The 57466-nt window shown below is 41.8% G+C and overlaps 1 protein-coding gene across 1 annotated transcript; it reads right to left on the bottom strand.

Annotated features, from left to right (window-relative positions):
- Nucleotides 1–6721: 6721 nt before the first annotated feature.
- Nucleotides 6722–31878, bottom strand: LOC142661091 (thyrotropin-releasing hormone receptor-like). The gene is made up of 4 exons (XM_075838337.1): nt 31651–31878; nt 24787–25310; nt 24048–24471; nt 6722–12262 (listed from the first exon to the last, which is right to left on the bottom strand). The coding sequence occupies exons 2-4, from the start codon at nt 25161–25163 to the stop codon at nt 11858–11860; spliced, it is 1206 nt and encodes a 401-aa protein (XP_075694452.1). The 5' UTR covers nt 25164–25310; nt 31651–31878; the 3' UTR covers nt 6722–11857.
- Between the last annotated feature and the right edge of the window lie 25588 nt (nt 31879–57466).

Here is a 57466-nt window from a genome sequence, read left to right on the forward strand (position 1 = left end):
AGTAGTTATATTCTTGTATATAGGGAGCAGTATTATAGTAGTTATATTCTTGTATATAGGAGCAGTATTATAGTAGTTATATTCTTGTGTATAGGGGGCAGTATTATAGTAGTTATATTCAGGAGGCAGTATTATAGTAGTTATATTCTTGTATATAGGGGGCAGTATTATAGTAGTTATATTCTTGTATATAGGGGACAGTATTATAGTAGTTATATTCTTGTATATAGGAGCCGTATTATAATAGTTATATTCTTGTATATAGGGGGCAGTGTTATAGTAGTTATATTCTTAAACATAGGGGGCAGTATTATAGTATTTATATTCTTGTATATAGGAGCAGTATTATAGTAGTTATATTCTTGTATATAGGAGGCAGTATTATAGTAGTTATATTCTTGTATATAGGAGCAGTATTGTAGTAGTTATATTCTTGTATATAGGGGGCAGTATTATAGTAGTTATATTCTTGTATCTAGGGGGCAGTATTATAGTAGTTATATTCTTGTATATAGGGGGCAGTATTATAGTAGTTATATTCTTGTATATAGTGGCAGTATTATAGTAGTTATATTCTCGTATATAGGGGGCAGTATTATAGTAGTTATATTCTCGTATATAGGGGCAGTATTATAGTAGTTATATTCTTGTATATAGGAGCAGTATTATAGTAGTTATATTCTTGTATATAGGGGGCGGTATTATAGTAGTTATATTCTTGTATATAGGAGCAGTATTATAGTAGTTATATTCTTGTATATAGGAGCAGTATTATAGTAGTTATATTCTTGTATATAGGAGCAGTATTATAGTAGTTATATACTTGTATATAGGGGGGCAGTATTATAGTAGTTATATTCTTGTATATAGGGGGCAGTATTATAGTAGTTATATTCTAGTATATAGGGGCAGCATTATAGTAGTTATAATCTTGTATATAGGAGCAGTATTATAGTAGTTATATTCTTGTATATAGGAGCAGTATTATAGTAATTATATTCTTGTATATAGGAGCAGTATTACAGTAGTTATATTCTTGTATATAGGAGCAGTATTACAGTAGATATATTCTTGTATATATGGAGCAGCATTATAGTAGTTATATTCTTGTATATAGGAGCAGTATTATAGTAGTTATAGTCTTGTATATAGGAGCAGTATTATAGTAGTTATATTCTTGTAAATAGGAGCAGTATTATAATAGTTATATTCTTGTATATAGGGGCAGTATTATAGTAGTTATATTCTTGTATATAGAGGCAGTGTTATAGTAGTTATAGTCTTGTATATAGGAGCAGTATTATAGTAGTTATATTCTTGTAAATAGGAGCAGTATTATAATAGTTATATTCTTGTATATAGGGGCAGTATTATAGTAGTTATAGTCTTGTATATAGGAGCAGTATTATAGTAGTTATATTCTTGTAAATAGGAGCAGTATTATAATAGTTATATTCTTGTATATAGGGGCAGTATTATAGTAGTTATATTCTTGTATATAGAGGCAGTGTTATAGTAGTTATATTCTTGTATATAGGAGCAGTATTATAGTAGTTATATTTTTGTATATAGGGGCAGTATTATAGCAGTTATATTCTTGTATATAGGAGCAGTATTATAGTAGTTATATTGTTGTATATAGGGAGCAGTATTATAGTAGTTATATTGTTGTATATAGGGAGCAGTATTATAGTAGTTATATTGTTGTATATAGGGAGCAGTATTATAGTAGTTATATTCTTGTATATAGGGGGCAGTATTATAGTAGTTATATTCTTGTATACAGGAGCAGTATTATAGTAGTTATATTCTTGTATATAAGGGGCAGTATTATAGTAGTTATATTGTTGTATATAGGAGCAGTATTATAGTAGTTATATTGTTGTATATAGGAGCAGTATTATAGTAGTTATATTGTTGTATATAGGGAGCAGTATTATAGTAGTTATATTCTTGTATATAGGGGGCAGTATTATAGTAGTTATATTCTTGTATACAGGAGCAGAATTATAGTAGTTATATTCTTGTATATAGGGGGCAGTATTATAGTAGTTATATTCTTGTATATAGGGGGCAGTATTATAGTAGTTATATTCTTGTATATAGGGGCAGTATTATAGTAGTTATATTCTTGTATATAGGAGCAGTATTATAGTAGTTATATTCTTGTATATAGGGGGCGGTATTATAGTAGTTATATTCTTGTATATAGGAGCAGTATTATAGTAGTTATATTCTTGTATATAGGAGCAGTATTATAGTAGTTATATTCTTGTATATTGGAGCAGTATTATAGTAGTTATATACTTGTATATAGGGGGGCAGTATTATAGTAGTTATATTCTTGTATATAGGAGCAGTATTATAGTAGTTATATTCTTGTAAATAGGAGCAGTATTATAATAGTTATATTCTTGTATATTGGGGCAGTATTATAGTAGTTATATTCTTGTATATAGAGGCAGTATTATAGTAGTTATATTCTTGTATATAGGAGCAGTATTATAGTAGTTATATTCTTGTATATAGAGGCAGTATTATAGCAGTTATATTCTTGTATATAGGAGCAGTATTATAGTAGTTATATTCTTGTATATAGGAGCAGTATTATAGTAGTTATATTCTTGTATATAGGGGGCAGTATATAGTAGCTATATTCTTGTATATAGGAGCAGTATTATAGTAGTTATATTCTTGTATATAGGGGGCAGTATTATAGTAGTTATATTCTTGTATATAGGGGGCAGTATTATAGTAGTTATATTCTTGTATATAGGGGGCAGTATTATAGTAGTTATATTGTTGTATATAGGGAGCAGTATTATAGTAGTTATATTCTTGTATATAGGGGGCAGTATTATAGTAGTTATATTCTTGTATACAGGAGCAGTATTATAGTAGTTATATTCTTGTATATAGGGGGCAGTATTATAGTAGTTATATTCTTGTATATAGGAGCAGTATTATAGTAGTTATATTCTTGTATATAGGAGCAGTATTATAGTAGTTATATTGTTGTATATAGGGAGCAGTATTATAGTAGTTAAATTCTTGTACATAGTTGTTGAATTTCTCTTTAATTCTGCAGAAAAACTATAAATCATAATGGGGTTTTAGGGTCATCTCACATCTCTATGATCAGGGGTTGGAAGCTTGACAGGTTATTTAAAACTAATAGCACCGTTCATATGAATATGACAGGAGGATGATATGAGGTTTATTGGCCGCTGATTGTGATGGCGAGCGGCAGATAATCTGCATCACACATAGGAATTATACATAAACTGGATTTTCTTGCATTTTTATCAGCTGTTGTGGTTTGCTGTCAATCCCTTATCAGCGTTCGCTTGTGATCTGTACGGGACGTGGTCAGCGTGAGGCCATAATCTACAGGAGAATAATCAGCAAAATAAAATGTCTTATAGGGATTTCTCACGTAACGTTAAATTTGATACATTCTAACTTTTTCTCTTAGATTATCATCCATATGGAATTTTCAATCAGCAGTTAATGAAATCTCAGCTAGTGATCTAATTGGTAACTGTGTGCATCTCCTGCTAGTGAGGCCCAATGCTCTCCCCTGAGCTGAGAACTTTAACAGCGCCGCCCCACAGGAAACACAAGGTATAACAGCTCCATCCAATATGAACAATTTAAATCTAGTTATTCTTTATAGCGCAGATGGCATATTTAAAGGGGAATTTCACTTGGTCAGCCGTAAATACTCGCAGACTCCGGGGCATCCATAGCAGTCCTCTGGACTGCAGCTGTAAACTAGAAAGTCGCGCTACATAAAGCCGCCATGAAGCCCTATCTTTTTAGTCTGAAAAATACGTTAAATGATTGCTGATCCGTAGAGATCACTGCCGTTCTCCTGGACAGTAATAACTATAGAAGAGATCATTTATTGCCATGGCAGTGCCGGACCACCATTATTTTATCTCGGGTGGATCAATTTAATTATGGTTCGACTTCAAGAAATCGATGAATTGGTTCCTCACTGTGTTCTATGGACTGGGGGGGGGGGGGGGGGGTTAATGGGAAGGATACACCAGTACTGGCTTTAACACTGCTGACTGACGCTGAGCGAGCAAAGAACATATCCTGATGTTACTCTCCTAGTAGACGACTTGCAAATAGACACCTTTAATTTTGCAAACTGCCCCTCCCCCACGTGCTGTTAACTGACACTATCACCGCAGATTCTGTCACTGTTCACAGATCTCTACAATATTTAAGTGTCCTGATTCGTCCTTAGCCCCCCAGTATATCTGCACCCACACATGTGTAGCAGCTCTTACCTGTGACTGCTGCAGCGGCGGCCGCCTCTATCTCCAGGTGCCTCCACCAGCTGTGTTATCATCCTGCTCCTCCCAATCCACTCTCCACTACATCTAGCTGAACTTGTAGGGCCTCGTGCACATGATGTGGATTTGTTGCGCAGATTTTCTAGTAATCTTTTGTACACGTGGCAGAATTTTTCTGCATGTAAATTAACATGTGGTGCGAATTTTATCATCTGCCGTGTGTAACTGTATGTTTCTTTTTCCTGTGATGTCATTTCCACTGCAGCAAATTCAGAAAAGCACGAGAATTCAGTCCACTTTCCGCAGTAAGGGTATGTGCACACACACTAATTACGTCCGTAAATGACGGATGTATTTCGGCCGCAAGTCCCGGACCGAACACAGTGCAGGGAGCCGGGCTCCTAGCATCATACTTATGTACGACGCTAGGAGTCCCTGCCTCGCTGCAGGACAACTGTCCCGTACTGAAAACATGATTACAGTACGGGACAGTTGTCCTGCAGCGAGGCAGGGACTCCTAGCGTCGTACATAACTATGATGCTAGCAGCCCGGCTCCCTGCACTGTGTTCGGTCCGGGACTTGCGGCCGAAATACATCCGTCATTTACGGACGTAATTAGTGTGTGTGCGCATACCCTAATAATTGACCTGCTGCAGAAATAAAATGACGCACCGCAGGTGAATTTCTGGACTGAATTTTGCTACTGTATTCCGCAGCGTTTTTTCTGTCCGCAATTCTGGACGGAAAATCTGCAGCAAATCCGTTACGTGTGAACAAGTCCTGAGGCTGCTTTCACAGCGCAGTATTTTGCATCAGTATTTGGAGGCTAAAACTAGGAATGGAACCGGCACAGAGAAAAGTACATGGGGAAATATTTGCACCTCTTCCATATTTTAGACCCACTCCTGGTCTTGGCATTCAAACACAGAAGCAAAATACTGACCAAAATACTGCTGTGTGAAAGAGACCAGTGTTCACACGTGCAGGTTTTGATCAGGTTTTTTTTTAATGTAGCTCTAAAGCCAAAATCAGGTTTAGATCATAAGGCGAGAGAAAGAATAAAGGACAGATACTACTTCTCCTCTTCTTTCCATTCACTCCCAGTTTGGGCTTCAATAACTGCGAAAAAAATCCTGATCAAAACCTGTACATGTGAATACACCCTAACGGGATAGGAAGTTGGGGCTAAAGATGTCTCACAGAGAGAATAATACTAAAAATGCTCAAAAAGTTTGTAATTTAATCCCCAGTAAAGATGAATTCTTCTCTGCCCAGTGGTTAATCGTCTCTTCTGCTGAAGTTCTATCCGAGTCTGGGATATGGCCGCCATGACAGCTCCTCTAGGGATTGTGACCCAGCTTTCCTTTAGTTATGAAAAGCAAATTCTCCATACGGAATATTCCCAGGTGGCTGTTGTGTGAATAGGTCCTGATTGTGGGCCGTCCGCCGTCCAGCACTGACCTGTAATCACTGTATAATGTCCTGACTCTTTATACATGGGAATATTTCCTCCCTTTCCCCTCAGACTCCTTCGCTTCTCACGCCCGGATTCCCTCAACTTGTGTGACTAACGCCATGAAATGAATTAATGAGGAGCGAGTGCAGAAATCTGACGAAGACTCGGGCTGTGAAATAACGGGAATATTTCATTAATAAAGATTTGCGGCTCTTTTGTGTCTGCGTCTGAATTGTTCAATTCTCTGAATTTCTCGGAGCAGCTTTTATAGTAACTTTCTGGTTGAAGTTTTCCATCCTACACCACTAGAGGGCGCTGTAACTGTCGCTAGCACTAATGGAGAGGAGGCTCTGTGTAAAGTATGGTGTATCTGACGCACTCTTTCCTTCCCTTTCCACTGTTGATCCATGGAGACACGACACTGCAGAACCTCTTGTATTAAATAGGCATCATTTGCCTCATTTATAACTTACTTCTAGTGGTGGAGCATGAGGCCCCGCAGCTGTCACTGTTATTATGGTAGCATTGTGGCTCTCACTGTTATGGGGGTACTGTGGCTGTCACTAATATGGAAGCACTGTGGCTGTTAATGTTACAGGGGCACTGTGGCTGTCATTGTTATGGGGGCACTGTGCCTATCACTGTTCTAGGGGTACTGGGGCTTTTACTGTTATGGGGCACTGTGCTTGTCACTGTTATGAGAACACTGTGACTGTCAATATTATGGGGCACTGTTGCTGTCACTGTTATGGGGGCACTTGCTGTCACTGTTACGGCGCTGCAACTATCACTGTTATGGAAGATCTGTTTAAGTCACTGTTATGGGGGCACTGTGTCTGATAAACTGTTATGGGGGCACTGTGTCTGATACAGTTATGGGGGCACCGAGCGATGGGGGTGGGGTAATCAGTGTAAAATTATGTCATAAACAGTTTCTTTAAATTAAATCAAAGTGCAACAGAGGAAACTTTTTTATTTTTAAAAACACATATTCTCATATAATCTATACGGAGCGACAATACATTGTTATAATACATCAGATATCAGCAGATCCATACAGTCCTCCTGTCTATATATCGAGCCCCGGCCTCAGGAAATCGTACGGCAACGACCTGAGGGGCACGGACATTCAGTCTATGATCCTACGTCGTATAACAAGGTGACACAGCCCCTAATCCCATCCTCGTCTCCTCTGCATGTCAGGATATTTAGTAAATTGACCGTCTATATAAGATGATTTATAGGCAGGATATCCAAAACAAAATCAGGACTCAAACTCCCATCATCTGCAAACCTTTATAATCTGAAAAACCGGATGCATTATACTGTATGGGGGCAGCTATAGGGGCATTATACTGTATGGGGGCAGCTATGGGGTATTATACTGTATGGGGCAGCTATGGGGTATTATACTGTATGGGGCAGCTATGGGGCATTATACTGTATGGGGGCAGCTATGGGGTATTATACTGTATGGGGGCAGCTATGGGGCATTATACTGTATGGGGGCAGCTATGGGGTATTATACTGTATGGGGGCAGCTATGGGGTATTATACTGTGTGGGGGCAGCTATGGGGTATTATACTGTATGGGGGCAGCTATGGGGCATTATACTGTATGGGGCAGCTATGGGGCATTATACTGTATGGGGGTAGCTATGGGGTATTATACTGTATGGGGGCAGCTATGGGGCATTATACTGTATGGGGGCAGCTATGGGGTATTATACTGTATGGGGGCAGCTATGGGGTATTATACTGTGTGGGGGCAGCTATGGGGCATTATACTGTATGGGGGCAGCTATGGGGCATTATACTGTATGGGGCAGCTATGGGGAATTATACTGTATGGGGGCAGCTATGGGGTATTATACTGTATGGGGCAGCTATGGGGCATTATACTGTATGGGGGCAGCTATGGGGTATTATACTGTATGGGGGCAGCTATGGGGCATTATACTGTATGGGGGCAGCTATGGGGTATTATACTGTATGGGGGCAGCTATGGGGTATTATACTGTGTGGGGGTAGCTATGGGGTATTATACTGTATGGGGGCAGCTATGGGGCATTATACTGTATGGGGCAGCTATGGGGCATTATACTGTATGGGGGTAGCTATGGGGTATTATACTGTATGGGGGCAGCTATGGGGTATTATACTGTATGGGGGCAGCTATGGGGTATTATACTGTGTGGGGGCAGCTATGGGGTATTATACTGTATGGGGGCAGCTATGGGGCATTATACTGTATGGGGCAGCTATGGGGCATTATACTGTATGGGGGTAGCTATGGGGTATTATACTGTATGGGGGCAGCTATGGGGCATTATACTGTATGGGGGCAGCTATGGGGTATTATACTGTATGGGGGCAGCTATGGGGTATTATACTGTATGGGGCAGCTATGGGGCATTATACTGTATGGGGCAGCTATGGGGAATTATACTGTATGGGGGCAGCTATGGGGTATTATACTGTATGGGGGCAGCTATGGGGTATTATACTGTGTGGGGGCAGCTATGGGGCATTATACTGTATGGGGCAGCTATGGGGCATTATACTGTATGGGGGTAGCTATGGGGCATTATACTGTATGGGGCAGCTATGGGGTCATTATACTGTGTGGAGGCAGATATGGGGGTATTATACTGTATGGAGCAGCTATGGGGGTATTATACTGTATGGGGGTAGCTATGGGGCATTATACTGTGTGGGGGCAGCTATGGGGCATTATACTGTATGGGGCAGCTATGGGGCAATATACTGTATGGGGGTAGCTATGAGGCATACTGTATGGGGGCAGCTATGGGGCATTATACTGTGTGGAGGACAGTTATGGGGGCATTATACTGTGTGGGGGCAGCTATGAGGCATTATACTGTATGGGGCAGCTATGGGGAAATATACTGTATGGGGGCAGCTATGGGGCATTATACTGTATGGGGGCAGCTATAGGGGCATTATACTGTATGGGGGCAGCTATGGGGCAATATACTGTATGGGGCAGCTATAGGGGCATTGTCCCTCTTTGCGATACTTGAAAGTTGGGAGGTATGTGAAAACCTATAAAAGTCTAAGGGTATGTGCACCCGACCTATTTTCAAACGTAATGGAGGCGTTTTACACCTCGAATTACGCCTGAAAAGACGTCTCCAATACGCCGGCAAACATCTGCCCATTGCCTACAATGGGTCTTACGATGTTCTGTGCAGACGAGGTGTAATTTCACACGTCGCTGTCAAAAGACGGCGCGTAAAATTACGGCCGCGTCAAAGAAGTGCAGGACACTTCTTGGGGCGTTTTTGGAGCCGTTTTTCATTGACTCCATTGAAAAACAGCTCCAATAACGTCCATAAAAGACGGCGCGAAAAACGCGAGTACTTGCAAAAACGTCTGAAAACAGCTCCGTAATTTCAGACGTATTTTGCGTTGCCGTGTGAACATACCCTAATGCTTCTCCCAGCTGAGGATTTGCTCCAATTGTGTTCAATCTAGACAATTCTCTGTGATATAAACTGTCTGGATTCCAAACTGATACATTTACCTGCACTGATACATTGTAACAAACAAAAGGACAGGAGAAAGTTTGTTTTTAGCTCAATTAGGTTTCCGTTTGCATCACCATTGATTTTTATGGTGACTGATCAAGTGTGCGAGGGTTCCGTGGTTTTGACAGAATGAGTACCAAAGCCTTAGAGAATTGTTTAGACTGGATACAATTGTAGCAAAACCACAGCTGTGATAAGTATTAGGCCTGTATGGGTTTTCAGCCACTGGATGTAAATAAAAGACTTCTCACTCAATGACAGCAAGTAGAGATCTTGAAAATAGTGAGGGATTAAAATTTAAAGAATGATAGAAAGTTGCACAACTTTTTATTATACAATGATTAGGCTTTTGCTGCTGGGCGCCATGATCTGTGTGGGGCCTGGGGGACTCCCCAATTGGGCATAGCATGCACATATCTATAAAACACCACTAACCGGCGCACGTTCGGCTCTGCTGCTTCCTGGGTGTCTATTCATATAATTATGTCCTTTTGACAGACACAAAGGAGTTTGATGTGGACCGTTTTGCACATGAGGCGACCCCCACAAGCCCAAATCTTAGTTGTAAGGAGCAGGCGGTGCTAGGCCTTGTTCACACAGTGCAGATTTGCTGCAGATTTTGCAGGTACTTTTTTAAGCCAAAACCAGGAATGGAACCTAAACAGAAGAAACATATAAAGGAAGGTCTTATAGGTTTTATCTCCTGGATCCAATTCTGGTTTTGGATACAAAATGCAGGCAAAATCTGCAGCAAATCTGCACTGTGTGAACAAGGCCCAAGATTTATCATGTCACTGATTTCAGGGGTGAATGCTGTGCAGACCATGGCGGGATGATCTGTATTCAGCTGGAGGATAAGAGCGCTTGTATCGATTCACTGCTCACCGCAATACGACATAGCTGCACCGCCTGCGTGTTTACCGCACATTCGCCCAGCTTTACCCTATTACAGGCTGACAACAGAGAATAATGGCGACAGCGCTGGCCCCAGTCTCACCTTCACTTTTTTATTGTGTATTTTTTCTTAATTGTACTTAATGGCCCAGCCACAAACTATATTATATCCCTGGAAGAGGCGCCGAGCACGAAAATGTAAAATCAATGATCACCTTGTCGTCTTCCATGTCTCTGAGATGGTTCTCAGCTCCGTGCTTCACATTATTATTGTGTGGAAATAGGGACAGAATAAACCAGGAGGGACAGGGAAATAACGTCATGAAGGATATACAGACAGTATGACCAGTCCCAGAGGGACCCCCAGCACTGACACCTCCATGTTTATTACCCTCTAAAGACGCCCTAATAAATCTGAAGTTCCCAAAGTGCCATTCAGGGGCTGAAAAATATCTCATCCCACAAGCCCCTCCCTTGTTGCACCTTCTTAGCCAATCAGCAGAGCTGGGAGGGATCACATGACACATTTCTAGCGGGTCAATAGAGTAGGACGCCCCTGACTGGCACTTTGTGTGCGCGAGGACGACCTGACCTAGAAAAGAAGACAATGATTTATTAACAATCCTACAGTTTTACATTAGATACAGATTCGTTTTCTGACGGGGGATATAAAGATGGTGGGGTTGAGGCAGGAATTCGATTTATTTTACGGCCAGATCCCCCCATCTACTCACTTAGTATTAGGTTTTGCTGATTTGCAACATTGTAAACCCATGGATATTGCACTAAACATTTCCCATAAAGATAAAACCTTAGAAACAAGTCCGGAGACCACATGTTGGTCACTAAGAACTTACAGGGGCAAGGTCAGGTCCAGGGTGGACACAGCAGCGTGTGGGACCTTTTTCTGCCAGAATATTTGCAAATATCTCTCCAAAAATGGCCAGACAGTGAAAGGGTTAAGGGTAACAACATCCCTGGTGGTCTGGAGCAGTGACAGCGTTAATAATAATATTATCCCTGGTGGTCTCCTGTGATTCCTCCATCTGTAAAAGCAATACTACATCATCAGCTATCAGCCAATCACAGAGCAGCTCAATCATAGGGTCTCTGTGATTGGCTGACTAGTATTATTTCGTGTCTATATAATTTATAACAGACCCATTTAGACTGTAAACAGGGGAGGGGCCATAAGTGGGCCCCTCCTCGACTGGCCCCCTGTGCAGGTTCTTTGTTGGCCCCTTCTCTTCATGCGGGTAATTGAGGGGCCTCCCAACAACATAAAGCACGCCCCCGTCTGGTCTGTTATTGCCATACCTCCAAATACACAAAAGTCCTATCTCACTCCCGATCCTCAGTGCCCATCGAGCAGGAGGGGGGACCCAAGGTCAAGCACCGCCCCGAGTGCCAGTTTCAGGACATAGTCTCCATCTATACGGTAACTTAATTTTGATGCCATGTGTATTTATAAGGTCGTGTTCTGACAATGGTCTTTCGATGGGTTGCCCACATTATTGGGAATCTCAAAAGGTCTTGGAGTCCTGGCTTGGCTTGGCTGGTCCGGCCTCTGGGGTCTTTGTTGGACCTGCAGTAGATCGTCACCTTTGCTGGTGGTGTAGAGCGTGGAGACATGGACCATACAATGGGATTACACAACACTATAATACAATTCCCCTTCCACCTTTGGCTTGTCGGATTGTGAGGGTACAATGGTTGGGTTCTCTAGTGATGGCTTCTCTTTCTTCTCCGGCCTGGCGTTAGTGGGGTCCCTCACCATGCTGTAGCTGGTGGTGGTCATGTACATGTTCCTTCTCTGGGTCTCCACTTGGCCGCACTTACACAACCTCTTGAAAGCCGTGCGGAACTTCTGTGACATGAGGTTGTAGATCACAGGGTTGATGGCACTGTTGGCGTAAACACAGATGCGGCAGAACAGGAGAAACCAGGGGTCTAGGTACGGATTCTCCACAAAGGAGTTCACTAGAACTAAAGTCCGGTAGGGCATCCAGAGAAGAGCAAAGAGGACGACCACCACCGCCAACATCTTGGTGACCTACAAAGAAGGAAGAGACAGACACATCAATGGCAAAGAAATAAGGTTCGATTCTAAAGGGCCGGAGAAGCACGGAGGAGGGGGACATCCTGGTGACCTTAAATCTCATCCTCCCTTATTACATATTTACCCAATGGACACTTGAATGATGACATAAGAACCAGCGCCATCTATGATCACATTTGTATAATATTTAGAGTTATTCAAATATTAGCATTAAATGTGTAGATAGATAGATAGATAGATAGATAGATAGATAGATAGATAGATAGATAGATAGATAGATAGATAGATATGAGCTAGATAGATATGAGCTAGATAGATAGATAGATAGATAGATAGATAGATAGATAGATAGATAGATAGATAGATAGATAGATAGATAGATAGATAGATAGATAGATAGATAGATAGATATGAGATAGATAGATAGATAGATAGATAGATAGATAGATAGATAGATAGATAGATAGATAGATAGATAGATAGATAGATAGATAGATAGATAGATAGATATGAGATAGATAGATAGATAGATAGATAGATAGATAGATAGATAGATAGATAGATAGATATGAGATAGATAGATAGATAGATAGATAGATAGATAGATAGATAGATAGATAGATAGATAGATAGATAGATAGATAGATATGAGATAGATAGATAGATAGATAGATAGATAGATAGATAGATAGATAGATAGATAGATAGATAGATAGATAGATAGATAGATATGAGATAGATAGATAGATAGATAGATAGATAGATAGATAGATAGATAGATAGATAGATAGATAGATAGATAGATATGAGATGAGTTTTTTCCGTCTATCCCTTCCTAGATCAGACAGCCTGCAGATCTCTCCCTGGTCCGGGGCCGCTCCCCAGTAATTATACGTTGCTCAGGATCGATCGTCTCCATTCCGCAGCCTCTTTGTCGCAGTCGCCGGTTTCTTTGTCCTCGGTCTTTGATGATTTCCATGGTTTCTATGTCGGCCAGAATCGCTGCTTCCTCTTCACTTCTACTGGAAAGCACTAAACCTCGGAGACCTGGAGACAGGAATGTTCTGCCGCCGACATCAAACGCTGCGTCACGGAATTCCACGGTAAATACAGAAGACGACCAACATTGTCCTTCAGTACCGGGAATTGTCAGCATGGCACATTTCACCCACGTCTGAGTCACCTTGGTCTTCTACACAGGCTGGGCCACTACCATTACAGAGCCCACAGGGTTTGTCACCCAGCTTTCCACAGATCCTGAATGTCATAGACACAGTTATAACCCCTGACCTCCCTCTTACTGCACTGCCCGGGTCATAGTAGTTCATGAACCAGGAGGCTCATGATGAGCACTTACACTTTAGATATGTGACAGCTGTTCCTCCCGGCTCTCCGTACACATGCGCACGTGGCTGGTAATTCATGTTTATGTCAATGGGGGGAAGGAATAAACTGACGCACGACCCCCCCCCCCAGTCAGCGGGATATCTCCTGCAAGAATAATGGTCAAATCCAACATGCCCGATCCTTCTATCCCCCAACATCTGCTGTCAGGGGTTAAGTTGGTAGACCCCCTAAACATCAGATAGTCAGTCGGTCCCGGGTTCATCCGATTTTTATCCAATGTGTCTGGGCACCAGAGTTTTTTGCAGGCAGAAATCTGCCTCAAAATTCCGTTTGAATTTTGAGGCAGATTTTAACTCTGCCGACACGCCGATTTTTGGGCCGTTTTTCGCCCGCGGGCATAAAACGCAGCAAAATGCGCTTTCTCTGCCTCCCATTTATGTCAATGGGAGATCAGAGGCGTAAACGCCCGAAGATAGGGCCAGTTCACACAGTTTTTTTTTACACTTTTTTTTTACGCGGAAACCGCGTCGGAAAACCTGCCAAAAAATTGTCCGAAAATGCCTCAGAGATGTTTTTTTCCCGCGAGCGGAAAAACCGGCTCGCGGGAAAATTGAGGGACATGCCCTATCACAATCACACTGTAACAATAAGCTGGAACAATTAGAAGTGTATGACGCTGATTGGTCACTGATTGGTCGCTGATTGGTCACTGATTGGTCACTGATTGGTCACTGATTGGTCACTGATTGGTCAGGATGGATTATCTGGATAGACCCTACAGCGGCTCCATGTTATTCTTTATTTGATGCAGCTGATCCCCCAACACTGCTCAATAATGAAGGACAGGGGTAATTTATCGCGTGTTGCTCTCCAACCTTGTTCACGAGAACACGGTTGTCAGACATGACGCTGTCTACAGCAGGCCATAGTCATGACATAGTAAAGTTGTTGGTGGATCCTGACAATCTCATGTCCAAAAGGACTGTCTACGGGACCCCAGACAAAACAAGGTCGGGAATAATTAGATTTTTTAAAAGTAGGTCCAACTTAAACAATATTTTACACTTTATACATAGAATTAATCAACACTAAGGGTATGTTCACACGCAGTGTTTTCAGGCGTATTTCGGGCGTTTTACAAACATCTGCCCATTGATTTTAATGGGAATTACGATGTTCTGTTCCCACAATGTGTAATTTTACGCTTCGCTGTTAAAAGACGGCTCGTAAAAAGATTCCCGCGAAAAAGAAGTTTATGTCCCTTCTTGGGACGTTTTTGAAGCCGTTTTTCATTGACTCCATTGAAAAACAGCTCCAATAACGTCTGTAAAATATGCAGCGAAAAACGTGAGTAGTTACAAAAACGTCTGAAAATCAGGAGCTGTTTTCACCTGAAAAGAGCTTCGTAATTTCAGACGTATTTTGCTAATCCGTGTGAACAAACCCTAAGGCTGAGTTCACACGTCGCGGATTTTACATTTTGCAATCCAAAAGGGTGAGATCTGCATCAAAACCGCAACAAAATCTGCAACAAATCCGCAACGTCTGAACTCAGCCTTAGAGTTATTTTGTAAATAAATGACATTACTTATCCTGTACTGATCCTGAGTTATATCCTGTATTATACTCCAGAGCTGCACTCACTATTCTGCTGGTGGAGTCACTGTGTACATACATTACATTACTTATCCCGTACTGACCCTGAGTTACATCCTGTATTATACTCCAGAGCTGTACTCACTATTCTGCTGGTGGAGTCACTGTGTACATACATTACAGTACTTATCCTGTACTGATCCTGAGTTACATCCTGTATTATACTCCAGAGCTGCACTCACTATTCTGCTGGAGGAGTCACTGTGTACATACATGACATTACTTATCCTGTACTGATCCTGAGTTACATCCTGTATTATACTCCAGAGCTGCACTCACTATTCTGCAGGCTTCGGAGATTAAATCCTACAGTATTTCCTGCTATCTTGTTCTGTTAATTTGCATTCTGCCAATTGTTGTCTTTACACCAGGCTGTCATCCGAAATGGGAGAATCTAACTGTTCCCCTGCATTATAAGAGATTGGCTAAGCAGTTTAGTGTGAAGGAGTGAGGGGGGGGGGGGCTAATGGGAAACATATACTATTTATGTATACTATATCTATATCTAAGCTTATTTGGAGGGTTCACCAGTCTACAGGACTCTGAGGTTCTCTTTTCAGGAAGACAGTAATTAGTAGTAGGGAAAACGTCTGACAACCGTGTTCCCACGCTCTTGCTGCAGGAAAGTATAGCCAGCTAGAATGCCGCGAACTTTAGTGTGCAATCCAAAATCAAGAGAAAAAATAACATTCTGCTTGAATTTTTTAGTCTGGTTTTACAAGAATCAAGATGTTCAGGAAGTTCTGTGCTAGAACAAGTGTCGGATCACTAGATATAGGGAATTATTTGTCTATAGGGGATTACTGGGTTTAATGCAAATGGAAATACATAGCAAGCTGAGGAACAAAAAAATCATTATTGATGTTCCTTCCAGAAGTCTACAAGGTGATCAATGCTTCTTGCGACCTCCCGGAAAATTGGGGTGGACGCTCTGCCTCCGTCTTTATGTGCGCTAATGTTATTCATAAACTTGAATCCATTAAAGAGCGAGACAGCGGGGTCTCAGCAGGAGTCAGGGCTCCTCTGCTGCTCATTCCCAGTTTCCCACGGCGGCTGCGGAAGAAGAAGACGATAAAATCCCATCACTGGGGTGCAGCATGAAGATCTTGTGCCCTAATGCAAATATCTGTACCAGGGACCCCCAGCCATTCACAGCACCCTTATTCTCTTAGATGTTTTTGTGCCCCCCCAGGGCCTGGCTGAGACTACAACGTCTGCCCCCCTGTAGTCATACCACAATTTTCCGAACAACAGGAGATTTGTAATGTCCGTCATGGCGTTCATAAATTGTGATGTAAAGCCGATGTCCAATATTACAGATGATGGATCCATAGGACCGGGCATGACATCATGAGGTCCGGCCGCGTCCTGGACTGCCCCGTCTAAAGGCGCTGAGGGGCTCATACAGTAAATAAAGCCACTTTAATATTTGTCTCTGAGACTTGGAAGTCGTCCATTGAACGCTGCAGAATCAATGCGACTATTCTCCACGCAGCCCCTCACTGCGGCCAGCTGGGATTGTATGTGGGGGAGGTGGGGAGCGGGTTCTGTGCCAGTAGAGAGGGATTTCATGCCGCCTCTAATGATCTACAGTTTTTGTGCGCAGAGTAGACGAGTTATTGAATCTTATCTCGACTTCATATTTGTAACCGAATGTTTCCTTATAGTAACAAGTCCAATAATTCTCCTGCATTTCTGATACTACTATGTGGCCTGCATTGACCAGTGAGGGCCCCATAGCAAAATGGGGTCCCTTGCCTGGTTCATGCCATGACACCTCCCCCAACATCCTAGCACTTGTTGGACCCTCTCCCCTCCCCCTTGACCGAGAGAAGAGCCGCATTACCCACCGGCTGTCACTTATTTGCTAAAGCTTCTGTGCAGGTTCATATGGCCCATGGGAAAGGGGGAAAGGGCTAGCCTGAGTGTGGCCCCATTTTTATAGCTGCTTCTATGGTATGAGCTTGAAAATATTAAGACGGTGTAATACATGGGGGGGGGGGTGCCCCTTCATCATCGCAGCACTGGGACGTACCCCAGATCACAGACAATGTGCCCCACACCATGACAGCAGTAAGGGGGCGCTCCGCTCCTAGACTCTTCCTATTCTAGGGTGGCAGCATCAGACGGTTGGCTTCAAGATTTTGTGTCTCGTGTGTCTTTCTCTGACCAACCCTTCTTTAGAATTCCTGCCTATACCCCTATCCTGGGCACCCCCATATTCCTCACGTTGCATTCTGCTTGTCTGTAAAGGATTATTCTTTAAAACAACTCCATCCTCAATATGGGATCCCTGAAAAGTATCAAAAAAAGGGTTGGGGACAACTTGAGAAGAGCCCCCCATCTCCAGGGGCCCATGGGTTGTGTCTGGTATGGCAGCTTAGCTCCATTGAAGTAAATGAGACTGAGTTGCAATACCACACACAACCTGTGGACAGGGGTGGCGCTGTTTTGGGAGGAAAGCAGACATGTTTTTCTATTCCTGGAATATTCTAGCACATTTTTTTTTAATTGTAAGATTATTTACAATCCCATATTATTGCAGGATTTTTATTTTAGGAATATATTTCTAGTCATAAGGCGCTCACTGATAGATAAAGTTAAAACGTGGCTCTTACGTCATTAAAACGAATGAAACGCGGCTGTAATTCACATGGTGCACGGAGGAAAGCCTCAGTCCTTGTGTTTTACCGGAGCGACATTCCACTAATTCTCATCATAAATACTTTCAAGTGTCAAAGATTTAAAAAAACAAGAGAAAAGATGGACGCTGAATATGACGCAATACACGACGGCGCTCCCCTGACCGCGGCATTTCATTATGGGCTTGGTCCTCTGTACATTGGTCTGGAGCAGGAATATTAAAGGGCTTGTCCAGTCATTCATTGTATAATGGAAAGTTCTGCAACTTTTTATTAGACTTGGCGTTTAAATTCTTGACTATTTCGAAAATTTCTGCTTGCTGTCAGTGAATGGGAACATACTTATTTACATCCAAAGGCTGAAAACCCACCCATATTTAATATTTTTCACAGTTACATTTCTATCCAGTCACAATCCTCTGTAAGGAAAACAGCTTTGACTCCAGACTGATACATTGTAACAAACTATCAGGACAGAAGAGAGATTATTGTGATTGTCTAGTCTGGATACAATTGTAGCAAACCTTCAGGTCTGTAAACAGAACTAGGTCAGGACAGGTTTTCAGCCCATGATGTAAATAAGAATAGTCTCATTCACTGACAGCCAGAAGAGGTCGTGAAAATGGTGAATAATTTAAACACAACGCATGTTAGAAAGCAGCAGAAGTTTTCAATATACAATGATTACTCTTTATTTATTGTTTTTTTTTTATTTTGCACTAATTTTGAGTTATATCCTGACATGGACTCCAGTCCCACCCAGAGCTGCATTCAGAATTCCTTTGTTTTTCTGTGACCAGAGAGCAGGGTATTGTGGAAGGTTGTTACATGACTGACAACCAAGGTGGAGCTTTACTGCTGTCTGTGTCCAAGGGCAACCAGTAGAATTTTGAAAGCAGCTTTGGATGTGTATGGAGAATATGACATTGGATAATATTAGCACAAGAACAATAGAGCAAACTACTTGCAGTTAGTCTACTTATTGTGCAGATTTAGATTTAGCAATTCCATTTGGTTACGTTGCGCTAATTTAAGCCAAAAATGGGAACTTTTTCATCTGCATCAAATAATCTGGGTGCGCGCGCACTTTGAGTACAACCGTTCTGACACCTAAAATTTTTTGGACTGCTCTTCTGATCCGGAGGACAGGATACAGATATACCCGAGGCACCGCTGCCTCCGAGCCGTTCTTTAATGTTAATAGTCCTTTGAAGCTGGGGAGAGCCGGGCGGCTGCCGTGGTCGTTCCATAATGTTACGTGTCTGAAATTCCTCTCCTTATATTCTTAAAGGGAAACTCCAGTAAAAGAATAGAATTTGCCATTATTAAAGGAACACTCCGGTGGCAGTGGAAGATGGCCGCTGCCCCCCAAAACTGGGGAGAAGTTACCTGGGTGGGTATTAAAGGGGTTATCACTTTAAATAACCACTGTCCAGCAGCCACTCCCCCTACAGGAGCTGATCATGGTAAATCCCGCTGCCTGCAGCGGCCACTACAGGAGAACTGTGGTATTACATGCCGACCATTCAAATGAGTAAGAGCCACTTTTTTATTAGCGGCTTCCCCTCTGGCTTATAGAAAGGGGATACTGAGTGGGGGACTATCCTTAATGACATCCATGTGTCCTGATTGCGCGGAGGGGGCAGGGGCCTCGTGGCTGGAGTTCGTCTTTTTTAGGCATCTCTTTGCCCTTTTCCATCCATTGGAAGTGCTATTGTGTCATTCTTGTTTATTGTTCCTTAAACGTCAATCGTTTTACTCTTGTGGAAATAACGCAGACGACCTTCCTGAGCTAAAATACAAAATACTGCATAAAAAAGAAATCAATGGCGGTTAACTCGATTTTAATGGACTTTGTTATTCAGGAATAAGAATAGGATCTGAGTCCCTATGAAGGATATGAATAGTCTTCTAAGTAAATTTGTCCACACATTGAGGATCCTGACATTTTATTGCCGCGATTTGTGTAGCTGAATACAGGCTGCTGCTGTATTAACCAGTATGTGCCCTACCAGCTTAACCCCTTTCTATATGTTGTATTAGGGCACATGGATGACCCAGCCGCTACATATATTAGGTGGGCGGCCAATAAATTTAAATGGCCAGAATGTAATACTGCATTTCACCTGCAGTGGCCGCTGCAGGGGAAATGTATGGCTGGCCGCAGCTTCCCTCGGCGATCAAAAGAGCAGTCATATTTTTCTGATGTTTCTTTCAAAACTGGACGACAGCCAATATTACAGTTGTCACGCAATTGAGTCCTGAAAAGCAAATCTGCCTATTGTGATGTATCACTATAACTAGGCAGATTTGACGTTTTGCAGTCTAAGAAAGTTGGGTAGGTGTACCGCTTGTCACCCAGCTTTCCCAGAAATATGATTGAACAGAACGTGACAGGACGACTCAGGGTGAGGACACACACAGTAGCGTCCACATGCGGCTGAACACCACACACACGTGCGTACAAATTGTTTGTAGCCGCACAATTTTGCAGGTAATATCGCAGTTTAACCCGCGAAACCACGTGGCCATTATCGATCAATTGTTTTGCGGTTTAAACTGTATGTATTATTATTAGAATTTGTAATCTTCATCGACTGCACGTGGGTGTGGTGTTCAGCCACATGCGAAAGCCATTACGTGCGTCCTCACCCTTAGGGACTTATATTTACTGTAGATTTACCTATTAATGAAGGGGTGATAGACTTATACATACTGGAGATTAACCTTTAAAGGCGGGGGGGGGGGGGGGGGTGACAACTGAAAACCTGCATCACCCTGTGTATTGTGCTGCAGTTACCGAATCTCCTATAGGCTGCTTACTTTAGATGATGTAAGGCTATTACTAACCATCATCCCTGTCCGTCCTGCAGTTTACACTCTGCCTGTGACATGCTGCATGCTGCTGCACAAAGTCCAGCTGCAGCCTCTCCTGTGCCTTAGACCTGCATCTGTGTTTCTCCATCATCCTGGTCACTATTTTGAATGATCTATATAAATATAGCTACTGATAGATATGATTTAGCAGTCTGCAGCGCCCTACAATGCCCGAGGACCCTGGGACCAGAGCTTCTGCCTGCAGACAGTGATTCCTACAATCAAGAAGCATGGGGTGGGGGGTGAATATAAGAACACTGTTCCTAATTATACCCTGAAACATTTACCTATATGGGAGTGAGAATAAAATTAGTAGCAACTCTATTTGTACCTCATTTGTTTTTGACTGTTCCTATAAAAACGTATTTACCGCATTATTGCCCCTGGCATTAATCCGGGAGGAGATGAAGAATTGCGCACGGACTTTGAATCAATCCCTTTCAATTCTATAGGATTTTATTAACTATTTAGAAAATGCATTGACATTAATAGATGTTTCTGGTTCGGCCGGGGAACAAACCTGCCTCTGACAATGGCGAAATAATATCCAATATTAATCAGTATCCATATTCATAGCCTGGTCTGGATCGGCCTCGCAATGACTGGATAATACTGTGCGACAATGACTCAGAAATGGTAATTGTATTCTGTAAAAGGCCATCGTGCAGATCGCCGGGCTGAATGTGATTGTCACACCGCAATAACAAGGCAAAGACGGCGCCGACTTACAGAAAAAAGAACAAAACCTCATGAATATTCCTGTAAGTTCCTTATGAGAGATACAATTCTATGTGTCTACAGAATGGGGTAAATTAAGATAGAAAATGTGAAGTAAAGATGAAAATCAAACAATAAGTCATCTGTAAAGTGATGAAAAGTGAAGCCGGGAGCAGCGGAGCGTGCAGGGGCGTCTGGAGGGGTGTGGGGTGCACGGTCTGACCCAAACATTTATACAACAACTTATATAAACACACACATACAAACAGCACATATATAAACACACACACACACATACAAACAGCACATATATAAACACACACATACAAACAGCGCATATATAAACACACACACACATACAAACAGCACATATATAAACACACACACATACAAACAGCACATATATAAACACACACACACATACAAACAGCACATATATAAACACACACACATACAAACAGCACATATATAAACACACACACATACAAACAGCACATATATAAAACACACACATAGAAACAGCGCATATATAAACACACACATACAAACAGCGCATATATAAACACACACACACATACAAACAGCACATATATAAACACACACACATACAAACAGCACATATATAAACACACACACACATACAAACAGCACATATATAAACACACACACATACAAACAGCACATATATAAACACACACACATACAAACAGCACATATATAAACACACACATACAAACAGTGCATATATAAACACACACATAGAAACAGCGCATATATAAACACACACATACAAACAGCACATATATAAACACACACACATACAAACAGCACATATATAAATACACACATACAAACAGCACATATATAAACACACACATACAAACAGCACATATATAAACACACACACATACAAACAGCACATATATAAACACACACATACAAACAGCACATATATAAACACACACACATACAAACAGCACATATATAAATACACACATACAAACAGCACATATATAAACACACACATACAAACAGCACATATATAAACACACACACATACAAACAGCACATATATAAACACACACACATACAAACAGCACATATATAAACACACACATACAAACAGTGCATATATAAAACACACACATAGAAACAGCGCATATATAAACACACACATACAAACAGCACATATATAAACACACACACATACAAACAGCACATATATAAATACACACATACAAACAGCATATATATAAACACACACATACAGACAGCACATATATAAACACACACATACAAACAGCACATATATAAATACACACATACAAACAGCACATATATAAACACACACACACACATACAAACAGCACATATATAAACACACACACACATACAAACAGCACATATATAAACACACACACATACAAACAGCACATATATAAACACACACATACAAACAGCACATATATAAACACACACATACAGACAGCACATATATAAACACACACATACAGACAGCACATATATAAACACACACATACAGACAGCACATATATAAACATACACATACAGACAGCACATATATAAACACACACATACACACACCTATGTACAGATAAATCTATAGACACATCAACTTATATTCATATGTGCAATCATATACAAATACACACAAATATACACACACCTAAGTATATGCATCAACACCTAAATATATAGCTGTAAACCTATGGACACATGCATAAATACATACATAAACACACCTAAATATATAGATATACACATAAACATACACATATAAATCTATAGACACATATACATACATAGCTTACCTACATAGGTTGGAAAAAGGCATGACCTTTATGCCTATAGACACATAAACCTAAAGAAACTCATATATACACACACACATAAATGTATGCACACACCCACAGACGCCCAAAGATTACACACACGTACACATATACATTCTCTGTTCACTCTGCACTTAGGCTCTTAGATCGGCGTATAAGTCAGGAAGGGTTCGTAGTGACCATTATACATCTGTATATCTCTGGCGCATACATTCACCGGCAAACTCCAAAGGTGTATATACTGAACATATGCCCTAGATACAGTGTGAACAGAGCCTTAGGGTCCTATTAGACGGGCAGATATACTTTCATGAGTGAGCGACGATTAAGTGAGTTGTTTGCGTTTGAAAGACGTGACAATAATTGCTGAAGATTTTCGCTGTTCAGTCGATACCGCGATCGTTGCTCATACGTCCAGACCTCATCTCTGAACGACTGGAAGATTTCTGATGAAACGAACGATAACCTTTAATTCAGGTAGATGTGGCCGATCCACAAAGCCTAAAAATGTATTATTCATCGTTCAATCGGCCCCAATTCCCTCAGTTCGGGTGCACACTATTTGACCCCTTTACGGGCTACATGGAGGAATCCATCACTACGAACCTCCTACACCATGGGGGGGGGGCGCCACTGAGTTCCTGTTAGAGAACGAGCGGCCATTTTTCTCAGTGGTTTAGAACGTACCTGTTTCCTTGAGGACAGCGCCCCCTTGGGCCGATTACGATTGTTCATCTTGTTGCTGTCGGATTCGGCCCCGTTCTTTTCCTTGCTGCTTTTCTCCCTCCATCTCTCTGTGGTGCTCTCGGGGTGATTGGGGATTGGACTGAGAAACAAGATCCGACCGATCAGCCCATACAAGATGGTGGCCACGAACAGAGGGATGACGTAAAATATAGCAAAGTCGGTGAAGTAAATGGGCAGGTAGAGGTTACGGGAGACCTTGTATCCACATTCCACCTGTTGGTTCTTGTTCACTTGAATGTCCACGAGGAAGAACCACAACATGCAGTAAATGCACGTGAAGAACCAGACGATGGCAATGATGCGCTTGGCGCGGGACACCGTGCACACCGTCTGCGCTTTCATAGGGTGGCAAATTGCAATGTATCTACAAAGGAATGACAAGAAAAAGGATTTTATTTCCCCGCGAGGTTGACGTCAGGTGTCCTCATACAAGGGAGCAAAATGCTTCCTCCAAATACAACAATCAGTATCAATCCCTGGATCAACCACCCGTATCCATTGGATTTCATATGTTCAATCACTTGCAGGACGGAAGGATCATAAATCAAGGTTGGCAACCCTATAACTAAAAATCATATATCCCCCCTTTACAATAATGGCATTACCTACTATGATCCCCCTACTTATTATATTACCACCACTTTGTAGAACATTTTGGTTATGTCAGATGTAGACTTACCTTTCCACAGTAAAGGCCGTGATGGAACAGGAGGAGGCATTGATCCCTAAATACTGGAAGTAGGTTATCCCGAGACATCCAGCGTGCCCATATACCCACGTTCCAGCCAGGCTGTCTGATACATTGGGCAATCCAGCGGCCACCAGGACCATCAAGTCAGCCACCGCCAAGCTGACCAAGTAGCAATTGGTTGGGGTTCTCATGTCCCGAGTTATAAAGACCACCAGGACCACCATGATGTTCCCTATTATACCAACACCACAAATCAAGAGGACAAGAAACACAGAGATGGCTTTGTACTCGATCATGCTGGACACCAAGTCTTTGTTGGCCAAGGAGATGTTGGTTGGGCTGTCGAATTTGCTGCCGTTCTCCATGTTTCAACCAAATGGAGAATCGAGTCCCACGACTTATTTACAGCACTAACTCCATGATGGGCTCAGGTTCAGAAGTGGAAAGGTATTTTTCAAGGTTAATTTGCAGAGATGCATGGGACGAACATGCTGATCCATCAACGTCAACATCTAGAAGGAAAAGTAGGGTTTACATTTATTTTGCCAACGTTTAGATGCATTTCTAAGATTTCGAAAACAATTTCAACTAAATAGTATAACCCCAGTGCAATAAAATACTAAATATTCAGGAACTTAGTACAATTTAGCAAAACACCAAATAATGCAAACATCTCCTAGCATGGATAAGCCTTCTGCCCTGTCTAGGAGACCCCTATTCTCCTTATCCTGTATGTTGGGAGGGGGAGAATTAATAGTAATGGTGCATTATGGGAGCTTGGATGATATATAGATCTCAGCTGTTAGGTCACATGTCTGACTTCAGAGTGCAGATTCAGTGCAGTCTGTATCCAAGGCAACCAGCTGAGTTTTGAAAGAAAAACCAAAAACTTTTTTTCAATGATAATTTTGTATAAAAGTGTGTTTGCCAAGCAGATAATGTGCTGTGTAGAGACTGCGGAAAATAAAACCTCATTATATTCAGGGGTTAGTAAGGACATTTATTCACTTGAGTGCATTAATACTAACAATCAGGACACTTAACCTCATTTATAAATATATTTTCTGCACCTGTTACAATTAGCAGTAGGATTGTTGCTAATCAATGATTTCTGTTATCTCTGTGTTTGGATGTTGCTAGGTAATGCCTTTGGTCTGAGTCTGGATTTGGTCATCCTTTAGTTTTGCCTGGTTAATTATGGCAGAGTACTTTTTTTGGGCCTACATATACTTCAGGCCTGGATTACTCAGGTGCTGGTTGTATTATTTCTGGCATGTGCTAAATGCTTTCCACATTCTTGTTTGTGACTTTGTTTCTTATCTATATGTTTGTTTGTACTGTGGGACCTGTTGGTCCTCTGAGAGATCTAGCTTTTGTAAAGTGTTTTTATGTGTATCCTGGGATCAGTAGTTCCACTGGTTTGTTTGCCTTTCCTGTGCTTTTGGTCTGCTGCCAAGCTGTTGTCTTACCTTGCTTTGGGATAGTATTGAGATAGGGTCGGTGAGTGCAATAAATTCTTGTCCACTGTCTATTCGTCTATTAACTGCTTACATTCTATTCGTCTGCCATCCACTCCATTTATGCATCATCTCCATCTTCTACTACCTTCGGTGTTCGGTTCCGCTTGTCCACTAGTGAGTTGCTTGTGCATTTTGTTTTCTGTCAGTGTTTATGCGTGCTTCACCCATGTGATAGCGATTGTATGGTGTTGCGGTCTTGAGCACCACCAGCGGCATAACAGCACCTCTAAATTTGTATCGTAGCTTTTTTACTGGCCATGGCATTTCATCTTTTCCACATCAGTCTCATTGTACATGTTTCGTTGCTAGTTATTCCTTAAAAATGTTTGTGATACATCTTTTTAGGGAAACGCTGTGAGGGGGTCTGCTGCTTTGGACAAAACCTACTTGTTAGAAGGGTCCCTTGAAAATAAGCAGATCACAAAGTGTCCCTCTGCTGAGACCCCCAGCGATCAGCTGTAATCTGTAGGGAAATCTGGCAGTAAGTGTTCAATTTCCCTGCAGCGCCTCCACAGGGGAAATTAAGCATTACACAATATTCATTCATATCCAGAGCCAGAGACGCTCTTTGTAACCACTCTGGCCAAGGGATGAGGATTCTGAACAGAGAAGCCCCCTCTATTAACTACCTAATAGCGTGTATATGATATGGGCTTCTAAACTGAACTACCCCTTTAAACAACCGCCATCATGTAGCAAACATAAATCTATATGACAGACAGGCTGAAGGGACAGGTGACATTTTATGCATCCTTGCTGCTATATTGGAGAGTCATTGTCCGCCTTGTCCCGGAGTCTCCCCTGTTTGGTGGGATTTATTTTCCTTTAGTCTGATGCTTTCACTCACAGTGATCCTTCATCGTTTCCTAATTAAAACATTCTCCGAGAAGTCTTTCCTTGAAGCTATGTGTCTGCTTTATGACTATTATGTTATATGTTAATTCCTTCCTCGCACCTACACATCGCCCTCTGGCAAATTGAAAAAAGCTGAAAAAGTATGTGTATATATTTGCATAGTATCGACCATTAAATCAATTATCATATGCCACTGCAATGTGTGTGATTATATTTGACAGATACAGTTGTAGTGGAGCTTCCTAATCATTCCTTCCTTTTAACCTAGCACAATGACGGAGAGGTTAGTACCCGTGTACCTCTCATCTATGGGGCACCAGAAGCCCATCTAAACAGCCTACTAACATAATAATGTACAGACTTTAATACCTGTAGTACAAACTGTAGATAAAAATAAACGCTCAGAGCCAGGCAGCTGCTTTAAAGGCAAATACAATTTTGATTTCCATTAAAATGAAAATAGATGAATACAATGTGGGGATACAAAAGTAGCACTGACCTGGGGATAGGAGACTACATTATAGAACAGCAGCACTATATGTGGTCTGTATGGAATCATAATAACATCTCATGACAATCACACAGTGATATAATCATGCTTTACAGAATGGTCACAAAATTGTACTTATATTGTATAGAGAACCTATTTCAATGCGATGTAATCCCATATGGCGTGTAATCTATGGGGCGCGTCCATGGAATAGGAATGCGTATGTAGACGAATCATACTTCAATCAACTTTATTAGTCATGGACAACCCCTTTAAGAGACCCCCAACTCCAATTTTCTCTGGAGCCCATAATTTAAAGTCTACAGATCACGAGCGGTCCATCGCCTATACCTCATGAACAACTCGTAAAACAATTGTACATGCTGTCAATGGCAGAAGACTGTTCCTGCCACATTTACTCATCCTACATCCACCGCGGGAAGACGGCTCATCCGCTTGTCATGAGTTAATCGCTCTTTGTTGTGGGGTTGGCAGAGTTTTAGGATACAGCGGTTGGTGGGTATTATATGTCAGGAGCAGCGGAGCAGATTGTCCTCTGTTTACAAAGCTTTTCACTCTTTATCTTTTAATCTCATTTTTTTCATTTTCTTCGATGACAATATAATCCTTATCTTCTCCTTCACCCTGGGATTCGAGCCCTGGTCACCCATACTCCAGTACGCCTCTATTAGAAGTAGACAAACCTTGGTTATCCCATTTCTATCGGAAGCAGATTGCGAAGGGCTATAGCAGGGACTCCTAAATCTGTCCTAAATAATATACGGCCTGTGGTGCCAAGGACAAACGATCAATGTTCCCGCCTGCACCATTGACAGTGGAAAGTCGGCAACTATTGACCATAAGAAAACAGACAGGACACTTTGAAGAAGTTGCAGCCACAGACGCATCCCGGCTCATTGCTAATAATCCAATGTTGTATTGGTTTTCATCTTTCAATTGCTTTCCGCGTGCTCCCACAATTCCAGCATTACAGCGGGACAGGATCTATAGCTCTGTTCATCCTGAGCCTCCTGGTGAGCGCAAATCCCTCTCTAGTCCTGACAGTTGCTACATTGTATCAGTGCAGTGAAAATGTATCAGTCTGGAATCCAGATTTAGCTCACAGAGAATTATACAAACTGGATCCAACTGTAACAAACTCTTAGCTGCGAGAGGTATTAGGCCAGGACTAGGTGTCAGGATTTGAATGCAAATACAAAATGTTCCTGTTCAACGACAGCAAGCAGAGTTCTTGAAAACAGTAAGGAATTGAAACACAAAATATGGTAGAAAAATTGCAGACTATAGAATGAAACTCGCACAACCCTTTTAAATGGAAGAATCTTCCCACAAGAGGACGTCTGCGGCTTTTATATCTACGGGTCATATATTTATTGCGCACGATACAGGATTATAAATCTCACATCAGTCGCAGCCACAGAGTTTCCTATCCGCCAAGTTTACACGATGCTTCCCATAACCAGTGGCAGTAATATATGACAGGAGGGTCTATTGCAAGGTCTCAATGACCGCCCTATAACTCAAATGGTATTGATGATGTCATCCGAGGCCGTCCATTCCCGGCTCATTCTTCAGTCTCTCTGGTGACGCGTTTCTTCATGAATACTTTACCAGGCTTTGACTGGAGCCCTGAGACGAGCTTCCTACCTGCGCGTCGTGACAGCACCACTTAACTCCGCTCCACTTAATTAAACGCTGCGCCACAGTTCATGCATATCATAGCGACGCTCGCCTGACTCCTCTCCCGGACGGCTCCTGACAGCCCAAATTCTGAAGGCGATAAATACGTAGTAAATGTCAGGACCGCGCGCTTGTTAATTAGCGAACTCTCAACTCCTCTTCCGTCTGTCATTTGGGTCGGGAAAGCGGTTTGCAGACGTCTTCTCATCGTCGGCCCTCCGGTCATGGCCAGGTCATATGTTGGCAATGTTCAGGTGACTACGGCAGAGAATTACTAATTAGCGGCTTAGGATGTCTCAGACCGCATCACATTTTCGTCGCGGATTTTCCGATCTGCGCCCTTTGATTTGAGTGAGTCACTACCATAATAAAAAACACATACATGCGGTTATAAGTTCTTTTCTCCAACATGGTTCCTAGAGATGCTCCTCAAACTGCTTATATGGAATATAGCCCCCTACTAATCTTTGGGGCTTGGCTGCTGAAATTACCGGTGCCTTTTCCAGTGTAATACATGGTCATGCCAAGTCAGGGGCTCTCTGCTCTGGCTGATGCCCCGCATTCCGACAGGGGGAGTCCTGAGCGCAGGAACCCCCCTCATAGTGCGACAGGAGTGACATTGTCCCCATATGTGGTCTTCTTGTGTCTGCCGTGCCCACAGTGAGGGTCAGCCAGCTTTCCAAGGACCCTGATTGTTATGCAGGGTTCATTACCCCTCGTTCCTCTCGCCTTCACCTGTGTTTTCCCAGTACTCGCATTATATTCATGAACCAGGAGGCTCAGGGTGAACAATGCTGTAAATTCTGCCCCGATCATTGTATGGTATCTCTGCTGAAATGAATGGGAGATATGGAAAGAGCCTCTAGAAACAAGATACAGGGCGAGGACTGTCCACACACTTTAATCTGTCAATCCAGTTAATTTCCGCAGAATCTGACAACAATCAATCGGGCCTGGCAGACATTCCCCAACATTTGCTGATGCAACAGGCTGGATGATGAGATAAGTAGTGATTGTGGTGTCTGGCGGCCACTTATCCCCCTATTGAGATATCACGGCAAATGTGGTGGAGTCAGGGAAGATAGAGCCAAATGATCATTTATCCAATGTCCAGCGTAACAATCCCCCAATACCGGTCCTCCGGGGTGCAGAGGTCATGTTATATCTTTATATCAGTCTAAGTCTTTATTGCACCAATATTAACAAAACTGATCAATAATCTGAATTTCCAGCTCAGCAACAAAATTTCTGCCGCCGTCTATAATTTATCAATGTGAGTTTGTAGAATAGGAAACATCTCTGCCCCCCCCCCCCCCCGTGCCTCTATATGAACCTACCCACATATACTCACGTTACTAAAATAGGAAAATAGGAGTTGTCCTCTGCACCTGACTTTCTAATGAAGATGTCCCGGGGTCATTCATGTTCCAGGTATTGGGTATCAGGGGGCATAGTACCCCCAGCACATGTAGAACCCCCCGGTAGCACGAACCTGGTGTGGCTAGAAGAAAGATTCTGGTTTCAAATCTCCACTTGCTGTGGAACTACAAGTCTCAGCTTCACCACGGTGTTAGGAAGATCATTAAGTCGTAGAAAAGTTCATAATTTTTTTTTGTATCATTTAGATTTTTTTTTTTCTGTCCAAAACCAAACCCCCCCCCCCCTTCGGTGACTCAGTTTTAATGGAATAAGATGCCCCATAGGGTAAAATGACAGCACACTGCTGCCCCTGGGGTGATGATTGCATAGTGGTAATGTATGCTGTGCCCCATTATTTAAGGGTGGAATGGAGCCTGTTGCGTCTCTGCAGGGGAACGCCGGTCCGCTAATAATGGGGTGAATCACATTCCAGCATAATAATCCCATTGTTACCTTGAGCCTTTATCCTACAGAAAGCCACAACCGCAGCGCTCATGGTAAATACTCACAGACCCCGTGTTTTATCACAGCACGAGCCTAAAACAATTTCAGTTCTTTCCATAAAGCAGATTGATGGGTCGTAAGGGGAGGGAAGGAGGTGAGAATGGCAAAAATAATTACCGGGTCTGAGCAGTTTTCCATTCCAAGCCCCCTATGTTCAGTGAATGGCAGGGTGGGGGGGGGGGCATTAAAAATGTAAATTTGATTTAAAAAAATAAAGTGAATTTTACCCATTAAAACAAAAGAGAATATTGCACAAAACTCCACAGAATCCAATCAAGTGCCGCACAAGTAGAGGAACGGGGTGACGAGTCCTGCAGACCCGAGAAACGCATCAGGACCGCAGGAAACTTTAATATTTCTTACCTGTGGGTGGAGGTGGCGGTGCTGTCAGGGTGCAGGGGATGTCCGGGGTCTGAGCTGCTGCCTGCTCCCTCCACTTCTCTCCTCTCATGCTGTAAGCTGACAGTTATAAGGGGGCTTCACACCAGCTGATGGTTCCTCTCTCCTCCTCATCAGCCTATAGGAGAGCAGAGTCCTCACTCCCTCCCTTCACCATCCTCAATCAGGGGGTCACTATTGAGACTGCAGGGGGTTAATCTGTAAGACAGAGAGCGCATGATGTGTGTGGGTATGTTAGAGAGGCGCATAGAGTACAAGCGTGCCCTGGATAAAATACAGGATGCCAACACCCTGTCCTGCTATATGCAGCTATATACTATATACACACATATATATATATGATACATGAACAATGCTGTGGATTATTTATTCTGGCTGATGTAGAACATTTTAGGGGAATGTCTGTCAATCAACTGCTTGATACCCCATGGCTCCTGCAAAAATGGATGGATGATTGACAGATCTGTTCTCCTAAAAGTTTCAAAATATTCTTCCCCTACCTCAGAGCCCTACCTGGTATATAACCCTATACCCTGCTGAGAGATGGGTGATTGACAGATCTGTTCTCCTAAGAGATTCTGCAGCAGCTGATGTCCTTCCTACCTGAGATGCCACCTGGTATATAATCCCTATACACTGCTGTGATTGACTGATCTGTTGTAAGAGATTCTGCAGCAGCTGATGTCATTCCTACCTGTGGTCCCACCTGGTATATAACCTCTATACACTGCTGTGATTGACAGATCTGTTCTAAGAGATTCTGCAGCAGCTGATGTCCTTCCTACCTGAGGTCCCACCTGGTATATAACCCCTATACACTGCTGTGATTGACAGATCTGTTCTAAGAGATTCTGCAGCAGCTGATGTCCTTCCTACCTGAAGTCCCACCTGGTATATAACCTCTATACACTGCTGTGATTGACAGATCTGTTCTCCTAAGAGATTCTGCAGCAGCTGATGTCCTTCCTACCTGAGATCCCACCTGGTATATAACCCCTATACACTGCTGTGATTGACAGATCTGTTCTAAGAGATTCTGCAGCAGCTGATGTCCTTCCTACCTGAGGTCCCACCTGGTATATAACCCCTATACACTGCTGTGATTGACAGATCTGTTCTAAGAGATTCTGCAGCAGCTGATGTCCTTCCTACCTGAGGTCCCACCTGGTATATAACCTCTATACACTGCTGTGATTGACAGATCTGTTCTCCTAAGAGATTCTGCAGCAGCTGATGTCCTTCCTACCTGAGATCCCACTTGGTATATAACCCCTATACACTGCTGTGATTGACAGATCTGTTCTAAGAGATTCTGCAGCAGCTGATGTCCTTCCTACCTGAGGTCCCACTTGGTATATAACCTCTATACACTGCTGTGATTGACTGATCTGTTCTAAGAGATTCTGCAGCAGCTGATGTCCTTCCTACCTGAGGTCCCACTTGGTATATAACCTCTATACACTGCTGTGATTGACTGATCTGTTCTAAGAGATTCTGCAGCAGCTGATGTCCTTCCTACCTGAGGTCCCATTTGGTATATAACCTCTATACACTGCTGTGATTGACAGATCTGTTCTAAGAGATTCTGCAGCAGCTGATGTCCTTCCTACGTGAGGTCCCACCTGGTATATAAGCCCTATACACTGCTGTGATTGACTGATCTGTTCTAAGAGATTCTGCAGCAGCTGATGTCCTTCCTACCTGAGGTCCCACTTGGTATATAACCCCTATACACTGCTGTGATTGACAGATCTGTTCTAAGAGATTCTGCAGCAGCTGATGTCCTTCCTACCTGAGGTCCCACCTGGTATATAACCTCTATACACTGCTGTGATTGACAGATCTGTTCTAAGAGATTCTGCAGCAGCTGATGTCCTTCCTACCTGAGGTCCCACTTGGTATATAACCTCTATACACTGCTGTGATTGACTGATCTGTTCTAAGAGATTCTGCAGCAGCTGATGTCCTTCCTACCTGAGGTCCCACTTGGTATATAACCTCTATACACTGCTGTGATTGACTGATCTGTTCTAAGAGATTCTGCAGCAGCTGATGTCCTTCCTACCTGAGGTCCCATTTGGTATATAACCTCTATACACTGCTGTGATTGACAGATCTGTTCTAAGAGATTCTGCAGCAGCTGATGTCCTTCCTACGTGAGGTCCCACCTGGTATATAAGCCCTATACACTGCTGTGATTGACTGATCTGTTCTAAGAGATTCTGCAGCAGCTGATGTCCTTCCTACCTGAGGTCCCACTTGGTATATAACCCCTATACACTGCTGTGATTGACAGATCTGTTCTAAGAGATTCTGCAGCAGCTGATGTCCTTCCTACCTGAGGTCCCACCTGGTATATAACCCCTATACACTGCTGTGATGGACAGATCTGTTCTAAGAGATTCTGCAGCAGCTGATATCCTTCCTACCTGAGGTCCCACCTGGTATATCTTATTACATGTCAGTTCTAGTTGAGCAGCTGCTTGTGTAATCCTGCGCTGTCCGCGGTGCTGAAGCTCAGGGTGACGGATCTTTGCAGGGAATTACATCTTTTCTTACATTTTTGTGTATTTCAGATCTATAATCCTATTTCTAGAGAGATTTCAGTTAACCCCATCCACACCGCCAATATTCTGGTGCAAGAAGGTTTAACATAGAGTAAAAGTCTGATTCATGCTTTGCTCTCTGGAAGTGTTTTTTGTTCAAAAGATAGGGGGCGCTAGAGAAAGACTGGGGCAATTACCACCAGGTCTAGAATAAATAAGCAAATACAAATTTGCTTCTGGGAAAATGACAACCAGCATGGCCATTATTACAGCTCCCACAGGGGTAGTCACTCAGCTTTCCCCGGCTATAGAGTGATATGTGTTACTGCATAACTAGAAAGATTTGTCACTCAGGAGACCGGGAAAGCTGCATGACAACCCATGTAATGTAATGATGTAATGTGGTCATATAGGTTCTCACTCTGCTTTCCCAGAAATATAACTAAGAAAGGAGGAAACTATTTTTAACAAGGAACTCAAGAACCTATTATCAGACATCGCATTACTGTACATTATATACATTATTTCAGGAGAGTCATTCACACAAAATATTATCATCGCGCTGACATTTTGCTTATTTGACCACAAAACGATATCATTATCTGTAGTGTTAATCCTAGTGGTCTAACTATGTAATAGATTGGAACACTGCCCCTAGTGGTCACACCTATACAATACATTACGACTGTGCTAGTTTTCACACTTATATACTACATAGAAACACTCCCCCTAGTGGTCGCACTTAAGTAATACATTGAAACACTCCACCTAGTGGTCACACTTACGATAATGTATTATGTATTACACATTGAAACACTGCCCCTAGTGGTCAAACTTATATAATATATTGCAACACTGCCCCTAGTGGTCAAACTTATATAATACATTGAAACACTGCCCCTAGTGGTCACATTTATGTAATACTTTAAAAACTCTTCCCTTAGTGGTCTTACCTATTACAGTAAAAAAATAGTGTATCACCGTGTTAGCCAGAAACAATATGTAATGTCAAATACTTTTGTGTCAAAAATGACAAAAGTATAGAAGGTATGATACCTTATTGGCTAACCTATTGGTCTTACCTATGCAATACATTGCAACAGTGCCCCTAGTGGTCAGTTATATAATACACGGAAACACCTCTATAATATGTTGAATAAACAGAGGGTAGGCGGGCACTGTGAACACAGTTGGAGTTGTACTCCCAGGTCGGGTGCTCAGCTTCCAAGGGTGGACTCCAATCCCATTCAATATGCAAACAAAAGAAGATAAAGCGGCACTCTAGACTAATCCAAAACTGGTGTAATCTTTATTCACCCATAGTACATGACAACGCAACGTATTAATCCCACAATGGAGTCATTCTAAGGCTTGAGAATGACTCCATATTATACACAGTCGAGTCCCATTATTATGACCACCTCCTACTTTGGACGTCGGCAGCGCGTGGCCCAAGTAGGAAGTGATGTGGGGTGCGCTGGCTTGGTGGGTATATAAGGGGTGCGGTCGGCTGTCTGATCACATATCACTTGTTGTTGCCGGGGGTAAAAGGGGCGATTTATCAGAGTTACAATAAGGGATGATTATTGGCTTTCGGGCCTGGGTGGCGGTATTTCTCACACAGCGCAGTTTGCGAACTGTTCGGGTGCTGCTGTGGTAACAGTGTATCGTGAGTGGACAAATGGCGCCATTGTGAATAATCGACATGGAAATTGCGGAGCATCACGCGCCATTGATGTGAGAGGTGAACATCGGCTATGAAGGTGCGCGAGGGACGAACGACATGCTACAGTGGAGCAGCTCACCGTGAAAATCAACCAGGGGGCGACCAGACGTGCGTCTAATACAACAGCGAACCCGACTGCGTATGGGGCTCCGAAGCAGACGGATGGTCACTGCTCCTATGTAACAAAAGGTGCAGCGGAAAAAAAGGCTTAAATTTGCACGCCAGAATTGGACTGCCGATGATTGGTAAAGGGTCGCCTTCTTCGATGAGTCACGTTTTCTGCTTCATGGAACGGATGGACGTTGGCGCGTCAGGCGAGAAACATCAGAGAACAAACACCCGGCAGCCATTGCTGGAAGAACACGAGCCGGCAGGCGGCAGCGTTATGGTCTGGGGGATATTTTCATGGCCACTCATCCATGTGGAAGGCTCTGAAGCGATTTGGGTGTGAATTCATTGTTGCAGATCACGTCCACATCACATGCTGAGTGTCTTCCCTACATGCTGATTGTCCTCCCACACATGCTGATTGTCTTCCCTGGGGCAGATTGAATCTTCCAGCAAGATAATGCGACATGTCACACGGCTGGAAATGTCCATCAATGGACCAAGACTTCCAAGTACTTTCCTGGCCCCCTAATTCCCCAGACTTGAACCCAATTGAGCATTTGTGGGACCTCGATCGTCTTGTTCGCTCTATCACCCTCCCCACACACCCTCCAGCAAATGTGGGATGCTCTGCAGTCAGCGCGGCGCCAGAGACCTGAGACCACCACCTTATTGAGTCAGTCCCTGCCCATCTAGATGCTGTCCGTGCTGCACACGTCGGTCACTCTAGATATTAGCTGGTGGTCATAATAATGTGACTCCACTGTATAATACAGTAACACACTGCCCCTAGTGGTCAAACTTATATAATACATTGAAACACTGCCTTGAGTGGTGCCACTTATATAAGACATTGAAACACTGCCCCTAGTGGTCACACTTATATAATACATTGAAATACTGCCCCCAGTAGACACATTTTCAATATACTCTCCTGATTTGATCAACTTCAAACTAAAGTAACTTTCAGACCGAATCAACAAGTGGTTTAGAACATAATTTTTATTTTATTGGAAGTAGTCATCATCCGCTGTCGTCCTTGCATTTCCTACATTCCATATTTGTGAGTTATTTTCATGGCGGATTCTTAAATTGAGTTCTGAGACACAGAAGTGGAACTCTGAGAATTTGCCTCAGGAAATGGTCTATAAATAAAAGATGCGCTCAGCTCCTGGCGGCCCCGTGTTCCAGGCACCGAGGTTCACAGAGCAGCAAATCGAATATTTAAGCTTTGCCGCTTCTATCATCGGGCTGTGGAAGAGCAAAATGAGAAGCAATATAAATAATAAACCTTTATGCAGCTCCTTATGCGTCATGGCGAGCGGAAGACATGACAGATTAATAAGAGGGTCCCTGGGGGGCGCTACATTGTAACTCTACCAAATGTGAGAAATATCTAATAATAACAACACATTGCTGTCAGAAAACCTTCATACTTAGGCCTCATGCACACGGCCGTGCCCGTAATCATGGCCTGCGGTTGCGGGCACTGCCTACGGCCGCGTGCAGCAGCCCTCATTTTTGGGCCGAAATTCCCGGCACAGTTCTACGACACGGACACCCATCCGTAGCGATATGGAAAGGTGTCTCTCTAAGAGCAGCTCCTGCTCCGGTGGACATGGTTCGTCCTTACATTACAAGGACGGACATTCACTTGTATGGCTGACATGTAATGCTCCATGCGGCCGCTGTTTCCCCTGGCGATAGCCGCTGATCTATCTCTGGAGGTAAGAGGAGCCGGAGCGGCGGCAATCAAAATCTTTTTGAAAAGCGGTTGTCTTCATGAGAAACCTGAATAAGGAGCCTGTGCTGTGCCCTGTAGCGTGCGGCGATCCTCCATATGGTCATCATGACTCCAGTCATTTCTAATACTCCCATCCTCCATCGCTGCAGATAATGGGCGGTGGATATTATGTTTCATGGTCAGTCTATCAGCGCAGATAATGGGCGGTGGATATTATGTTTCATGGTCAGCCTATCAGCGCAGATGACACTTTCATAATGTGAGAAAAGGTTTTGGTTTCATCAGGTCACACACTGAATGACGGCTTCCCCTGACCATCTATATCATTCATAAATGGATCGATGGAAGGTCAAATCAATGGAGGTCCCACTGCCCGGGGTCTAATTATCCCCCAGTCTACAGAGATTCTCATATACAACATCTAATTGTCACAAGTGACGTCCTCCTGAACTGTTCATTGCCCTGACAAGTGACACCTTATCGAAACACTTCTCTGCTCCCAGAGGACGTCAGTGGCCTGTCAAGTGACTGAGGAGAAGACTCTTATTATCTCCTCCGCTGAAAACCTATGTACACCTTCGGGATGTTATATATATACACAAGTCTATCAGTGTGTTTGGGGCAACTTTCTAATTAGTTTCCATTAAAGATCATTTTTACTTTCTGAGATACAGCTGCTTTGTATACTGTATATAGAGCAGCTGTATCTTACACTCAGAACTGAATCCGTCAGGTCAGCGGGTCCTGCGGGTCTCTGACACGCAGGATCCACCTGTAATACATCACATCTAAGTTATGAACTTAGATGTGATTGGTAACAGCTCAATCTCGCGTGTCAGAGACCCAGAGGACCCGCTGACATTGAACCCGTCAGTGCCGCTGACCTGACTGATTCAGGTCTCAGTGCTAGATATGGCTGCTCTGTATACAGGATACTAAGCAGCTGTATCTCAAAAAGTAAAAATAATTTTTAATGAAAACTAATTAGAAAGTTGCACCAAACTCACCACTGACACCCTGATAGACTTGTTTATGTATATATATATATATATGTCTCGCTTCGGAAGGTGTGCGTAGCCTTTAATAAACGGTCAACAAAGTTATCAACAAGACAACACTCAGCACCTGGCAATATATTCTGATAATAACAACATATAAGGGAATTGTAATGTAAGCGATTCTCTCTATTCTGGAAAGCAGCAGTTGTATGTGAATAAAGTTTAACCCCTTAAAGACCAGGCTATTTTCATCCTTAATGACCAGGTACAATTTAGCAATTTTTAGTTCAGGCTGGTTTAGCGTCTTTACTGTATTATATTATTTTCTATGTTGTCCCCAGATTTTTCTGCCTTCTTTTTGCAACTGACAGGGGTTTCATTTTGCATCGTTTTCATTCAATGAAATTTTTACTATTGTAGTCACTGTAAAATAAAGTATTAACATAGATTCCTTCATTAAGGCAGATCCCTCGATCATCAGTTACACGATCATGGAGACCAATATGGAAGTCTCAGTAGAGACAGTCGGCATCATGTGGATACTGTGGGCACTGTATGCGTCATTATCTGGACAAAGTATGGCACTATTTAGCGCTAGGTAATATGGCTTTATCTGGGCATTGCATTACAGGTGCCCATTGTTTGGCACTATTTTGCAGTATATGAGGTCTTTGTAGCTCTATGTTGCAAAGTATGACTGGGATTTGCTTGGCACCCTACTCTATACTGGTTTCTTTGATTTATGCACTTTACAACATTATCTTGGCACAGAAAGTACCGTGTACGTGAGAAATGTATGACACTATATAATGTTTGTTCACTGCGGTAAATTGCTCAGTATCTCTGAACAATCTGTACACTATTTATCTGATCACTGTACATCACTATTTATCTGATCACTGTACACCACTATTTATCTGATCACTGTACATCACTATTTATCTGATCACTGTACATCACTATTTATCTGATCGCTGTACATTACTATTTATCTGATCACTGTACATTACTATTTATCTGATCACTGTACACCACTATCTATCTGATCACTGTACACCACTATTTATCTGATCGCTGTACACCACTATCTATCTGATCACTGTACATCACTATTTATCTGATCACTGTACATCACTATTTATCTGATCACTGTACATCACTATTTATTTGATCTGTGTACATCACTATTTATCTGATCACTGTACACCACTATTTATCTGATCACTGTACACCACTATTTATCTGATCACTGTACTCCACTATTTATCTGATCACTGTACACCACTATTTATCTGATCACTGTACACCACTATTTATCTGATCACTGTACACCACTATTTATCTGATCACTGTACACCACTATTTATCTGATCACTGTACACCACTATTTATCTGATCACTGTACACCACTATCTATCTGATCACTGTACACCACTATTTATCTGATCACTGTACACCACTATTTATCTGATCACTGTACATCACTATTTATCTGATCACTGTACACCACTATTTATCTGATCGCTGTACACCACTATTTATCTGATCGCTGTACACCACTATTTATCTGATCGCTGTACACCACTATTTATCTGATCACTGTACATCACTATTTATCTGATCACTGTACATCACTATTTATCTGATCACTGTACACCACTATTTATCTGATCGCTGTACACCACTATTTATCTGATCGCTGTACACCACTATTTATCTGATCGCTGTACACCACTATTTATCTGATCGCTGTACACCACTATTTATCTGATCGCTGTACACCACTATTTATCTGATCGCTGTACACCACTATTTATCTGATCACTGTACATCACTATTTATCTGACCACTGTACATCACTATTTATCTGATCACTGTACACCACTATTTATCTGATCACTGTACACCACTATTTATCTGATCGCTGTACATCACTATTTATCTGATCACTGTACATCACTATTTATCTGACCACTGTACACCACTATTTATCTGATCGCTGTACACCACTATTTATCTGATCACTGTACACCACTATTTATCTGATCACTGTACATCACTATTTATCTGATCACTGTACACCACTATTTATCTGATCACTGTACACCACTATTTATCTGATCACTGTACACCACTATTTATCTGATCACTGTACACCACTATTTATCTGATCACTGTACATCACTATTTATCTGATTACTGTACACCACTATTTATCTGATCACTGTACATCACTATTTATCTGATCACTGTACATCACTATTTATCTGATCACTGTACACCACTATTTATCTGATCGCTGTACATTACTATTTATCTGATCACTGTACATTACTATTTATCTGATCACTGTACACCACTATCTATCTGATCACTGTACACCACTATTTATCTGATCGCTGTACACCACTATCTATCTGATCACTGTACATCACTATTTATCTGATCACTGTACATCACTATTTATCTGATCACTGTACACCACTATTTATCTGATCACTGTACATCACTATTTATCTGATCGCTGTACACCATTATTTATCTGATCACTGTACACCACTATTTATCTGATCACTGTACACCACTATTTATCTGATCACTGTACACCACTATTTATCTGATCACTGTACATCACTATTTATCTGATCTGTGTACACCACTATTTATCTGATCACTGTACACCACTATTTATCTGATCACTGTACACCACTATTTATCTGATCACTGTACATCACTATTTATCTGATCGCTGTACATCACTATTTATCTGATCACTGTACATCACTATTTATCTGATCACTGTACACCACTATTTATCTGATCACTGTACACCACTATTTATCTGATCACTGTACACCACTATTTATCTGATCACTGTACACCACTATTTATCTGATCACTGTACATCACTATTTATCTGATTACTGTACATCACTATTTATCTGATCACTGTACATCACTATTTATCTGATCACTGTACATCACTATTTATCTGATCACTGTACACCACTATTTATCTGATCACTGTACACCACTATTTATCTGATCACTGTACACCACTATTTATCTAATTACTGTACACCACTATTTATCTGATCACTGTACACCACTATTTATCTGATCGCTGTACACCACTATTTATCTGATCACTGTACACCACTATTTATCTGATCACTGTACACCACTATTTATCTGATCACTGTACATCACTATTTATCTGATCACTGTACACCACTATTTATCTGATCACTGTACATCACTATTTATCTGATCACTGTACACCACTATTTATCTGATCACTGTACACCACTATTTATCTGATCACTGTACAATACTATTTATCTGATCACTGTACATCACTATTTATCTGATCACTGTACAATACTATTTATCTGATCACTGTACGCCACTATTTATCTAATTACTGTACACGACTATTTATCTGATCGCTGTACATCACTATTTATCTGATCACTGTACACCACTATTTATCTGATCACTGTACACCACTATTTATCTGATCGCTGTACACCATTATTTATCTGATCACTGTACATCACTATTTATCTGATCACTGTACACCACTATTTATCTGGTCACTGTACATTACTATTTATCTGATCACTGTACATCACTATTTATCTGATCACTGTACATCACTATTTATCTGATCACTGTACATCACTATTTATCTGATCACTGTACACCACTATTTATCTGATCACTGTACACCACTATTTATCTGATCACTGTACACCACTATTTATCTGATCACTGTACATTACTATTTATCTGATCACTCTACATCACTATTTATCTGATCGCTGTACACCACTATTTATCTGATCACTGTACATTACTATTTATCTGATCACTGTACACCACTATTTATCTGACCACTGTACATCACTATTTATCTGATCGCTGTACACCACTATTTATCTGATCACTGTACATCACTATTTATCTGATCACTGTACATCACTATTTATTTGATCTGTGTACACCACTATTTATCTGATCACTGTACATCACTATTTATCTGATCGCTGTACACCACTATTTATCTGATCACTGTACATCACTATTTATCTGATCACTGTACACCACTATTTATCTGATCACTGTACACCACTATTTATCTGATCTGTGTACACCACTATTTATCTGATCACTGTACACCACTATTTATCTGATCACTGTACATCACTATTTATCTGATCACTGTACATCACTATTATCTGATCACTGTACACCACTATTTATCTGATCACTGTACATCACTATTTATCTGATCACTGTACAATACTATTTATCTGATCACTGTACATCACTATTTATCTGATCACTGTACAATACTATTTATCTGATCACTGTACACCACTATTTATCTAATTACTGTACACCACTATTTATCTGATCGCTGTACATCACTATTTATCTGATCACTGTACACCACTATTTATCTGATCACTGTACACCACTATTTATCTGATCACTGTACATCACTATTTATCTGATCACTGTACACCACTATTTATCTGATCACTGTACACCACTATTTATCTGATCACTGTACATCACTATTTATCTGATCACTGTACACCACTATTTATCTGATCACTGTACATCACTATTTATCTGATCACTGTACACCACTATTTATCTGATCACTGTACACCACTATTTATCTGATCACTGTACACCACTATTTATCTGATCACTGTACATCACTATTTATCTGATCGCTGTACACCACTATTTAACTGATCACTGTACACCACTATTTATCTGATCACTGTACATCACTATTTATCTGATTACTGTACATCACTATTTATCTGATCACTGTACATCACTATTTATCTGATCACTGTACACCACTATTTATCTAATTACTGTACACCACTATTTATCTGATCACTGTACATCACTATTTATCTGACCACTGTACACCACTATTTATCTGATCACTGTACACCACTATCTATCTGATCACTGTACATCACTATTTATCTGATCACTGTACATCACTATTTATCTGATCACTGTACACCACTATTTATCTGATCACTGTACACCACTATTTATCTAATTACTGTACACCACTATTTATCTGATCACTGTACATCACTATTTATCTGATCACTGTACATCACTATTTATCTGATTACTGTACATCACTATTTATCTGATCACTGTACATCACTATTTATCTGATCACTGTACACCACTATTTATCTAATTACTGTACACCACTATTTATCTGATCACTGTACATCACTATTTATCTGATCACTGTACACCACTATTTATCTGATCACTGTACACCACTATCTATCTGATCACTGTACATCACTATTTATCTGATCACTGTACACCACTATTTATCTGATAACTGTACACCACTATTTATCTGATCACTGTACACCACTATTTATCTGATCACTATACATCACTATTTATCTGATCACTGTACATCACTATTTATCTGATCACTGTACATCACTATTTATCTGATCACTGTACACCACTATTTATCTGATCACTGTACACCACTATTTATCTGATCACTGTACACCACTATTTATCTGATCACTATACATCACTATTTATCTGATCACTGTACATCACTATTTATCTGATCACTGTACATCACTATTTATCTGATCACTGTACACCACTATTTATCTGATCACTGTACACCACTATTTATCTGATCACTGTACACCACTATTTATCTGATCGCTGTACACCACTATTTATCTGATCACTGTACACCACTATTTATCAAATCGCTGTACACCACTATTTATCTGATCACTGTACACCACTATTTATCTGATCACTGTACACCACTATTTATTTGATCTGTGTACATCACTATTTATCTGATCGCTGTACACCACTATTTATCTGATCACTGTACATCACTATTTATCTGACCACTGTACACCACTATTTATCTGATCACTGTACATCACTATTTATCTGATCACTGTACACCACTATTTATCTGATCACTGTACATCACTATTTATCTGATCACTGTACATCACTATTTATCTGATCACTGTACACCACTATTTATCTGATCACTGTACACCACTATTTATCTGATCACTGTACACCACTATTTATCTGATCGCTGTACACCACTATTTATCTGATCACTGTACACCACTATTTATCTGATCACTGTACACCACTATTTATTTGATCTGTGTACATCACTATTTATCTGATCGCTGTACACCACTATTTATCTGATCACTGTACATCACTATTTATCTGACCACTGTACACCACTATTTATCTGATCACTGTACATCACTATTTATCTGATCACTGTACACCACTATTTATCTGATCACTGTACACCACTATTTATCTGATCGCTGTACACCACTATTTATCTGATCACTGTACATCACTATTTATCTGATCACTGTACATCACTATCTATCTGATCACTGTACACCACTATTTATCTGATCGCTGTACATCACTATTTATCTGATCACTGTACACCACTATCTATCTGATCACTGTACACCACTATTTATCTGATCGCTGTACATCACTATTTATCTGATCACTGTACATCACTATTTATCTGATCACTGTACATCACTATTTATCTGATCACTGTACATCACTATTTATCTGATCACTGTACATCACTATTTATCTGATCACTGTACACCACTATTTATCTGATAGCTGTACACCACCATTTATCTGATCGCTGTACACCACTATTTATCTGATCACTGTACACCACTATTTATCTGATAGCTGTACACCACTATTTATCTGATCACTGTACATCACTATTTATCTGATCACTGTACACCACTATTTATCTGATAGCTGTACACCACCATTTATCTGATCGCTGTACACCACTATTTATCTGATCACTGTACACCACTATTTATCTGATAGCTGTACACCACTATTTATCTGATCGCTGTACATCACTATTTATCTGATCACTGTACACCACTATCTATCTGATCACTGTACATCACTATTTATCTGATCACTGTACACCACTATTTATCTGATCGCTGTACATCACTATTTATCTGATCGCTGTACACCACTATTTATCTGATCACTGTACATCACTATTTATCTGATCTGTGTACACCACTATTTATCTGATCACTGTACATCACTATCTATCTGATCACTGTACACCACTATTTATCTGATCGCTGTACATCACTATTTATCTGATCGCTGTACACCACTATTTATCTGATCACTGTACATCACTATTTATCTGATCTGTGTACACCACTATTTATCTGATCACTGTACACCACTATTTATCTGATCACTGTACACCACTATTTATCTGATCACTGTACACCACTATTTATCTGATCACTGTACATCACTATTTATCTGATCACTGTACACCACTATTTATCTGATTACTGTACCCCACTATTTATCTGATCACTGTACACCACTATTTATCTGATCACTGTACACCACTATTTATCTGATCGCTGTACACCACTATTTATCTGATCACTATACATCACTATTTATCTGATCTGTGTACACCACTATTTATCTGATCACTGTACACCACTATTTATCTGATCGCTGTACACCACTATTTATCTGATCACTGTACACCACTATTTATCTGATCACTGTACATCACTATTTATCTGATCACTGTACATCACTATTTATCTGATCACTGTACACCACTATTTATCTGATCACTGTACACCACTATTTATCTGAGCATCGTACATTGCCTTCCCTACCTTTCTCAGAAACTTGGGAGGTCTGGTGTTATGTTAAGCTACAAAGATTGGCAGATTGTGCTTAGTGTTATTGAAGCCATCAGGAAAATGTTGATCTCACACAGGCAGTGACAGCATCAGAATACATATGTTGTTGTCTGTCGACTTTGGATTGCTGATTACGCTCTGATTACTGCAGCACGAATATTATAATCTCCAATCTTTGTGAGCCATAATGAAGTCGAATACAGGAGAGCAGCGCAAGTCAACTGCTGTATGTCAAATTGTAAAGATTTCCAGCTGAAAATGAAAATTAGCTGAGTAAATATACATTGATTCTACCCAGCTGTTTCTTAGCTATATCCGCTACTGAGCAAGCTGGGTGACAACCAATATGATAGTCACCCAACTTTCCCAGACTCCTGAATGGCTACCATGCCTACTTATGTTATCATACATCACTCTCTCATATGTTGTTCACATATTTGACATCCAGTTTACCAGGAACCCAGTTTGACAACCCATGTGGAAGCTGTATTGATGGCCATATTGTTTGTCACTAAGGTTCTCCAGGCTCCTGAATGGCAAATCTTCCTAGTTATGCAATGATCCATCCCTCTGTACTATATCACTAAATGACTAAGCAGACATGCCATTCTGAAGTCAAGGAAAGATGGGTGACAACCCCTCAGGGAGCTGCAATATTAGTTGCCACGATCCTGGGGTATGTGAACCTACTAGGCCGCTCTGCGGAGTGGCAGCAGGTCAAACAACAGTCTATGCAAAGTCTCTAGCACTAGAGTACCTATTAAGAGTCCAGACAGACACGAATAGTAGCAGGCGCTTTGGCACAGATAGAGCTTGACGTGGCAGATGATACCAGACGTGGCAGATACAAGGCGTGGCAGATAACAACACTGGATGCAACTCAGGAACAAGCAGTTACAGGATACAGGTAGTAAGATACGGGAACACTGGAAGCAGGATAACAACGAAGGGACCATTCGAAAGACTAACCTGGATTAACAACAACAACAACGCTCAGGCAAGGAGTGGAAGGGCAGAGCCGTTTTTATAGTCCAGGATGATCTGTGGATTGGTTAGGGAACTTTAAGTATGTGCGCGTGCTGGCCCTTTAAGACCGGGGCGCGAGCGCGCACATACCCTAGGAGACAGTCCAGAGGAGATCTGCCATCTCCAAGGAGGGAGATGCTGGCGAGCAGCCAGAGGTCACGGCCATCCGAAGGTGAGGAACGGCGCGGGTCCGTGACTGCGGCCGATACAGTAGTCATATTGGCTGTGGACCAGGTTTCCTATTACCTGATGAAGGCCCCATGTACACGACCGTAGTTTTTATCTGGAATTACGGATAATCTGCGGACCCATTCATTTCTATTGGCCACGGACACCTTTCCCTATATTTACGGATGTGTGTCCGGGCCGTAGACATGATCCGCAAAATATAGATCATGTCCTATTTTTGTCCGCATTTGCGGCACGGACTCCCCATAGAAGTCTATGAAGTCTGATTTTCCGAAATTGCGGACGTCTACGGATGTGTATTCATATTTGCGGACAGTAAAAACCCTTACGAGCATGTGCACGAGGCCTAAATGACTAGAAACTGATTATTGGGAGGCATTTAAATGAGGTGGAAAGCGGCTGGTCCGATGCTGCATCCCTGATGCTGATCTTTGCTGCACTTGTAATGAGCAATAATGAACCGGGGCTCCTCAATGATGAAAATCTGTTCAACTGGTCATAAAAATGTAACCGCGTGTTTGAAAAATTCTCTTATGCAAAAGACTCAGGGGACTCTAATTGTGCATGGAAATGGTGATCCGGGGGGGGGGGGTGTGCCGCTGGATTCTTTACTACGCGGTGAAACTAAGGAAATCCTTAGCGACATGTAGATAAAATCTTTCATTATAAAATTTTAAAAAAAAATAAAAAATCATCTGAGAAGATAAAAGGCGAGCAGAAACGTGATCTGATTGTTATGGACCAATCACAACGCCGTGAATTTACCGTGACTCGCAATCAACCAAAATTTCTCTTGGAGCGCTGCCCTAAAGCTAATTCATTGTACGTTCTGCTACTTACTAATACACCTTTGTTTAAATTTGTCACCATTTATAAGACTCCTGCTTGCTGTCAGTGTATGGGAACATCTTGTTTAACTCCGAAAACATGTCCTGACCACACAGCTGAGGGTTTGTTACAATTTTATGAAGTCTAGAAAACCCTCTGTGATCTGAAAACATCAGTAGCACAAATCTCTCTTTTGTCCTCAAAGTTTGTTACAATGTATCAGTCTGGAATCCAAGCTGTTTATCTGACAGAGGATTGTGTAGCCTGGATACAATTGTATCAAACCCTCATCTGTGAGAAGTATTAGGTCTGTAGAGGTTTTGAGACTCTGGGTGTAAACAATAACATTACCATTCAGTGACATCAAGCAGAGATCTTGAAAATGGTGAGGAATTGAAACAGAATGTATATTAGAAAGTTGCAGAACTCTTCATATTACACTGATTAGGCTTCATTTAAAACACTCTTGAAGTTAATTTTGTACATCTCGCGGATTACGGAGAAAATAATCCCGTGTTCTGCGTTAACTTTCCCTTTAATTCACTCCTGAACTTGTAAAGGTAAATATTTAACTAGGAAAATTAGCGGCGTGTCTGAGAAAAGTAATGTGATCTTAATTAGAAGATTCTGAATGTCACATTTGTCTTCTTGATAGAATCTCGCCTACCGGAGAACGGATGAGAGACGCGGATAAAGAACAGGCGGCTTGAATTTTTTTTTACCGGATTACATTTTCTAGAATTTAATTTCGTTATTATTCATCAGTCTTGATGTCCGTATTTGCTTTAGAAATCCGCCGCACGTCAGATTGTCAAGGCCTGGCAACATTTGTTTTTCTGTATCTGTCATGGAGATGAGAACCGTCGCCGCGCCGCCTATTGTACGATTTTGGGCATCGTTACAAATTTTGCGAGATGATTAAATGATCCGTGTGATGTCAGGCGAGGGGTCAAGAGCAGCCGTTGAAAAATATGACCCGACTCCTCGGTAACGCAGTAAGTGCCGATCCATTAGAACCGGGTATTTCTGCGCACGACATTTACACAATAGATTTCCGCGTCCTGCGCTTCATATTATGAGACGGCAAAATAAAACTGTACAAACAAAGGACAGGAAGCAAAAATAAAAATAAAAAATTGGCAAGAGAAATATTTTACCATTTTTGGACGTCCGTATCAGGAAAAGTGTCTGATATCCATATTTCCCAGAACCCTCCTATGTTTAGTCGTTAAAGGGTTATTCCCATCTAAGGCTCAATGTACACGATGCGTATTACGTGCAGGAAGCCGGAAGGGCAAAACCCAGGGTCGGGCTGACTGTTTGGCGCGCCGCGCTTTTAAACCTTTTTGACATGCCGGAAATGTCTTGTGTTTTGTGGGTATAAATGGTGCGGAGTGATACCATCCCCCGAGGTGTTACACTGGAGTTTACGAGCCAAGTGTGCAATAAGGATCCATAGAAGACTTAAAACTTAAAAACCGCACCTAAAAACAGAGCGTTTTTTACCTGCGCATTTCCTGCAGCAAAATACGCAACGTGTGCATGAAGCCTTATAGCGTGATAGTTTGTCGCTAGGATACGCCGTCACTTTATGATCGGTGGGGTCCGCAGCGCTGCGACCCCTTCACTGTTTTCCCCGCACGGCCGAGCCTCCATAATAAATAAATAACGTATACTGCATGGAATCCATTTTTACTGTAGTCGACTGCGGTCATTTTATACAGCAAAAAAGATATAGGACGGTATTTTGGCATGCGGCGGGTGAATGGGGCCCTACGGATTATATATTCAGAGATTTCCCGGCGCACACGCTGAACGTCGGGCTCTAGCGCTGTGAATAAAGCTTCAGGTTGATAACTCTCCTAATACGAGAATCTCTGATGAATCCGCTATTTATATATTAGTGTAAATTCATCGGAGGTGAACCCACGCATTTAGTGTACGCAGGTTCCATCATAGAAGGTGATAGGGTTATTACGTGAAAATGGCTTCAGTCCCTAAAATAGCCTGTGATAAATATATCCACCATCCGCAATGATATATGTGGCGGGAGCGCGGGCGACGGGGGCCACACGTTACTCATAGTGAATACGACGTTCTTCTACAGATAACGTGTGAAGGCCGGATTTAGCTGCGGCTGGCGCAAATCTTACACCAGGAGAGAGAAATATCATTGTCACATTTCAAGATCTTGTTAACGTCTGAGTGGATCGAACTAAATTATCCAGAGGAGGTAACAGAAAACCCGTGGACCCGGATGACAGAAAGGCCCAGCTCTGTAAGGTCCTGTTCACACAGAGAATTTTCTAGGCAGAAAAACTCTGCCTCAAATTTGGACCTGCCTGCACTTACTTGCCGTGTTTTTCGCCAACAACCATTGAGCACCGCGGTGCAAAAAACGCTTTTTCTGCCTCCCATTGATATCAATGGGAGCTCAGAGGCGGAGCCGCGACCAAAAAGGACATGCCGCTTTTTTCCCCGTGAGCGGCTAAAAACCCGTAGAGGAAAAAAAAATGCCTTCGCCTCCCATTAAGGTGGTTTCGACGCTTTTTGGTGCTGATTCCGACGTGGTTTCTGCGACAAAAAACGTAGCGAACTGCGCCTAATGGTATTTGTCACTAAAGATGAAAAGTTCTGCAGATTACTAATAGACTTAGGCTTCGTTCACATGGTGTCGGGGCTCCGTTCATAGTTTCCGTCGGAGCTTTACATCAGGGGAACCCGTGAACAGAATCCAAACTGAAACAAACAGAAACCATAGGTTTCCGTTTTCATCACCATTGATTTCAATGGTGACGGATCCGGTGCAAACGAATACTGTAGGCGACTGCGCTTTTGCTTCCGGCAAAACGACGGGTCCGGTGCACAACAGACACAAACGGAAACCACGGGCACCGGATCCGTCACCATTGAAATCAATGATGATGGAAACGGAAACCTCTGGTGTCCGTCGGTGCCAGTTTGTGTCTGCTCAGGGTCCCGATCTGACGGAAAGCTCTGACGGAACGTAAGAACGGGACCCCAACGCAAATGTGAACGAAGCCTAAAATGTATCAGAGCTCGAAGAGGATGACAATTGGAGCAAACATTCAGCCTCTGGCTGTAAAATGTCCCTATTCACTGACAGAAAGCAGAGATCTTTAAAATGGTGAGCATATTCTATAACAGTGCGCAGTCACACATATGTATAATCTGATGAGCGCTATTCTGCATACATTTAGCGCATTTGTTGCTTTTTTATGGACATTACAAGGATTATAGACGTCGTTCTCCAGCTCCCGCCTCTCGGGAACATACAATCATCTGCAGCTCTGAAGAGACAAGTGATTTCGGATGTAAATATGTTACCAGTTAATTATACGGCTCGGCTCCGTAATTGTTACATTGAAATGCAGTGCGCTCTGATTAGCGGCGATATCTCCGATCTTTAATCTTGACTGGCAGCAAAAGGAAAATAGTCCTTACTGTGGCATTATTCTAATCAAAAAATATATGGAGCCTTCTACGGCTGTCATGAAGCGAAAATTTAAAGGGCAACTCCAGGCACTAGTAATATTAACATGACTGGAGCAGAATCATCCGTCAGTCACATGGTACCAGCATTTTATATACTAGGCTTTTCTAAACCCAATTATTTCATTAGAACTTTTCCTCCCATCATGCCTCAGGGTAATGAGAGATTTCACACTCCTTTTCCCCTGGGAGGAGCTTCGGGCTGTGCTCTTTGTCGCCCCCTGCTGAGCTCTGCACTGTAACAACTGCCCGAGTGTATAGGGAATAATAGAAATGTCATGAGACTTGGGTTCATCAAAGATTATAATGGATTCCCATAATGCAGTGCTGGATACATTGTATGACGGGCACCACCGGCTTTCGAGGGACAATACTGACTTAAAACGAGATCCGTCGGGTTCCGTTGTGGTGTCCTTTATTTTGACTGAATGCATATTTGAATGCAGCGCTACTCTACCCCTTAAAGCTGAAGGAAGTTGTGAAGTTGTGACGGAGCCACTAACCTAACTATGGGCAACGAATAGATATACAGCAGCGTTATAAGAGGAGCTGTCCTACAGTCAGACATCAGGGAACAATAGAAGGTAAAGATATATTCTACCGTCAGCCTCTCCCTAGCCTGAGATGGCTGATAACAAGGAACACTAGATTGCACTCAATTGCTCAGAAGCTGGGAGAAAAGATGGGGTCTTTAGGGTTACTGTCTCTTTAATATCCTGTAACACTCCAGATGCCGGAGGATTTGCCTGCCATCTCCATCACGCGCCATTTATGCACTTCTTACCGTTCTGTCTCTTAGCAACATTAATGCACCTTTTCTGAGTAAAGCGGGCAATCAAATCCCTCTATAATTTCAATACCCCTGTCTGATATTTTGCAAATTGGTGGTGGGTGCAAGAGAGAGGCTGAGAGCTTTTTTGGAAGCAAATGAAAAAATGTCCCTTTAATAGAGACTGGCAAGACAGTTATCTATATGAGCATATGGTGTATGTCTGCAGAGAAGCGGCACATGCCGCCGGCCTGCAGACTGGCACCCAAACATTTAAAGCGAAATCTATGTGCTGCTAGACTCATATTGTACTGCAAGTGTCCAGACATCTCAAGAGCCGAGAGTTACAGGAGCCTAGAGTTACAGGAGCCTAGAGTTACAGTAGCCTAGAGTTACAAGAGCCTAGAGTTACAAGAGCCTAGAGATACAGGAGCCTAGAGTTACAAGAGCCTAGAGTTACAAGAGCCTAGAGATACAGGAGCCTAGAGTTACAAGAGCCTAGAGCCTAAAATATCTAATGACACATAATAAATGGTTCTAGATAGCAGTTATACCGCATCAGACCTGATACAGAGACACATTTGGGGACGAAGCCTTGCAGAATGGGCAGATGTCCAGTGTCTTGCAGAAACATAAAGTGCTTTACTAATCTGTTTACCAGACTGTGTGACCTCCATAACATTGAGTTACAGGAGCCTAGAGTTACATGAGCCTAGAGTTACATGAGCCTAGAGTTACATGGGCCTAGATTTACATGGGCCTAGAGATACAAGAGCCTAGAGTTAAAAGAGCCTAGAGTTACAGTAGCCTAGATTTACATGAGATTAGAGTTACAAGAGCCTAGTGTAATGGTAGGAAGGAGGTGAAGGGAAAGTGAGCCCTAATCTACCCACCGCCCTGTCCCTGCCTACTTGCAACGACCCGCCCTAGGCGACGGGGTACAACTGGGCGGCGGTCCCTACGCTGTCTAAGTGCACGGGAGAACAAACAGGGAACACGCAAGGGAAGGGGCAGTAGCTCACGGAACGCCGCGAGGAAACGGAGCGGTGAATGAGTTGTCAGGACCAGGATGAAGTGGAGTATACCCAAGTGAGCACGGAGGAGGAAGCAAGCCGGAGGCAAAGCAAAGCGGGTTAAGCAGAACAGCAGCAAGGCAGAAGCACGGCAGAAGCAGGCTGGAGCAAGCAGCAGTGGGGCCAGGAATCCAAAAGAATTACAAGCACTGAGGAGGAGAACACAGCAGGTAATAAAGGACAGGGGGCGGAGCTAACTCCGACTGACCAGGCCGCGATAGGCTCTCCCACTCCTGAGCTTGCCACCCTGGTTGGTGGGAGATGGTGTCAGTCGAACAGGTCTGGACTCAGGTGTGGATTGATTAATCCCAGGAGTATACCTAGACGTAGTACCTGGCAGATCCCTAACACCTAGAGTTACAGGAGCCTAGAGATACAGGAGCCTAGAGATACAGGAGCCTAGAGATACAGGAGCCTAGAGATACAAGAGCCTAGAGATACAAGAGCCTAGAGATACAAGAGCCTAGAGATACAAGAGCCTAGAGATACAGGAGCCTAGAGATACAAGAGCCTAGAGATACAGGAGCCTAGAGATACAGGAGCCTAGAGATACAAGAGCCTAGAGATACAGGAGCCTAGAGATACAGGAGCCTAGAGATACAGGAGCCTAGAGATACAACAGCCTAGAAATACAACAGCCTAGAGATACAGGAGCCTAGAGATATAAGAGCCTAGAGATACAGGAGCCTAGAGATACAAGAGCCTAGAGATACAAGAGCCTAGAGATACAGGAGCCTAGAGATACAAGAGCCTAGAGATACAGGAGCCTAGAGATACAGGAGCCTAGAGATACAAGAGACTAGAGATACAGGAGCCTAGAGATACAGGAGCCTAGAGATACAACAGCCTAGAAATACAACAGCCTAGAGATACAGGAGCCTAGAGATACAGGAGCCTAGAGATACAGGAGCCTAGAGATACAAGAGCCTAGAGATACAGGAGCCTAGAGATACAGGAGCCTAGAGATACAACAGCCTAGAAATACAACAGCCTAGAGATACAGGAGCCTAGAGATACAAGAGCCTAGAGCCTAAAATATCTAATGCCACATAATAAATGGTTCTAGATAGCAGTTATACCGCATCAGACCTGATACAGAAACACATTTGGGGACGAAGCCTTGCAGAATGGGCAGATGTCCAGTGTCCTGCGGAAACATAAAGTGCTTTACTAATCTGTTTATCAGACTGTGTGACCTCCATAACATTGAGTTTATCCACCTTGTCATCAATGCATTTTAGGGGCTGTAACGTAAATCCCCAGTAATGATGTCAAAAGAGATCAAACTGCTCCCTGCTAATGCAAAATTACTGTGAAAACACTGCACAACAGAACACAAAGAGCAGAATGTATACACATACAATATTAAATCACCTGATAACAACCGCTTCCCTGAGATCACAGGTGAAAGCATAGCCTGCCCTCTGGTGGTGGAAAGGATGACTTGCAATTCCACTAAGAAGGTATCTACAGGTAAACAATCAGCATCCTGGTAGCATTCCAGCCGTATTCTGAGATAGATATCGGGGTTATCCGGGGACCAAAAATTGCATTGCAATAATATATTTATGTTAAACTAAGTAACTTACTAATATACTTTAATTTAAAATTCTATACTAAATGGTGCAGTTTAAACCTCGTGAATTGTTCCCGGAAGTGCTGGAGCTTTTCTAGTAATGATGACGCTCCAACACGGCCCCACGTGACTTGCTTCATGTGCTGTTCGTGAACATGACTGCAATGGGATGTCACATTGCCTATTGCTTGAGTCGCGAGCAGAGCATCAGCTAGCGCTTTATATTTTGGTCAATTCAGGGGTTTCCTATCGCTGGACTTCCTAAGCAGAGCATCAGCTGATGCTCTGCCCAGGGACTCCAGCACTTCTGCCAACGTCACTGTCCATATATGCACACTGGTGTCGGCAGCAGTACTGGAGTCCCGGGGCAGAGAATCAGCCTGAAGTCACTGACCATATACGGACAGTGGCGTGGGCAGAAGTGCAGGAGTCCACGAACAGACCATCAGCTGATTCTCTGCTTGGGGACTTCAGCTATAGGAAACCACTGAATTGACCAAATATGGACGTCGGGAGCAGTGCTGAAATCCCGAGCAGAGCATCAGCTAGCGCTTTGTGACAGCCCCTTGAGGTCATGTTCATGAACAGCACATGAAGCAAGCCCTCAGTCACATGGGGTCGTTTTGGAGTGTCATCATTATTAGAAAAGCTCCAGTACTTCTGAAAATAATTCATGAGGTTTGGACTGCACCATTTAGTACAGAATTCTAAATTAAAGTATATTAGTAAGTTACTTTGTTACAAATAAATATATTATTGCAATGCAATGTTTGGTTCCCGGATAACCCCTTTAACTACCCCAGCATTAATTATAATACTGCTTCCTATGTGCAAGGCTACAACACTGCCCCCTATATACAAGAATATAACTATTATAATACTGCCCCTATATACAAGAATATAACTACTATAATACTGCTCCTATATACAAGAATATAACTACTATAATACTGCCTCCTATATACAAGAATATAACTACTATAATACTGCCCCCTATATACAAGAATATAACTACTATAATACTGCCCCTATATACAAGAATATAACTACTATAATACTGCCCCTATATACAAGAATATAACTACTATAATACTGCTCCTATATACAAGAATATAACTACTATAATACTGCCCCCTATATACAAGAATATAACTACTATAATACTGCCCCCTATATACAAGAATATAACTACTATAATACTGCCCCTATATACAAGAATATAACTACTATAATACTGCCCCTATATACAAGAATATAACTACTATAATACTGCCCCCTATATACAAGAATATAACTACTATAATACTGTCCCCTATATACAAGAATATAACTACTATAATACTGTCCCCTATATACAAGAATATAAATACTATAATACTGCCCCCTATATACAAGAATATAACTACTATAATACTGCCCCCTGTATACAAGAATATAACTACTATAATACTGCCCCTATATACAAGAATATAACTACTATAATACTGCCCCTCTATACAAGAATATAACTACTATAATACTGCCCCCTATATACAAGAATATAACTACTATAATACTGCTCCTATATACAAGAATATAACTACTATAATACTGCCCCTATATACAAGAATATAACTACTATAATACTGCCCCCTATATACAAGAATATAACTACTATAATACTGCCCCCTATATGCAAGAATATAACTACTATAATACTGTCCGCTATATACAAGAATATAACTACTATAATACTGCTCCTATATACAAGAATATAACTACTATAATACTGCTCCTATATAAAAGAATATAACTACTATAATACTCTCCCCTATATACAAGAATATAACTACTATAGTACTGTCCCCTATATACAAGAATATAA

This window comes from Rhinoderma darwinii, chromosome 9, assembly GCF_050947455.1.
Source record: "Rhinoderma darwinii isolate aRhiDar2 chromosome 9, aRhiDar2.hap1, whole genome shotgun sequence".
NCBI classification, from domain to species: Eukaryota; Metazoa; Chordata; class Amphibia; order Anura; family Rhinodermatidae; genus Rhinoderma; species Rhinoderma darwinii.

Bases quoted from the DNA above. Each gene is read 5' to 3' on its own strand.
- LOC142661091 (XM_075838337.1), bottom strand. From the start codon at position 25,163: ATGGAGAACGGCAGCAAATTCGACAGCCCAACCAACATCTCCTTGGCC. The intron at 24,472-24,786 runs GTAAGTCTACAT...ATTCCTTTGTAG, and splicing joins ACGGCCTTTACTGTGGAAAG to ATACATTGCAATTTGCCACC. The intron at 12,263-24,047 runs GTACGTTCTAAA...CCTTCTTTGTAG, and splicing joins CGCTGTCCTCAAGGAAACAG to GTCACCAAGATGTTGGCGGT.